This window comes from Rhododendron vialii, chromosome 11a, assembly GCF_030253575.1.
Source record: "Rhododendron vialii isolate Sample 1 chromosome 11a, ASM3025357v1".
NCBI classification, from domain to species: domain Eukaryota; kingdom Viridiplantae; phylum Streptophyta; class Magnoliopsida; order Ericales; family Ericaceae; genus Rhododendron; species Rhododendron vialii.
This window is the reverse complement of record NC_080567.1, coordinates 28,511,739-28,583,827: the sequence shown is the minus strand read 5'-3', so window position 1 is coordinate 28,583,827 and position 72,089 is coordinate 28,511,739. Positions and strand designations below refer to the sequence as shown.

The 72,089-nt window shown below is 38.1% G+C and overlaps 1 protein-coding gene across 1 annotated transcript; it reads left to right on the top strand.

Annotated features, from left to right (window-relative positions):
- Positions 1-50,844: 50,844 nt before the first annotated feature.
- LOC131306314 (uncharacterized) lies at positions 50,845-51,759 on the top strand. Its single transcript, XM_058332468.1, has 2 exons — positions 50,845-51,113; positions 51,504-51,759. Exons 1-2 carry the CDS (start codon positions 50,963-50,965, stop codon positions 51,680-51,682), a joined length of 330 nt encoding a protein of 109 aa, XP_058188451.1. The 5' UTR covers positions 50,845-50,962; the 3' UTR covers positions 51,683-51,759.
- Positions 51,760-72,089: the final 20,330 nt, after the last annotated feature.

Sequence of the window (72,089 nt, the reverse complement as noted above, 5' to 3'; positions counted from 1 at the left end):
TTGAGTTGTTTATATCCTGGAGGGGACAAGTTAGAGATTTTCTACTGCACCGGTTTATTACCGTAGAGGGCTTGAACCTCTTTAAAGAGAGAGAGATTTTCGCGATTCAGCCTATTAATTTGTCCATTGTAAAATTTATTTTTGGTGTAAACTTTTGTAATATCACCAACAATAACTGTTATCATTGTGACAAAAAAAAAGTCGATCTTGTAAAAGCAAGGGCTCTATGTTTTCTTCAAAAAAAAAATAAAAAATTTAACCTCAAAAGGAAAACAAAATCATAAGAATGAAAAAAGTAGCGAGCTGCTTGGGCTGAGAATTGAACCTTGAATCTAATGGATAGCAAGACTTAGACTTACCACTTGGCCAGAAGCACTAATTTAATATATATTACATATATTGGTATACCTATTTGGAGCTAGGGGTGTAAACGAGCCGAGCCGAGTTTTGGCGAGCTCGAGTTCGGCTCGAGCCTTAAAGAACCGAGCTTAGTTATTTACAAAACGAGCCTATTTAATTGAATCGAGCCTCCCTTAACAAGCCAAGCTTTTGTTGAGCGGTCGGGCTCCACTCGGCTCGTTTAGTAAACGACCTGAAAATTCAGGCTCGAGCTCGGCTCGTTTACTAAACGAGCTTAGCTAAGCTCGCGAGCTGCTTGGTTCATGAACTTCATTTACAGCCCTATATATTTGGGGCCCTAATTTTTGGTCAAATTTCGGGGGCTTGAGTCTGCCACCTTATCCGCCTTAGCTCAGGGCCGGCCTTGGGAAGAAAACTATCACATAGAACTTTTGAAACATGAGAACCATGAGGGGTTTGGTCGAGTAGAATCATAGTACCCAGAGAATGATTAACCACACTGAATTCGCAGGCTCGATTCATAGCACCAGCAATCTTTGAATAACTGATCGAGAAGTTGTTTGGTCAGAAATTTCAATAATCTAAAATCACAAGATATCTATATGTGTAATTTGTCAAGGGAAAAAAAAAACTTCCAAACAAAGAGAAGTAGTACAAGACAAAGGGACCCTTTTATTATTCGAAAAGCGAATGTCCCTTCCCTTTTATGTTCGATCATATATCGAATTGGACTATACCCCAAAAGACTACATATTCGGTGTTATGTTAAATTCCTTTCGGCGGGGATAGAACATGCATCGTCTCTATAATTAAATTCAATGTGAGATACATATAATAATAGGGAATGTGGTATTATTAATCACATCACTACCCCTCTGATTACAATGCAATGAATCATACTCACTAGTTGTGTTTTTTCTCCTGAAATTATGGTTATACCGGACGTGTTTGACATTGCAATATCTTGCAAGGGCAATATTGTCTCTACAAAAAATTTGTCTGGATTAGGTATATGTGTATCTGGTACCCGTAAAATATATGATCCCATAATTTGTTGGATAAATTACGGGTCAGTCCAAAAACTACCCTTTAATTCCCACTAAGGCTAGAGGAGTTCCAATTTTCAATTGCTTTCCTTCCACTTTGGAGCAAAGCTATCCGGTATTGTTTTAAACTTATAACTTATGATCCTTTTTAAGCCCTCTTCTTATATATAACTATTAGATGACACTCTTGAGATTTCCCTGTCTCGACGGAAGAGGAGGATTTTATAAAATATTAACATAAGAAATTGAACTTCACACACCAAAGGGAAAGAAATTAAGAGAGAAAATAAATTAATTAATTGGATAAAAGAATTATACGTATATGGGAAGGTTGTCTGGGGACAAACTAGAGTGAGATAAATCTATCCGGAGGACAAAGGAAAGGTACATGTTTTTCAATATATTCCCTCCACAGGTGTCCACTGCCTATCTCCGGTTTTCGGCTTTCTTACTTCATGATGAGAGTGAAATCTCCAAGAAAGTCCATATGTTAATCAATCTTTTTTATTTTTTTTAGTTTGATCCGATTCATATTGTCAATCTACTTTTGGATAAATCAATCTATATAGCTATGTGTTATTCTTGGAAGCTACCCCCTAAGTTGTTGATCAGGACTAGCTAGCTCTGTGTAATTGTATAGTTGATAACTGGGGATTGCTTTGGCTTATAAGTCACTCAGTTTATTTTTATGAAAGTACAACTCCTTGGGGCAGGCTAGAATTGATTGAATTGTGATTTGGGTCTTCCTTATTTTCTTTGGTACATTACATTTGGTGGAGACACACATGATCTGACTGGCGTGATAGTGTTGGTAATATAAGAATTGGTATTTAAAATTGTAAAATGGTTGCAATTAGCATGTAAGAACAATAAGTTTACAATAAGCCTCTATTCTCACCACTTCAGATTTTATTTGGAGGGAGACACACATGGTGACTGGTGTGACAGTGTTCGTAATACAAGATACGATATTCAAAATTATTGTAAGAGGTTGCAATTAGCATATATATATAAGGCCAATAAGTTTACAATAACTATTCTCATCACTTCAGATTTAATTGGAGGAGACACACATGGTGTGACAGTGTTCGTAATGCAAGAAACAGTATTTAAAATTGTAAAAATTTGCAATTAGCTTATATATAAGGCCAATATAAGTTTACAATAAGACCTTTATTCTCATCACTTTTAAGTGGTCTATATTAATTGTGATGTTTCACACATGATATGGTTAAAAAGGGAAGTCATACACTTATTTAAGCTATATTATTTGACCATAATACTGCTCTTACTAACATTTTATCTTGGTTCATCCCGTGTATATCACGGATATTTTTGCTACTATATATGTATGTATAAGGATTACAGACAGTGAAAATGTGACAAATGTGATAAGATGGAGAACTACACCCTGTTTGGCCCTAATTCTACACCCTACTGGGCCCCAATTCACCATGGCCGGATTTGGTTCTTTTGAAAATGGGTAGAAACAGGAAATGCCAACCAATGAGTAGAGCAGAGATGGTGCTACCACATGAGACAAACACAATCCAACCGAGCCCATCTGGGACAAAGACAGACACAAGACAGGATAGGGTAACAACACTGAAAATCAGGGACAAAAAAGCAAAACCGTCAAACCAAACAGATAGCATCGATCAATCAAACCCATGCGAAAAATTTTGATCGGTTTTTAAATTAGTTTTGAAATACTAAACATATCAAATTTCGGTTCAATTTTGGGCTTAAAGTTAAGATTCACACACTAATTAAAACTGAACCATTGCATCTTTTTTCAACCATGTAATAAAATGTTGTATTTGTACTATTGGATATAACTACTGCATTTTGACGCCTAAACAGATGGCATCGAACTACTTCAACACACAATGAATTGATTCAGTTATTGCAATTGATGGTTAGTTCCGATTCACAGAATTGCAAAACCCATATAACTGGTACCTTGTGAAAATTATATCTTAAGAACCGATCAAACCAAAAGGGTTTAATTACATGGATACCTGAGATCAGAACAAGCACATCGAGGATTCGACGGCAGTAGAGAAAATATTTCCTAGTGGTTTGTTGCTCCTCCTCCACTTTCACTGCTTTGGAATTGGGTAAAGCAGCCGCTGCGAAGCCAGAAATGCATATTGCTACAACAGAAATGGCCATGGTGGCAGGGTGAGTTTGGAAGGGAGAATCACTCCGCTTCTGATACATTATCTGGATGAGGTCCAGAAGCAATCCGAGCTTGGCGGAGACCAAAGCGTGCCATTCCGCAGATGAAATCCTTTCTGTTAACTTTCCAATAATAGCACTATTACAATTACCACAGTGGCAAAAGAGTGAGTGGAAAGAAATGGAGGACATCAGACTTTGCCTTTTTAAAAACATGTCCAAAAATAACCCCGGATAGAGCTCAATGAAAAAATATAAATAAGATGGCACTTTTTTAAAAAAGAAAGAAAAAGAAAGAGGCCAATTGTTTGGTATTTTTTCAGTTGAAACACACCGGTTTCCGTTTTTTTAAGCCTTTTTCAACGACGCTGTCGAAAGGGTATGTGAACTAATTATACACACTGGCCTCATCGATCTCATCTGTTAAATTCTCCGTTTTAATGAGGTGACATGTCCACTCTTTATTTAGAAAACTGGAAGATGGTTGGAGGCAAACTTATTATTAGTAATAGAAGATCTCAATCTCTGGCGGCCCTCTTCTCTCCCCCCGCCATAATCCTATCCCTCTCCCTCCAGAGAGTATTTTGAAAACCTAATTAGACGGCTAAACCAGTAAAATTTTTGAAAACCTAATTAGACGGCTAAACCAGTAAACCCAATCGCCAAATATTCCTGAAGTAGTCCTGACATTACAATCCAAGGACTGCGTAGTGGTAAAAAAGAGCATGCGTGTGTGTGTGTGTGTGTGTGTGTGTGTGAGAGAGAGAGAGAGAGAGAGAGAGAGAGAGAGAGAGATGGACAGAGGATCCAAATCGGTGCATACAAAAGTATATATATGGATATACATATGAGCGCTAGATTTATATCTGTCTACTAAGAAATACTTAAAGTAAGCATGCATGCCAAGTGCATAAGAAAGAAAGAAACATAACCAACAAAAAAATATTACCGCCGATCGTATCCACGACGACGATGACCATGGCGTGTAGTAATTCCTCTCTGCATCATGCGTACGTGCATGTAATATTTTTGAAAGAAATAGAAGTAAGTTAAGTTACTGATCAGATTACATTTTTTTTTTTTTCTTGTAATTATTTACTGATCATGAGTACTAGCAGGAGAATGCTAACCTCATGATGACGATGTTGAAGGTGGGAGCAGCTGCATGTCGCGGGCGACGACGATGAACGAACAGTACTTGATCAGGCCTTGCTGGTCTTACCATTCTTCCTTCGTGGCCGCGGTGGAGATCTGAAGCTTAACTAATAAAGGCTTCTTTTGCTAGTGCAGGGACGTACGAGCCCCCGGCACCTTTCAGAATTCAGATACAGGAATCCATGGGGGTCCCAGGTGGGTTTAGACTTTGGAGACATAGGTACTGGTAGTCCCTTTCCGATATGAATTTTTCTTCATGCCCCAACGTGGTAGCTAGAGCCATAGTCAATAGATCAAAAATTTGTGGTTATCTGCGCGTCGTTAGATCAAAATTATACATAAAAAGTATTTTTGCAATTTTTTCTCCAAAAAAATTTACTTTTATTAATCACGAAAAAAGATTATACATACTATATTTTATGGTCACATTTATCATAAAATATGGTAATACTTACTATAAACTATGGCAATACTTAGAGAGAGAAGGGCATGGATCCAATTGCTGGAATTAATCGAGAAAGATCCGAGGATCTAGAAAAAAAATTGGAGCATAGATGCCCCAAACTGCCTTGGGACATTACTCTTAGACCTTGTTCAGTTAAGGATTTTAATTTTGGATTCTAATCATTATCCTAGCCTATTTCTCTCCAATCATTACTTTCATTTTTCTTTCTATCTCTCTCAAATTATTACTCATATTTTCAATCATTAATTACTCTATTTCTATCTACACTCATTATCTACAAATTTAAATCTAAAATCTCAAAACAAACGGGATCTTAGATATAGGAATGCATGGGGGACAAGGCGGGTTAAGACTTGGACTTGATCTTAGATATAGGAATCCATGGGGGTCCAGGTGGGTTAAGACTTGGACTTAAAAAGCAGCTTGCAGAGCCTCAACAATCCATGGGACATCATGGGAATGGGGCCCCAATAGATTTTCCTAATGGGACATCATGGAAAAGCCGATAGAAACAAAAAAGGGACAGTCATGGAAGATGCAAGTTTTAAAAACTTTTACATATTCTTTTTTGGCCTTTTTGGGTCAGGGTAGGATGTTAGTGTATTACTAGAGTTAGATTACTGCAGCAGGCCAACGTGGTTCGGATCCATCGACAAAAAAGAGACCTCACATACTGGCATCTAAGAGCTCATTCACGGCCACTTGAGCTAAAGCTCTGAGTCAAAAGTTCAAGAAGGGAGAAATGATATTCACACTCCACATTTAGTCGCTCTTACCCCCTTCCCGAGGGCCCAAAATACAAACAAAAAAGAGGAAACGAAAAAGTGTACTGAGTATCGTAGCATTCAAATTCTGTATTCTGTGCCTGCTTAATTATATACTATCCAAAGGTCCGGCTTCTGATTCTGTTTCACTAGCTAATTGACGAGTTTCTTAACATGCAGAATGGAATGTTGATTTTCACTTTGATAGACGACTAAATTAAGTGGGTGTATGTCTGAGGAAAACAATGACTTCTATTGTTCATGCCAGAAGACATATCGTTAACTAGAACTGTAATTGTTAGCTACTATGTTAAATATATAAATGTAGCTGTCCCAAGCACCATTAGCCAAGACTAAATGTTTTTAGTACTAATGACGCCATGAAAACTGTAAAAATAGCTGGGATGTCGTTTTACTAATCCCCTCGCTCTTTATTTCACTTGTAAAACGTATTCACTAGCTATTAGTTGGCCAATATGTATAACCATGTCCCTTTTCCTCATTGGAAAACTCTGACATAAAGGATTTCAATTACACTCGTGTTACGGTCCTAATAATCTATAATCTGACGAGCCAACCATTATTTCAATAACCAATATGCGTTGCATTCCCTAATTTGGGAAAAACCCTAACAAGCTAGAAATATTTCAACAAAACTCTTGAATGACAACTTTTATGTAAGGGTTCTTGTAAGAGGGCTGTTACGTACAAAGAAATTTTACCCGGAATGCACTATTTATGACTGGTCATAAATAATGCATTCTGGGTAACACTTTTGTTCTCGTAATCTCATATTAGAACTTTTGTCTAGTTAATGCTGGTGCATAATCTCTATGGTTGAAAAAGAGGATGTCCCTGAGGATATTCTCCCTCCCAATTCCTAAACATCGATCTAAGTGGACCAACCAGTGACTTGCAAGAAAGAAACTTATTCACAGCTCTGCGCGATTTCGATCGTCTATTTCGACTTTGGACAGTTCAGATTTTAATGAAATTTTTTCAAAAACGAGTTACACTTATTCCTCAAAAAGTTTGAATATCATCCGAAACATTCAAAATACTTTCGAACAATCACGATTGACTCCGTAAATAACCAATTCACGGTTCCACGTTTAAAAGATTTTCTCTACTTGCACATTGCCTTGAGTATACAATGAATCTAGCACATCGTCCCGCACAGTGGACGCTATAGCAAAGTCCCAGTGGGGTCGGATGAGCTATAGAAAATCTAGTGGAGTGGGACATTTCATCGGAAGACTGGACTGATGGTCAGTTTTGAGCACGACATGTTAAAGAGATTATATTAATTTATAGATGAAAATTTCTAAAATCAGCCTAATAGACTGATAATAGCAAGTGTGTAAATGTGCATTAAAATGTGTAAAACATATACAAGAATACGTATTTTCTTTTTCTTCTTGTGTGGACTGACAATAGAAAAACCGTTTATAAATTTCCCATAGACCTTTCAGTTGCCTACATATGTGGTTTCTAAAATAATTTTGGTAAGATTATACGGAGACCCCCTTATTTATACGTTTTGGATATGAACACCCCTTAATCTTTATAAAAATAAAAAAAAACCAAAAGCCCCCCATCATTTAAAACTGTTGACCAATCAGCACCCCTTCTGCCAAAATACCGTTAAGATGAAGGGGTCAGAATGGATAATTTTTTTATAGATGAGGGGGTTAGTGTGGGCAATTTGGTGTTTGTGTGTGTGTGTGTGTGTGTGTGTGTGTGTGGGGGGGGGGGGGGGGGGTGTTGGAATCGTTATTTCCTCTCATTTTGTTAACAGAATTAACCAATTTTTTATTTCATATAGATGAGAGAGTCTGAATGAATGATTTTAAATGTTAGTGGATCTCTGTTTTCAAAACATATAGATTGAGGGGTCTCTGTGTAATTTCACCACTAATTTTTTGTGCAGCTATCTTTTACAATATTCTAAAATGAGACCATCATGCTCAAAATAACGAGGGTTCCTTGAAATCAAAAGTCATATCTTATCAAATGAAGTTTCTAAAATTTTGAGGTCATTCTATTCAAATTTATATCATTTAATTAAGAAATCTAGTTCTGCCCTGTTGTAAGAAACGATACAAAATACTTTGAAAATAACATGTCATGTTATCAAGTTAAAATTTTCCAAATCCTTATGTTTATGGGGCATGGATGCCCCATAAGTATGTACCTTTAAATTGAAAAATGAATAAATCTCAGTCATTAGATCAAAACATTAAAAAAAATAAGTTGATTCTATCATTTTTCTTCATAAAAATTATTATTTATCACACAAATTGGCTTTACATACCATTTACTACAATCATACTATCACAATATATATCCATATTTACCACAATGTATGACCATACTTACTATGAGAGAGATTTAACCAATGGTCGAGATTTAAAAAACGGAGATCCAACGATTGAGGGAAAATGGGGGCATAGATGCCCCCAACCGGACTGGGCCATCATAGCCGAATCCCAAAGGATTGTGCAGTGGCAATTTCAGGTTTGCACCATTTATATAAGAGCCCTGCTATTCGTAAGGAAGATTTGTAGGGAACCACGCAAGGAAAAACGCGTTTGAGCCCATTACTTTTGTTCCTATGAATCCAAAAGTAATACTTACCGATATCCGTTGGAGCTGATTTTTTACAGGGTTCCATAAAATAATATTCAAAAATTTATGAATATTTTTCTAGATTTTTGTAAGACCCAAAATGGACCAAAACGAATTTTTTCTTGCATATTTCTTTGCAAATTTTCTTTGCGATTAGAATTTCAGTTTATAAAACTGGGATGTCCCACAACAAAAATCATGTTTTTCAATAGAACCCAACTAACTGCACAACAATTGTCCACAATAATTGTGCACACATTACAATGTGGTGCCCATCCAAGTCCCATACAAACAATGTTTCAAAAGACCATTTAAAGTTTAAAAAATAAATAAACATCAAAACTAACAGCACTTCAAATACCCTCACCAATCAAATGTCAATTAACATTGTCACATTTCCTTGTCGATAATTCTTATACCTTTTACCAACCCATATTAAAATATCAAGTATTGGCTTGTACATCTATATTGGATCTATAACTCCCCTGTTTTGCACATATATAATGCAAAGCAAATACGAAATATCAAACTATCTACATTCCACAACAATATTTTGCCTAAACGAGGACGAAATTAACAAACAGATCTAGAAGCCCGTAAATGGTGGGTCATAACCCCTTAACAAGTTAGATCATTAGAAATTTGAATAAAAGTTAGATGATTAGATCAAGCACCTATAGGTATCAAATTGAGAGCACGTATAGGTATTAGATTGAGCTAATCTTTCGCGGAGACTCTTGAAAAATTGTTTTACATGTAATGAACGGATCGGATTATTTGTGTGAGACCCATGATAGGCCCTATAATAAAATCTGTGCACAATATATGCGTGATTATCTGTGGGGTTTGGAGCGTTCTACGAAAAAGATGTACATTTAAAACCTGTTGAGGAAGCAACTATCCTAGATATATATATATTTTTTTCTGAACGGCAACTGTCCTAGATTGAGAAGGCAATATTGTAGATAACGTATTAATCCAAGCATTTGTTGGTCGAGAAATTACATGATTTTCGTTGCCAAACTGATTGCTGACGAAAAATTTCGTTGTCCCCGTTCGTTGTTTTTTGTTGGTCGAGAAAGATCCCTGATGACGAATTATTATTTTTTTCGTTGGCCTTTTTTGGTTTTGGCAACGAATTTTTTCATCATCTAATTCGGTTTTGGGCGACGAAAAAGTATCGTCGGCGATTGTGTTTGTTTGTAGCGGGAAAAAAATTCCAACATTATGCTAGCTGCTTTGGCTCCCAGTGGGTTTCGAACCCATAACCACGCGCTTACAATACCCAAGCCCTTACCACTACACCAACAAACCATCCATTACTAGAAAACTAATATTTATTATATATACTATTTCTAATTCGTTTTTTTTTTCCAAAACCACCACCATCACCACAACAATCACCACTCCGCCGCCACCATCACCACCACCACCACCACAATCACCACTCCACCTTCACCACTACCACTACACCACCACAAAACACCACTGCCACCACATCACCACTATACCACCACCACCATTCCTACAACTCCACCCAGGCCACCCCACCACGCCGCCGCCACCGCCAATGGATAACTATCGGAATTTTTTAAACTAAACTATGTATAATATATATTACCTTTTATGATTAAATTTTAAACTAAACTATGTATATTTTATTTACTATGTATATTTCTATTTCTATTTATTTTTTTATGCTAAATAATATAAAAAAATTAAAAATTACAAAATAATCAGCCAAAAAGTTCGGTCAATGCCGATGAATTCTAAAATTTCATCGCTAAAAGCCAACCATTGTCGACGAAATATTTTTCGTAGTCAATAGTGCCCCTTTGGCGACGAAAATAAATTTCGTCGCTAATTTTCATCACCATAAACCAACTTTGTTGTAGTGTAATTTCTGAGTTTCACAGCAACGAAACATGACAAAAATCATGAGATAAATGGATATTGAACACTGCATCCATTGCAATCTGAATGAGCAAAAGAAATAAGTAAAAAATCGAGCTTCATCAATAAAGTATCACCGGATGAATCTCAAAACACAAGTTAAAGCAAATGTTTCAAGGACACCACATTTATCCCACACGCTTAACAGGTATTCTACAAATCACAATCACAAAAAAGACAGAGATCAATAAGATGGAGTCCCTTGCTTGCTTTAACATAGAGTAAAAAACACTACCCTTTTAAGCGATGCTCCAGAGCACTTCTATTGAATGCATTTTTCCATCTCACAAACCTGTGAATTGAGTTTGACTCCCCCTGTCCGACCCGCCTATCCTATCCTTCTCGGCCGTTGATCTTGCAAATGAACAGCTGAGATAGAACGTGTTGAAACAACGTTGTTTCAAAGCAAAGAGGTCGGTTCATCTCAGCCGTTGATTTGTGAGATCAACTACCAAGAGAGGTGGGACAGGTGGATCGGACAGAGGGAGTCGGACAGGTGATCTTTTGCCGTAAATCTAGCCCCTAAAAATTTGAACTCAAACAGACACCTCGCATTCCAAAATGTAAAAAGGAATTGAAGGGGACATAATACGATGGTAATTGTCTTTATCCACTAATAACCAAATTAGCAAAAATCTTGGCACCAATATTATCCACAACACAAGTAAGCAATGAAACCCACCCACCACCACCACACCACACCACCACCCCCCACCCCACCCCCCCCCCCCCCCCCCCCCCTCCCCCCCCCCCCCCCCCATTCTTGTTTAAACATACCCAGCTTGCTTGTAAAGCCTAATCATCAAAATAAAATTAGGTTTTTTGCTGAAATGGAAAGTCAAAGGACAATCAAACAACCATCTGATTTAAACACACACCCATCCGTACTCAACATCTCAAACAAAAATCAAACAACCACCTGCGGGCCATTGCTTCCCTACTAGTATATATAAAGAGTGAGTATGGTTAGAGGCTTAGAGCATCCACATCTCTCTCTACTCCCTCTTCTATTGTCAGCCTCTACTTGGATAGCTGAATCCCCCAATCCCAAAAATTGTAAATTCCACTTTCTTTTTTCTATTATTGTAAACTCCACTTTGAAGAAGGTACCAAGGCGAATTTAGATATGCAGCATATATTGGATTGTTGCGTAATTTTGACCATGTTTGTGTCTCCAAGGTATCTCGTGGTATTGTGTGTGCCCTGCGCACAATTTGGCCATGTGAACTTTGTGGTGTTGTTGATGTCTTAGTTGTTGTTTAATGGATATGTTTCGTTCATTAAAAAAAAAAAATCCACCCCATCATCATTGTTCGATATATAAAACCTTCCACCTCACAAATCTCCCTTAATAAAAAGTCAGTTATCATGGCCAAAATGGCCACTCCTGGCACTCTCTAAATCAGGGGTAATCTTGTACATTCACTGAGATCTAGTTTTGTAGATTTACTTGTTGCTCGAGGGTAATATCTGGACTCTTCGTTATAAATTCTATTATGTAACTTATGTTCAACCATTTGGCGATAATAACGGAAGTTACCCCATGGGGCCGCGGTCAGCTCACCTCCATAACTTATTCATCAAACCCCTCCAAACGCAATATTTGGGCTCCGTAACGGGCCCACAAAACAGTGGATCCTTTCAAGAACAATGTATATGTAAAAAATTACTCCTCAATCGTCATTAATAAATAGATGAACAATTTGTATATAATGTGCAATTCGCATAAATTTAAACTTGAGTTGTAATTTTTACAAATGGTCCCTCTAGTTTGCATTGAATTCTCATTTTCGTCCCTTTAGTATCAATTGTATTACTTTTAGCCCTATAATTTGCATTCTGTTTCAATTTCGTCTCTCTCACTTATGGCGTTAATGAAACAAACGGAATTGGAGGACAAAATTATCATTTCTTCTCACAAAGGGACAAAATTGAGATTTCATGCAAACTAGAGGGACTAGTTCTACAATTTTACTTTTTTACTTTTGTTTTTGTAAATAAATTTAAAATACATCATATGTAATATATTTCTCATCTCATTTTATATTGAATAATCAAAATATGTTGAAATTTTTTTAAAGTTTTTATTATATATATGACAAAAAATTTGAAAAAAAAATCGAAAAGCAACCCCTATGTTAAGTGTCTTGGTATTGTATTTTTTCTTTTTCAATTGAATTTTCACTCTCGTTATTTTCTTTGCCACATGATTAAAAAGAAAAAGTTGTTCAGTAGTATTTAGAAATCTTGTAATTGTGTTTAATTAAGCAATGAAACACTATTGAATATTAAGAGATCAAATACATTAAAATATGGGTATAAATGTATTTATTTTTGGGACTTACTCATAAGATCACTCATATAATAAATAAACATGGATTTTGAACATTTTTTTTATCGGGCGAAAAAATAAGGAGATTATAAGAACATGATAAAAAAACATTAACTAAGGGGTTGACTTGTGCATTTTCTAATATTTTTGCAATGTGTAATGAAATATAAATTTTTTCAATATAGTTTTTTTTTATCCGTTTCAATATAGTTTGATTACCCAATAAAAATAATTCAGTTGTTAAATACATTACTTATGGTATTTTTTATTTTATTTGCAAAAAATGAGAGTAAAATGTAAAATTTTAAAAATAGTCCCTCTGGTTTACATAAAATCTCAATTTAGTCCCTCTATGAGAGAAAATGACAATTTTGCCCTTCAATTCTGTTTGTTTCATTGACGTCGTCAGGGAGAGAGACGAAATTGAGATGGAATGAAAACTATAAGGTTAAAATTGATACAATTAATATTAGAGGGACGAAAATGAGAACTCGTGCAAACTAGAGGGACCATATATAAAATTTTCCATGCATTATATGTAATTTGCATACGTATTTATATCAAAGGTAGTATTTTCACACTCCATTTTTACAATGAGCGCTGCTATTCGCAGCTCTTTTTTTTCTCCCATAGCCCATTAAAATTTTTTAATTATACTCGACAGTTAGTTACCGAAATTGAGATATATTTTCAGCATCCAATTACCGAAATATAATATTTTTTTCAACAGCTATTTACCGAAAATGTATGTTCAGCAGTTGTTTACCGAAAGTTGAACGTATTTTCGACATGTAGTTACCGAAATATAATCTTGTTTTCAACAGCTATTTACTGAAATGTTATATATGATTTTCAACAACCATTTACCGAAATATAGTGGACTATGGGAGAAAATAAAGGACTGCGAATAGCAGCGCCCTTTACAATCCACACTCCTTTTTGGTCTTTATCTATATAAATTTACAATCTTGGCCATTTATCAATACATTTTTCCACATAGCAAAATGCAACATTGTAATTTCATGTGGATAAAAACAAAAAATAGAGTGTGAATTGTAAAAATAGAGTGTGAAAAACATTTTCCCTTAGCAATGAGCGATCCAGTTATATATTTTGTTACAGATATTATTATCGATAACTACGGGATGAATGGTTTGGACTACCATTCTGCGCCATAAAGGGGCCAAAAAATTAGAGTTTGGAAGGGTTTGGTGGATAAGAAGGGATGGTTTATTTACTACATTTTCCATTTCAATTTTTACATTTTGCACTTGTGGGTTTTTGGATGTCCCCACCCATAATGCATTTCTTTTTTATGCTAGAAAACAAAAGGTAAAAGTAAAGAAAATATGAGCTTTTCAACTTCGTATTTTGACTCTTTCATTTTAATTAAAATAAAAGACCTTAAAATTTTATTTTGCACATATTTCCTAAACGTTATGTCTATTGCATTAGGCATTCCACAAATATCGCAAAAACATGAAACACAAAAGCTCCCAATTCTCAAACACCCTTGAAGTTTGGAGGTGAGCTGATCCTTTCTCTCTCTCTCTCTCTCTCTCTCTCTCTCTGTTTATGGTTTCTTCATCTTATGCAGTTGCGATCGGATTACTTAAACCTCGATTCCCCAAGAAGAAATCCGCCGCGAAGCCATGAGTTAGCATTGATTCCTCTTTCGTTGTCTTGTTTGGTTTTAATTTTGGTGTAGTATTACTTGGGATGAAAAGGTCAACATGGATGTCTTCTTTATGTTTGTTTGTTGCCTTCACATATACATGCAGCATACCGAAGTACACGGACCATATTGAAAATCTGAGGTTACGGATTAAGGGAGACCATATCCATACCATAAATAAAAATTTTAATCTTCAATTTGAGTAAAAGTTTGAGTGAAAACTCCAGCGCACATATTTGGGTTGATTTGCAGGTCGACAATGGGAGTGCATCAGAGAAATCAACGGAGGCAGAGAATTCCAAGGAGTTCTCTATCTTCATGGACTGCTTATTAGAAGCAAAACCCGAGTTTAATTTGAAACGTCCAACTCCTTAATTGGTGCAAGTGCAACTCTTTGGGGCTTTGGGTCTTCCTTATTTTGCTTTGGGTCTTCCTTATTTTCTTAGCTAGGTAGATTACATTTGGAGGAGATAGTAACACACATGGTGACTAGTGTGACAGTGTTCGTAATACAAGAAACGATATTTAAAAATAAAAAGTTGAGGTGCGCGCAATGTGATAGGTGGAGACCAAATATTCTAAACATTCTTTCAGGGCCTCGGAATTATTCGAGGTGCGCGCAAACTGGCCCGGACATCCTGTTATAAAAAAAATTTAAAAAAGGCCAATAATTTTATGATAGGCTTCCATTCTCATCTCTTCATATTTCATTTGGAGGAGACACACGTGGTGACTGCGTGACAGTGTTCGTAATGCAAGAAACGACATTCAAAATTGTAAAAAGTTGCAATTAGCATACATATATAAGGCCAATATAAGTTTACAATAAGACCTAGATTCTCATCACTTTTAGGGGTCTATATATATATATATTGTGATGCTTCACACATTATATGATTAAAAAGGAAAGTCACGATACACTTATTTGAGCGATAGACCTAGTATTCGACCATAATATAGCTCATACTAACATTTTATCTTGGTTCCTCCCGTGTATAGCTCGGGTATTTTTGCTACTATATACTATGTAATATGTATGTATAAGGATTACAGATAGTAAAAGGTGATAAATGCTGTAAGATGGAGAACTATACCCTTCTAGGCCCTGATTCACCATGGCAGGATTTGGTTCTTCCGAAAATGGGTAGAAACAAGAAACACCAAGTCACGAGTAGAGTAGAGATGATACAAGCACATGAGACAATCACAATCCAAACAAGCCCATCTGCGACGAAAACGGATACAAGGCATGACAGGGTAACAACACCTGAAACCAGAGACGAAAAAGAAAACTGTCAAACTAAACGAATAGCATCAATCAAACCCAAGCAGACAATTTGATCGGTTTTTAAGTTAGTTTTGGCGCGCTCGGTTTTGAAATACTAAACATCAAATTTTGGTACAATTTTGGGCTTAAAATTAAGATTCGTACACCAATTAAAACAGAACCATTGTATTTGTAGTTTGTACAGTTGGATAACTACTGCCTTTTGAGGCCTAAACCGACAGCATCGAACTACTTCAAAGCACAATGGATTGATTCGGTTATTGCAATTGATTTAATCACATATATGGATACCTGAGATCAGGACATTCATGTTGCGGATTCGACGGCAGTAGAGAAATTGCCCTGTGGTTTGCTCCTCCTCCTCCTCCACTTTCACTGCTTTGGATTTGAGCAGAACTGCTGGTGCAAAGACAGAGATGCATAGTGCTGCGAGGGAAATAGCCATGGCGGTGGGGCAAGTTTCAAATAGAGAAACTTTTCGGTTCTGATATATCTGGATGAGGCCCAGAAGCAACCCGAGATTGGCCAAGACCAAAGCATGCCATTCTGCAGATGAAATCCTTTCTGTTGCCTTTCCAAAAACAGCACTATTACAATTACCACAATGGCAAAAGTGTGAGTAGAAAGAAAGGGTCATCAGACTTTGTCATTTTAAAAATAGAATTCATGCAACCGAACCTAATTGGTTGAGTGCACCCTTCTCTTTCAAGTTAAGGTTTTGTACTATTGACAGTCCATTGGGTGTCAATAAGGCATAAAAAACACACACACACACAACACAATTGAAAATAGAGAAGTATGAGAGAAGATGAGTATGAGCCTCGTTGGACTTGCGTTTTGTGATAAGATAGTAATTATACTTCCATGAACGCGTTGTAGTCTGGAGACGAAAGTTCAGTGAATGAAGATTTGCTCATGAGTATTTAATTAATTAGTAGTTTTTGTATATCACCACGTGATGCCTTAACACATTTCTTTATCACATATTAGGTAAGATTCATACAATATTTAGTCTCAAGTCAGACAGAAATATGTCGTAGAGAAGAGAATTTGAGACACCATGTGTCGGCGCCTCAAGAGCACTCAATATGTTCAAAACGTAGTACACTACAACTTTAAAAATATTTTTTTACAAATGACAATAAATATATATAGTGGATCCAGTGCTCCACCGTTCCTTCTGTGTTGCTGACTTCAACACAAAGAAAATTGCATTTTTTTTCTTTTTTTCGTATTTTAATTTTAATTTTTTTTCCCGAGAACCATGTGTCTAGGTCTACGTATGCACACCTCGACTAATCTTGGGATCTAGATCCTCTATGAGGATTGTTCCCAGTGAGGATGGTGTGAGGATTATCACGGAGTCCAGACTGTCCATCTCGACAATCAATTGTCCAAATTAAAAACGATTTTTTTTTTTTGAAAAAGTTAACATTTTCCTAACTCTTTGCCAAAAAAAATTTTGTTTTCAATTTGGACTATTAATTACTGTGATGGACGATTTGAATGAAAACCCTCACACGATATCTGTCCCTGCCCATGTACACAAACACCAGTCTGTGCAACATCGAACCATCATTATCAGTATCCATATATACTCTGTTTGCTATACTTTTTTGATGTTCGCGGCCAAAAACAAAGAGTCCTTCTACAACCACCCCCAAATACACACTGCATACTCTAGTGTGTGGACCCACACACATACTAGAGTGTGCAGTGTGTGTGGGTGTGTATTTGGATGTGATTGTAGAAGTGTGTGTGGGTGTGTATTTGGGTGAATAAAGTGGATGTGGTTATAGAATTATATTGAAAAACAAATTACTCCGTAATTAATTTCTAGTTTTTTTTTTTTTTTTTTTTGAAGAGCTAGTTTTTTTTTTTTTTGTGATCCGTAATTTCTAGTTAATTTGAGAGGGGCGAAATAAAATTTCTATCTATTTTTTGGCAGTAAATATTGACTTCTCGAATTTACCTTGCACTTGCACGAAAGGAGTAGTAAATATTTACTTCTGATTTGAGTCCTCCCTCCGGTGGCCCCCACCCCAGTCCTCCCTCCCCCTCCCGTGGTCCAATCGGACTATTTCATAGTGCCATAATCTCTTATCTACCATATACTTATGTGGTGTCTCACAATTTATGGTGGGACCCCCACAAATATGTGGTGAAGAAAGAATTTAGGACATCACGTAATGGTGCCCCAGAAACATTGAATAATTTTCCCTCTCCTTCCCCCTCCTTTGTCTTTGGGTCAATTCCCGACTTCTGTGTCTCTCTCGGACTTGGAGATGTAAATTGCAATAAATCTGAAGTTCAATTTGTGTAATGTTAATTGACAGGAAGAGAATATCCCTTCCAAAAAAAATTTACATGAAGATAATTGGAGATGTTAATCTTATCTTACCTTCAGAGGAGATTAATCTTCAAACTTTTGTATATGTGAATTAATTGGAGATTAAGGGGTGACTTCACACTATGTATTTTGAATAAAAACAATTTTCTGTAGTTTACGTTTAGCTTTCCCTCGTGTTTCTTGTGATTAACTACTCGTCTCGACAAGAGGAATCTAAAAAAGTATGAAAATGAAGATTGAAGTTGAAGGAAATTCATAATATAACATGACACTTTTAAGGGGGAAAAAATGCCAGTTGGTTAGTGGAGTAATTTATTTTCGTTCAAACCAACCTTGTTCGATTAAGGGTTTTGAATTTTGGATTCTAATCATTATTCTATTTTTTTTCAATCATTATTCTAATTTTCTCTCTATCTCTCTTCAATTATTATCTCTATTCTTAATCATTACTCTATTTTTCTATACACTTATTACCTACAAATCCAAATCTAAAATTCCAAAACAAATGGGAACACAGCTTTCCGTGTATTTTTGGTAAGGCTTTTTTAAACGACGCCGTAACACTTGAAAGGGTATACACTGGACCCATCTCATCCGTTGAATTCTCTGTTTAAAGGAGGTGTCCACTCCATATTTAGACAACTAAAAGATGTGTTTGGAGGCAAACTTAACAGAAAATCTCAATCTCTCGCGGCCCTCCTTCCTCCCTCCCTTCCACCATAACCCTATTCCTCTCCCTCCAGATATTTGAAAACCTAAGCGACTAAACCCGATTGCAAAAAATTCTTGAAAATCAGAGTTGGCCTGACTTTTTAGGGGCTTAAATCGAAAATAAAAAATTAAGCTATTTTCTTAGACTATTATAAGAGGTCAAAAAAGTAGGAGGAGAACTTGAAATTCAAAAAAAAATTTAGAGGCCTAAAATAACCTTAACACAAGAGTTTTAACTCAACACCGACTTTGCCTGAAATCCTGAGATTACAATCCAAGGACTTCGTAAAAAAAGAGAAATAGACACCCATCCTGAACAATGAACAGTTGAAATAAGTCTGTGCGTGTGTATGTGAGAGAGAGAGAGAGAGAGAGAGAGAGAGAGAGAGCATCCAAATTAATCGCCGCATACAAGTATATATGGATAAACATATGAGCACTGTTTGTCGGGGGGGAAAAACATGTGAGGGCTCGATTTATATGATTATATCTGTCTACTAACAAATATACTGTACTAAAAGAAAGCATGCCAAGTGCATAAGAGGGAAAGGAACATAACCAACAAGAAAATGTTACCGCCGATCATCATCTCGGCAACGACGACCATCGCGTATCCTGGGGTCCTGATCCTCCGGTTCTTCTCCTCCAAATTGTTGTAATTCCTCTCTGCATGCGCGCGCACGTGTATTTTTTAAAGAATGGAAATTACTACTTAAGTTACTGAGATTACATACATTTTTATTCTTGTAATTACCCCTTGACAAGTGATCACTACGTGTAACTAGGATTCAACTTGAATGCTAACCTCATGATGAGGACGTTGAAGGTGGCAGCAGCATGTCGCGGCCGGCGACGACGATGAATGAACCGTAGTTGATCAGGCCTTGTTGGTCTTACCATTCTTCCTTTGTGGCCGGCCCGCCGTGGAGAGCTGAGATCTGAAACTTAAGTACTAATGGCTTCTTTCAGATACAAGTATGGATCGTAGGAGTAGATATATAGGAATCCAGGGGAGTGGTGGGTGGGTTTATACAAAATCTGAGGACTTCAACTGTAATTTCCGCACAAGCTATTCCTCTTCCCGTATAAAGGCTTGGTTCTCTTTAACTTAATTAATTTTTCGTTTAAGGTGTTTTGTTCAATTTTTTTGAATTTCTGTTAAATTCGCCTGATATTTTTTAGATTAATCATCATTCTAAACAAGAGGCATCTAAAAAGTACAAAATTATGACCAAAAGAAAAAAAAAATTACTAAAGACGAAAAAAAAAAGTATCAATCAACTGTCTTTTTGAGCTAAACTGTTGTTTTATTTGAATTTTTTCCTCGGTCCATATTTTTGGAGATTGGGTATTTTTCATTTTTATATCTTTCAATCCATATTGGGTATTTTTAGCATTATAAATTGAAAGATATAAAAAAATTCTTAAAATATTCGAAATAGTAACATGGACACTCAATATGGAAAGGAGGAGTATTTGTTCAAAACTTATGTCGGTATTTTTAACATTTCGCAACTTTTCATTTCGTTTTTTGTGGTAATTTTTAGAGTTAATCGTTCATCTTGACAAGTCTAATCGAAAAAATATAAAAATATGAACCGATGAAAAAATTCAAATAAAACGACACTTAATTTCTAAAAGCTAGTTGTTTGATACTTTTATTTGTCTTTAGTGAATTTTTTTTCTTTTAGTCATAATTTTGTACTTCTTAAACTCCTTTCGTCTAGACGGATGATTAATTTAAAAAATATCACCCGAATCTACAAAAATTCAAAAAATACGAACAAAACATAAAAATAAAAAAATATAATTAAGCTAAAGATAACTAAGCCTTTGTACAGGAAGAGGCGTAGTTTGTGCAGGAATTACAATTGAAGTCCTCAGATTTTGTTTGCCACATGTCAGTTTTTTTGTGAAGAGGCAATACCAAGTGAGTTGTGAATGTCACCGAATGCTTCGAAAGGAAAGAAAAACAACTAAAAGACAACAATAAAGACACCATACAATGGTCTTCTACCATGATTAAGACATCATACAATGATCTTCAGGCATTATACAATGATTAAGACATCATACAACATACAATGGTCTTCAGACATCATATAGGAGTAATTGTCTTCATGCATCATACAATGATTAAGACATCATACAATGGCCTTCAGACATCATACAGTGATTAAGATATCAAACAAGACTTTTAAGACATCATACAATAGTCTTCAGGCATCAAACAATGATTAAGACATCATCAATGGTTTTTAGGAATAAAGCTGCCAAAAGTGAGCACATCAACAAAGGTCTTCCCACCGCCCTTGTACTGGCAATTAATCCCGGTTTTCTTTATAAACAACTGTCAATCTCCGGTTTATAAGCATGGATCATGACATCATGTTTTCAATTGTCTTTTGAGATCGAATGATTCGTCCTGGTCACCGCCAATCTCCGGTTTTCGCAGTTTATGTTCATACTCCTACATTTACGATGAGAGTTCACATCACCATGAAAGTTCATACTCCTACTAATTTCAACAACCTACTTTTTTCAACAATATAAATCTACCTTAACTTGTGTTAGGAGTTGTTCTTCTAAATAAACCACTTGGCTTATTTTTTTGCTCTTATTCAAAAAAATTTCCTATTTGTTTCAATTTTTTGGAAATTATTGTTTTTTCATGATCAGAGGAATCTAAAAAGTAAAAAACTACGATCGAAATTCAATTTTTTTTGAAGAAAGATGAAAAAATTAGCTTATTTTTGTTTTTATTCAAAAAAAAAAAGGTTTCGATGGTAATTTTTTACTTTTTAGATTCCTCTCGTCATCAAGAAATAATAATCTCCAAAAAATTGATGAAAAACTAACAAACGTGAAATTTTTTTTGAATAAAAACAAAAAAATAAGCTAAGTGGCTAGCTTATTTAGAAGAACAACCCCTTAATCTTGAAAACTACCCCTATGACAACTTGGGCAAAAACCGATCCCATATGTCCGGCAGTCAGCACTCCACATGGGTAGGAATCGAGGATTAAAAATCAGAGAATATTCAAGATCTTATTTGTTTAGGGGACTCAAAACTCTTCTTCTTCTTTTTTGCTAATGGAAAAAGCATACCCATTTGAATACACAGATACTGAGACATAGCCAAATCCTAAAGCTAACGATAAACATGAAAAGCAAAGAGATAAAGTTGATGACTAATGCCGAAACAAGGGCCATCGCTCATTCCACACCGTTATCATCAACAAGAATCGACTTACATGGAGCTATAGCTGCCAGTCACCAGACGCCTCGGAATGGAGGAGATCCATATCAAAAACAACATCAAAAACCGATGGAAATCAACAATCCGACGGATTAAATTTGGACAAAACCAAAATAAAACAAAATATACACTCCCTGTCACGCCCTCGATTTTCAACATAATTATAAAGGATTTCCATATAAATGAACCTCACAACAATCCGCACGATACCCAAAATAATATAGCATTCTTATTTCCATAATCTCACTTCAACATCCTATAGTTCCCAAAAGATTACATCAATAGCCCAAATTTACATAAATACAAAGTATAGAAAGAGTTAAGGATTACAATTTGTCATAGTCAAAGATTTACAATTTAAGTTACAAATACATATTCCAAAAGAGATTTACAAAGATAAATAAATAACTTCTCATTGTTAGCTTTCAAAAGTGTGTCCATGTCCAAGCATTCAATCGTGCTAGCTACTGCCCTGAGTTAATACCTGAAAATGATAATAGGTTTGAGCTATACCAGCCCAGTAGAAAATTTTACACAAATATTATATACAAATGAAATGTTAGGATGATCTCAAGGTAGGAACAAAAATAAGGGGCATAGGATAACCAACAATCTTGGCTCAACAATCTCAAAACAACTGCCTAACCAAAATGGTTGTATCGATACAACAATCAAATAAGAAGTTCTGAAGCTACGGTATTGAAAGAATGGTGCTATTGGTACAGATATAAAATCTGTACCAGTGTGTACAAATCCCATTTTGGGTCTCAAAAAAATGAATGGAACTGCTCATTTTGTTTAAAATACTTTACTTACGGCTCCTACAAAAAATAAGCTCAATCTAATATCGGTTAAGACATCTACAAAACGTCCAACTTTGTCCCAGAATTCAAGCCTGAATTCTAGAGCAAAGTTTGGATGTTTCGTAAATGCTCTTACCGATACCGAATTGAGCTTATTTTTTGCAAGGACCATAAACAAATTATTTTGAACAAAATGAGCGACTCCGATCAGTCTTTTGAGACCCAAAATGGGCCCAGAAAGGGATTTGTACCCACTAGCATAGATTTTTCATCTGAACCATCGGACTTTCTGGTATTGAAATGGTATCGATACGGCAAACAGCCCGTATCGATACGATAACGTTACGAGCAGCGATTTCTCTGAATTTCATGGGTTCAACGATAACGACAACAACAACAACAATAACAACAACAACTATAGGCACGAATTCAAGGCAAGAAAACACTTCTTTAACACATATTAAGAGATAGAATCCCTACCTCGAGGTCGAAGAAAGAAACCCACGAAAGTTACGAGCCCTAACTTCTGAAAATCAAAATCGAGTGCAATACACCTCCTCCAAGCTTACACCAATGTACGTAATACGAACCACAATACGCATAAGGATGAAAGATTGGACGTAGCTTTGAGTGGGTTTTGAGTGAGTTGGGTAAAATTTGAAGAGAAAGCAAGAGAGAGGGAGAGAGGCGTGAGAGATGGAGAGAAGAAAAATGATTCTCTACTCTCCCATCCTCCTATATATACTCATATCCACAAATCACACTTGCACCCTTTCACAATCAATTCTATCACTCTAACCCCAAATCACTTAAACATATCACATTTTTCATTTTTCTCAATTATAAACATTAAAATTAAATAAATTAAATACGGGTCTCTACCCTTCGCTCCGCCATTGAGCAACCATTCTCTTCCCTAACCCCCTATCGATTATAGCTCCGAAGTCAACGACTCAAGAAGCCATCAGTGACCACGCGACTACAAACTCAGAAGCGATGTGGTGGTGAGTGGAGCCGCAACGAACGACAAGCAGTTTGAGTGGAGAAAGGGAAGAGGAAACCAGATCTGAAGGTAGAGATTGATTCCTCCCCTCCCGCCGCCCAAAGTTGAGTATAAACCCCAAGGGGGAGGGAAGGAAGGGAAGGAGAAGAGAAAGTGTGGCGTAGAGGCGGCTCTACTTGAGAGCTTCCGTGGTCAACTGACCAACCAAAATTTTTTTTTGCTTAGAATATATGTAAAAAATTTGGACTAACCTTACTTTGAATACTCAACCCAAATGTCAATGAATATCCAATTGTAATAGTTTTGAACAACTAACCTATGGGCTACTAGCCCGGAAAAATGGTTTTTTCCTTTTGAAAGTCGCCACCCAAGTTTTGAAAAGGATTAATCTCGAGAAACCGTTTATTTGAAAAAAAAAAAAGGGTGACTCTTTTGCCCCTTTAAAAAGGTTTTGGTCGAAAAACAGAGAGTTTTGGGTTCGGAAGCCAGGCTACGAGAGAGGAAGGTTTTGTTTGGAAAAGCACCCCCCTCGCCCGATAAAATTGGTCTCTACTAATATTTGTGGGATTTGAAAATTATTTTATTGCTTAACTTTTATTGCCACATAAATAGTTATATTGCATGTAAGCAATTGAATATAAACACAAATGCTCATGCTTGAATCAAAATCAATAATACAGAGTATGCTAGTAATGAAAAACCGATAGGCATGCATGCATATTAATTGCATAAAATAACTTAGGACAACACTCTGTCCCATGAAACACTCCACCGCACGGCGGAAAAGTGTGCCGTACGGTACATGGGTTTGTGGTTAGTAGTTTAGAAAAAGGACCTTTTAACATACAATGATCTGAAACAGGTATGCATGCTTATGCAATAAATGAAACAAAGGAAGAAAAGAGATTTTGGCAAAATGTTTCCCTTGAAGGATTTCTGCCGTACGGCAATAGTATGTGCTGCATGCATGGTAGAGATTGTGGGATATTAGCTTCGATTTCTTTGAAAATGTTTAAGCCATCTAAGCCCAAAGTCGGTATGAGGAACCAGACTAAGTTTAGTGGCTTCCCCTCAGATTACAGAGACAAGTATTGAACAAAAGATTTATACCTCTTGGAGCGACACCTTTCTTTGGAAAATTGTGACAATTGCAAAGTCTTTTGGCACGAGCTTGAAGAAATTTTTGAACTTTAGTATGCTGAGATGACAAGGTGTGAGACCTAAACCGTGGGTTGCCTTCAAAGAATGATTTTAGACTTGGCTTTTGAAAGTGGATGATGCTTTTGGTGTTTTTGAAAGTGAAAAGGAGTGAAAATGGCTTGTTTTTTGAAATGGGAATAGGCAAGGATATTTATGGAGTGAAAATGACTTGGAAATGAAGCAAACTTGGACTGCACGGATTTTTAACCGACTTTGTGTCCACCGTACGGCACTTAAAACTCTACCGTACGGCACTAGGCTTCCACTGTGCGGTACATCCCAACCGACTTAAGTTTAGGCGGTTAAAAATTCTACCGTACGGTAGAAATATGTCCACCGTACGGTACAGTTGACCATCGTACAGTACAGTTGACCACCGTACGGTACAGTTGACCACCGTACGGCACAGTTGACCGTCGTACGGTACAGGTGACTGCTCAACAGGCCGAACTTCGAATGGCCGCCTCGGACACTCCCGAACTTAGTTTTAGGTGTTCTTTAGACCGTTGGAAAGCTCATTAAGTCTACTTTCTAACCCAAGTAGTTTGGATCAAAAGTATTTTGTACATCAAAAGATATGACGATTTTACCCTCAGGTGGTTGAAAAAAGAAGTCGTTTAGGCAAAATCCTTGTATCTCCCTCATTTCAAATCGGATTAAGGCTTATTATATATCGATAAAGAGGGTTTTGAATGTACTAAAAGATGGTGGACTTTAACCAAAAAAATAAAGAAGTTTGATATATGAAAATTGGGCTGAAAGCAAACTAAACCGAAGACCATTGGTGTCACGACGGCCAAAACACGTATTCACTCATTCTAAGTGTTACTCAGCACTCTCATACCTAGTTATAAGGTGTTTCCTCACTCCTTTGAGTACAAAGAGCATTGTTTAAAACTTTTCAAGGCATGTTTTCATCATTGGGAAGCTTATCGGCCACTTGTGTATGGTTTTCAAAAGTATTCCTAAACAACCTTACGATACATCTTCTGTTTACAATGATACTAAGGTTACATTTAACAAATGTCTAAGGGATGGGAATGATTAATAAGTCATTGGAGGACAAGCAATCAAGTTTAGAGATGGTTTAAGGACTTCTAAGAGGTGTTAGAAGTGATTGGGGGTCAAAACAATTGAAGTGGGATCAGCAGGAGCAAAATTGTCCCTAAGGGTCCTAGTATCAATACGGGAGCCTCTATCTCAAATTTTAACTTTATAGTATCGATACAAGCCTTAATGTTGTATCGATACCACAACATTACGAGCAGGCCGTACTAAGTCTTACGTCCATTCCCAATGCCTTTTGCAATCCTCTCCAAAAGTGTGATACGAAACGTGGATCTCTGTCAGATACTATTGAGATAGTTATTCCATGTAGACGTACAATCTCTCTAATATACAGCAGGCTCAGATGTTCTACGTTCTCTGTCATCTTAATAGGCAAAAAATGCGCAAAATTGGTGAGTCGATCCACAATCACCCAAATAGCAGTGTTGGACTTGACAGACCTTGGTAGTCCAGCCACGAAATCTATTGAGATATGTTCCCACTTCCAGGTCGGAATTGGTAAGGGTTGAAGATCTCTTCCAGGCCTCTATTGTTCAGCCTTGACCTGCTGACACACTAGACAGGTAAACACAAATTGGGCCACGTCCTTCTTCATTCCTTCCCACAAGTATGTCCTTCGCAGGTCATGATACATCTTGCACCGCTAGGGTGGACTGCAAAATTCGAATGGTGAGCTTCTCTGAGTATGGCTTCTCAAAGGATTCCAATGTTAGGTATGAACACTTTTTCCTACAATCTCAGGTTGTTATCATTCTCGATTGTCCATCTAGGTAGTGCATTTTCCTCTCAGATTCGGGATTGTATGAACTTGCAATCCTGTTCAAAGGTTTGGGCTAGTAGGGTTTCTCGGTGGAGTGTTGGTTCTGCGACAAAAGCATACAAGCGTGCATTCCCATGCTTTGATGATAGTCGCAGGTTGAACTCGTTGAGAGTGTCCACCATTTTCCACTCCTTAACGGCAGTTTTGACTTTCTGTGCTTTGTCTTTTCAGCTCAGAGCGTGAGCCACCATGTTGGCCTTGCCAAGGTGATACTGTAGTGTAAACTTGTAGTCCTCCATGTATTCCATCCACAACGCTGCCTCAGGTTTAACTCCTTCTGAGTGAAGAGATACTTAAGGCTCTTGTGGTCGGTAAAAACCTCAAGTTATTCTCCCTACAGATAGTAATGCCAGGACTTGAGGATGAATACTACTGTAGCCAATTATAAGCCGTGGGTGGGATAATTCTTCTCGTGTGGTTGGAGTTGCCAAGATCCGTAGGATACAACTTTGCCATTCTGCATTAGCACACATCCCAAACCGTCTCTTGATGCATCGCAGTAGACCATATAATCTACACCCCGCTCAAGAATGATGAGTATCGGTGCACTAGTTAGTCTCTTTTTCAGTTCCTTAAAAGATTTCTCGCAGGTTTCGTTCCAATCCAGCTTCACTCCTTTCTGAGTCAGTCTTGTCATTGGCTTGGCGAGGATTGAGAAGTCTTGAATGAATCTTCGGTAATACCCGGTCAATCCTAGAAAACTCTTAATTTCAAATGCTGAGGTCGGCTGTCTCCATTTCAGCACTGCTTCGACCTTACTTTCATCCACTGCGATTCCGTCCTTGGATACCACATGCCCCAAGAACTTAACCACTTCCAACCAAAACTCGCATTTACTTGCTTTGGCATAGAGTTGGCTATCTCGGAATACTTGTAGTACTATCCGAAGGTGCCCTTCGTGCTCCTCCTTACTGGCGGAGTATATCAAGATGTCATCAATGAATATTACTACAAATTTGTCTAAGTAGAGCTGAAAGATCTTGTTCATGAGACACATAAAATATTGCCGGAGCGTTGGTCATAAACTCGCAGTGTCTGTATCTGGTGCGAAAGGCTATTTTGGTGATAGCCCAATCGGAGATCGATTTTAGAGAAGCAAGTTGCTCCTCTCAATTGATTAACTAGGTCATCAATCCTTGGAAATGGATACCGATTTTTGATTGTGACTTGATTTAGTTTCCTGTAGTCAATGCATAGTCGAAGTGTCCCTTCTTTCTTCTTTACAAATAGTGCAGGCACTCCCCATGGTGACGTACTTGACTTAATAAATAAATCCTTTGTCCAATAGCTCTTACAATTGGGTCTTGAGCTCCTTTAGTTCTGCAGGGGCCATTCAGTATGGCGCCATAGAGATTGGTGCGGTTCCAGGTTGGAATTCTATAGAGAAGTCTATCTCTCTTTGGGGTGGTAAGCCAAAAAGTTCTTCAGAAAAAACATCGGCGTACTCGCAAACGATGTGTGGTAGTCCCAAATCCATCATGTTAGGTTCTTCCATTTAGAGACTAGCTAGCCATCCAAATAGTTGATTCTGCCATTTTGATATTCTCGTCGTCGAATTCGTTGTCCGTCTATCAACCTTAAATTGGAAACGAGTCCCTTCGGGGGTATACGCCGTCTCCATCTTCTGATGGCAGTCTATGACCGCTCGATGTGCTGATAGCTAGTCCATCCCTAGGATTACATCGAAATCCGCCATGTCGATCACCCTAAGATCACAGGTCAAATGCAGGTTGGCTACTTCTAGTTCGCACCCTCTATACATTAGACTAAGAGTTATATTCCCCCCTAACGGTGACGTTACTTTCATACTCGTACTTAGGGGTTCCGTTTCTAGTGCTAGTGTAGTTACGCAGGCAGTAGATATAAATGAATGCGATACTCCAGAGTCAAACAAAGCTTATACGTATGTACTATATAATAGTAGTGTACCTTGGATCACAGAGGGATCCTACTTTTGTTCTTCAGCTTGCAGAGCAAAGATACGCCCTCAAGTGCCTTGTTGGGTTCCCATGCGCTACTTTCCCTTATTCTGCCCATTTTGTTGATGCGATGGGCTCCCAGGGTTTTGCTTCACAAAACCGGCATGTCCAGGTTGTTGAGCTTTCTGATTTCCAAAGCTTTCATTCCTCCCCCTTTGAGGTTAGGGGCAGTCGCGCATATAGTGGCCCATAGCCTGACAGTTGTAGCACTGAATTGTTGCTATGTTCCGGCCGCTCCTCTGTGGTTCACCACATTCGGGGGTAGAAGTTCTCCAAGGTTGGTTATTTTGCGGCGGGTTAAAGGGGTTTGGTGGGATAGGGTCCACGGTTGTTGTTGGGTGGTTGGGTTCGGATTGGCTCACCGGTGGTGCCATTCGTCTTCCTCCATCAGGTCTTGAAGTCCAGCTCTTCACTCTCTAGCCGGAGGGCACACTTCACCACTTCTGCATAGGTGGTAAAAGATTGAGCCACTACAACCCTTCGAGCAGTCGTTAGTGCCCACTCAAATCTCCTTGTCTTCTTGTCTTCGGTCGGTATGGAGTTTAGGGTGTAACGAGACAGTTCCTCATATTTGGCCGCGTATTGGGTGACGGTCGGCGTTCATTGCTTCAGATTCAGGAACTCTTGTTCCTTGGCTAGCCAAAAAGGCGTGGGAAAGTACTTGTCGAGAAACAGAGTTTCGAACTCGACAAAAGTCAAGGTGGCTATGGTATGGATTGCATCCATCAGGTCCCACCAATAGCGGGCCTCTCCTTTCAACTAGTAAGTGGCCAGTGCCACTCGGTCTCCGTCCATGTTAATTCCTAAGGTTCCAAGAATCACCTTGACTTCCTTCAACCATGTCTCAGCCACGATGGGGTTGGCGTCTCAATGAAAGGTCGGGGGTTGGCGTTTGCAGAATTCATTCATGACCTGGGTGCAGATCATTGGTTCGTTGTTGTGGTTTTGTTTTTTGCGGTTGGCGTTCAAGGCAATTATGAATGCTTGCATGATTTGGGTTAGGTTTGGGTTTGCGTTAGAGGGTCCCCCATTATCATGTCCTAATCCATTGCGCGTGTTCCCCATCTACGAGTAAAAAGCGAAAGGGAGATTCAATCTAGTTAAACAAACTTCCTTTTGCAAATGGTGTTTCTTTCTAAAGGTCAAAAGTAGTTTATCAAGTAGTATGCAACAGTACTTTTTAATAAAGCAAGTTTCTCATAGATAAGTAAAAAGATACAACATAAGCATAGAGTTCTACTACAAAGGCAAGTAGGGACGTAAGATAAGATTTCCCTAATACAAGTTATGACGAAACGATCATTCATACTCCTACTACATGGTCCTATAGGTTGTCAGGCTTTATTCTACGCTGCTGCTACTCCACCCTAGAGTAGAACAATTCCATAAACCTCTCTCAACCATTCCATGTACTTCCTTTCAGCAATGGTCTCAGTTTTCTCAAATTACTTTCGGTCCTGCATAAGCAGCTTTTCCTTAGTCAGGATGGGCGGCTCCTCCACCGGTTCTAGGTAGTACTGGGAAAAGTTCAGCATGGCAGCTTCCAACTTTGGGTCAGTTTTCAAACATAAGGAGATTTAATGGTAGCTCGAAGTCCTCCACAGGTGGTATAGGGGCTTCAGTAGGTGGAAGGTACTTGAGGGTCACAACTGGGGGAATCTTGTAGGCAATTGAGACTTCGTATAGCTCCAGGTCATTCTTAGGTGGGGGTGTTGGGCCCGTGTATTCAGGTGCCAGCAATGACCGATAGTCGACCATGACTCGTTGGGTGAAGGGTGGGCATCCTCCTTGTCGTACACTTGACATCTAGAACAATAAAGGGAATTATATATAAGACTTAACGGTGTAAGGTGTAATTGTTTATGACAGTAGGCAAATACAAGGATAAGTGTGTGTATACGAATAATGATCAAGTACTAAAAGCATCATATAAAAACACACCATGATTGAAACAAGTCAAATACATCATAGATAGTCAAGGCTCCTCTGGTTAGGTTTTCATCCTAACTATTACATTAAAAGTCTAACCACTGTTAAGCTTTCCTAGCTGATCTAAATGATGTCTAGATATCGGATCGTATACATGCCTATGTCAGTCTCGTAAGGTGGTGGTGGAACATCACCAGAGTCAGAGAGTATATCTATGACTTCTGGCTCCTGCTCAGCCATATCAGGCTCCATTTCCTCTTCTTCTATCTCCCAGCCCTATAGTCCAATTTGAGGCATATTCTCCTCGGGGTCTTCTTCCTCCTCCATTGGTTCCTCCTCGGGATCTTCCTCGAGATCGTCTTCAACTCCTTCAAGCACAAACTCCGCGTCGGCTGGGGGTGCTATCTAGACTAGGACGGGTGCTGCTACGTCACCATCTTCCTCCTCATTTTCAGGAAGCGGAATGGCACCATGCTCCTGGTAGAAGTCATGAATGTAGGGAAAGGCATAGGAAAATAGGGATCTTCCACTAGTTGATTTGTCATTGATCTTATGGTGCTTCTAAGTTGGCGAGCTTCAGCTAGTAGGTTGCTTGATGATTTCCTAATCCTAAATTAATGGGTTGCCCCAAGCGTAGGGCAGAGACCGTTTTAGCACAATATCCGGTAAGTCTGGAGTCAAATCCACAGAGACGGTGATATGTGCTGACTTAAAAACTCAGGTTTAACTAATTTATCGGGCTCTTAGATAGCCACCCCTTGTAGTTTTGATTGAGATTAACTAAACTTACGAAATAATTGAACTTTTCAGATAATTAAAAGAAGGTCTGGTCGTAGGGTTCGTAGCACTCGTAACCAGTCCAAATCAACCTGCTTCATTTGGTGTTATTAAAAACATTCAATTTTGGATTGAAAAGATACCCCGCAAGATGCAAAACCTTAGGGTCGCCGTATACCCATGTACAGCGAAGAATGGATTTTGGACCCCCATTCTCCTGTTCACATGGGCTCCGACAATGCCCGGGTTCGTCCACAGGAAGTATTTTTCAATCTAAAATCACTTTTTTTTTCATTTGAAAAAAGGAGCAGTGCCCGAACTAGTCACGGCGTGCTAATCACCCCACGACTCTACCTATACGACTACTCACTCATCATTAAACAATAAACAAAAGAAACCCTAGATTGAAACATGCTTTTACTGCTCGGAATATAAAATAAATACAGGATCTAAGTTAAACAAGAACCACTGAACAATTTTGATAAAAAGCGAAAATCAATACGAGTTATCGGAGTGCGAACAATTGAACAAAATTTCAAATAACATGAAAGGAAGAAAACTAAACAATAATCGAACCAAAGAATCGCGATGGCAGCCCCGTCCGTCTGTTTTTCCTTTCGTCCGTGGGAATCAGATCTCGGCAGCCCCCGTACGTTTATGCCTCCGAAAAAGAGTGAATAGTCCGTCGTGCATGAGTACTGATCCCCTTTTATAAGCTGCTGATTGTCCACATAAAGAAAACCTATTTTCTTTTCTTTCTTTCTTTTTACTTTCAGCCAACTCCCATTTTTCCTTTTTGGCCCACCAGTAGTCAAAACCAACTTTTAACACTGGGCCCATCTAATGCATATAAGTCCCATTCTTTATGTTCACTGAACTAATCCTCCGCCAATTTGGCTCGCCAATCATTACCCAATTGCAATCCAGACCTTCCACTTGACTGAATTCGAATGGCACAATTTTGAACACCGTTTAACATTTCAACTTTTCATATTTTTGTATCTCACTCTCCAAATACCTACAACACAAAAAAAATCAAGCATTAAGCTCCAAGAATTAAAACAAATAGACTTAACAATGATAAATTAGGAGGCGCGTATATGAATATTTACGCGCCTATCACACCCCCTAACTTACACTTTGCTAGTCCCGAGCAAAGAAAATAAAATGCAATTTAAAGAAAACAAATTAAAACTGATAGTTCTTTTAAACCTCCAGGCGGCTCTGGTAGGACGAGTGAAGTCTCGTGAGGGTTTTCAGCAGTGATCATCCACAAAACACCGTAAATCCTTTCACATGATATCCAAAAATCGTAAGACAGCTCAATGATACCGAAACAAATTACATGAAGCCATCGCAAAGAGATAACGGGTATAAGCAGTTCTAAATACTATCAAGTCAGAAAAATAAGTCATGGCACCGATACTCAGCGTGTGTGAACAAGGGCTTCGGTTACAAGTGAAAAATAACCAAAAGTTCTCTCTGGACCGAGTCTCAACTTCAAATCTCACCGTGTCATGCACTCAACAAATGAAATTACTCGAAACAAGGTGCATATTACTCTCAATATGTGCAGGCGGAAATTATGTAAATGAAAGCAAAGTATCTTGCATAAGTTGACACGAAAAGAAAGCTTTACAAAGTGAACACACAATCTCATGACCAGAATGCCAAGTATTGAAAACTCTCTCTAACCACCAATTCACAGCCGATTGCCCCTAGGATCAAATAGGACTTCAATTTCGGTTATAATGTCAGGTAAGGGCAAATGTTTCAAGGCTAGGTAAAAATTCAAGTGTCCGAGAATAGGCTAACCACAACTCACATAGGGCAAATATAACGATGCGTGCCCTCTTTTTCTTTTCTTTTTTTCAACTCCGCCACATCTCTCTTTCCTACCTTTAACACAAACTCACTTAGAACAAGTATTTTTACTTTCCCGAATAATATGGTGTCTTCCCTTTTTGCTCTTTTTTTTATTATTTTTTTAATGTTTTTTTTCTATGGGAAAGATCATCAATCAGTAAAACTCAATTCTCACTACATTTACTCTCTCTTCTGAAAAATATACCTCCACACAATTATCTAAGCCTTCTCAAGATACAATATAGATAGAGGAGCTCAATAAAAAAAAGGGTATCATGCGAGAGGCTCAAATGGGCTCACAATAGATAAATGTATGAAAGAAAGAAACGAACCTGTAAGGACTCTCACCTAGATAATACGATTATGATTAGGTATTATGGTATAATGAATAAGTTAGTCATTTTATTAATCTTTTTAAGAAGATTTCAGTCACTCGTTGACTTAAGGGTCATAGAAATGACTTGTCTTGACGATTCGACGGTACCTTCCAGGCAACCTTGCGGATAGCCTAGAGGTGATTTTCAAACGATTTAAATTGAACTAGTTCAGGGATTCAGTATCGGAGGTAGAACGTCGCCGGATTCTGGCTGACATTGCGTATCGACTACGAATTAGGCCGCAGGCACGTTTCGAAGTCGAGAGGCCTGCTGGATTAAAATTTCAAAGTTTTGGATTTTTTCTTAGAATTCCGAGAGTAGGACGATTCTTAAAATTTTCTAATTAGTCTATGGTGCGAATTTGGTATTTTTCTGAGATCGAATTCCAGACAGTTTTCGTAGGCGCGCACGCCTACACACCGAGTTTTTTTTCTCTTTTCTCTTTTGCATGGACCGGTGGCATGGATGAGTCAACAAATGTCCAAATCAAGGACACTTGTCTCAGTCCACCAACATATATAGAGAGAGAGAGGTCCGAGAGTGAGAGAGAGAGAGCTTAGGAGGAGAGAGAAAAACCCATTTGAGCTTAGGTACAGTTTATCTCTTCTGTTTTCTATCTTATTTTGTTGAATCTTAGCTGATTTGGTTTGCATGCAAGCCAAAAGGGATGCTAAGACATGTTGTAATTCTAGGACAGATTTTCTGAGCTTCATTTTCTGCCATTTTTGACTCTTTTAAGCTACGAATTGTTACTGGGTTCCTTCAAGTAAGTTATAGATCTTTTTGTTGGGAAGATTTAGCCACTGGAATCAACTGAAACGGATTTAAAATGAATTAGCTATGAATTTTTTTCTGCAAGCTGTCCAGTGTAGGACGAATCTGGAAATTTCCCTTTTGTTTTGAGATTTATGCTTTTGTTTTGTAAAGAGAGTCACTATATTATTTTTTCTAGAGTTGCATCTATGGATTAGTTAACTTTGGGATCTAGTATTACTTTGATTGGATTAAAAATGAGTGAGTTATGCTCTTTTTGTTAAAATGTGGCAATTTCTCCTATTTTGAGTAGTTTGTAGTCATTTTTGTGAAATTTTGTATTATGTACTAATTTTTCTCCGAAATTTTATGAATTAATTGAACATTTACTTTTAAGATCAGAACCTAAATTTTAGTTTTTAGTCTCAAATAAATTATGATATTACTTTTGGTTAAGCCGTTATGCTGTCGGTTTTAAAACTAGTCTAGCATTTTATTATATGTATACAAATTTCTTGTGACTTTGCATGTCTTATTCTTTTCTTTATATTGAGTTTTATTTTGAATTTTTAAGTTGATTACTTAAGTCGGGTGCATCGTTTGGCGATAAATGGACGTTTGATACCAAGAACGAACCCCGACACCTCCTATCGACTGAATAAGTTTTCTATTATCCTAAAATCATGCATGCACAAGATTTGACATAGTGTGACATGTACCAAAGTGTTTACAAAAAAAAAAAAAGCTTAAATTACTATTCTGCCCTTAGGGCCATTTTGTGCCTAAAACTACCATTTTCTTGTACTAACCGGTGAAGTTAATCTTTTATGTTAATTTTCTTTGAATTTTTACTTTTGGATCAGATTTTCATTAATTTAAATTTTAAGTTGATTAAATAGTTTGAGTCTCCTATATTAAAGGTTAATAGACTATTTTACTCTTTGAGAAGTAATTATGTTTCTATACTTATTCTATTGACTAATTTCTCTTCTTTTGACTTTTAACATCTTAGTTGGTCGATGTTTGACTTTGGTCTTACTTTATGTTTAGGTTCGGGTGTGCGAGGACACGTCTAGCCTTAGCTGCATCGGCAGGACGAGAGGTGAAACATGCACTATCTTTGCTATACTTTGTTTTCATGCCTAAATCGCCTTTGCATGTTATAATGAAAAAGGAATTTCTTATGACATAATGCTGAAAAGGAATATATAATGTTCTTGTCGATGCATCTGAACATGTGTCCCTACTTGAGGACGGTAAAAAGACAAAGTGGAATTGGAGTAATAAGGTTGGAGGATATTGATCAGATATCCTGATGGTTTGACGTCATTCCCTTTTATGTAGAGGTAGCTCCTCTAGATTTCTGATTGAAACTTGTTCATGAAAGATGCATGAAATCGACGAACATAGAGGATAATATGATATCTTGAATATCTTGAAGGTTTTCTACTTAAAGCTAGAAATGATAAGATTTCATTTTACCGATTTAATTTGGTTTGATCAATCCATGACATAACATGGAAGAAAGAACTTGTTCTTTCTCAAGAAGTTTTTCAAGTTAAACTTTGAATTCGATGTGTCATGTTTCACACGAGCTTTAGCTTATGAATTTTCAAAATAACTCTTTTCAGGTCAACAGCAGTAGATGGACTAATCTTCGCCTAAAGTTGAAGTTCTTTTGTTGTATATATGCTCATATGTGCCGTTATCATTAAGATCTGTCATATAGGATAGTTTTTGTTAGCCGGTTTGTCTCGGTCTATGACGACTTAAGTTGTGTAATCTATGTACTCGTATGACTTTTTGCATCCGCACGCTAGAACTCTGGATAGTTTGCGATATAAAAGTTAGTAACTTCAAAAAAAAAAAAAATGCCACATTTATAATCGCAAATCTTAAGTCCTTTGGCAACTTGTATGAAGGGGTTTTAAATAAATCTTCTCTTAACTGTTCACTACTTTAGACCTAGGGTGACTTAATCACATTGGTCGGTCATTGACCCATGTCTCGTTGGGTTGGGTCGTGACAGAACCGGCTCTAAATAGCAAAGATGACCTATAATCATCTCCAATGGGCAACACAACCATGCAACTTTCCAAATCCAAGAGATAAGTAGGCAATTCAAAACATTCCCAACATTTGACGATAAAGATAACGAGATCAACAACGAATTTGCTTTTCCGTGACAAACAAGAATTTATTTGACACCACTCCAAGAAAAGATAAGGCTCTAAACTCACATGGGGCATAAGTCTCCACTAAACTAGCCATCAAGAATAATCAAGTCATAGCTCACAAGCAACCAAAGCCCAAATTGACGTGAAGTGCAAATGTGCTAAAAATAAATGCCATAACAAACTCTTCGCAACAAGCTAGCAAAAAGAACTACAATGCCACCATAATATAATCAAAAAATGACTATCACATCTCCAACTCAATCAATGAAAAGCCAATCTCAACCGCTTTCAGTCCCATGCAAAAAGAATTCCACCTTCTTTTTTTCATTTTTCAATTTTTTTTTAACAAAATAAAGAATAAAGAACAAAGTGATCTCTCCCCCCAACTTGAACTATTCAATGTCCGCATTGAAAGTATGAAAAAATAAAGATAGGACATAAAAATAAAAGAAATGATAGATATCACCTCGAAAAAGAGGGGCTAAGCAGAGTAAACTATAGATAGAGGGAGACCCCCCAACTTGGATCGAACAACCTGCAAAATGTTAGCCTCCAAAACAGCAAGAAAAATAACTAAAAGAAATAAATAAGGTAAGAAATAAAATGAAAGATTAAAAATTAAACCATCACCTTTCTTCACGCGAAAGACACGAGTACTACTTTTCTCCCTGGCCGAAGACTGTGGTTCCTTAGTTGTTGGAAGGACAGTATGCATAGGATTCAAAGATATCTTGAGAAGTGGTGCCATCATCTAATAGGCTGTCACTCCCTCTGGGGCTTCCAGATTCCTTACCCACCACTCCGTTTGTGAAGCAATCTCCACAGAGTTTGGACATTAAAGTCAAATGGTTCAGACAGAATTCTCGCTGCTAACTACGCTCCTGCCGTCAGACCCAACCTCCTAAATACTACATATATAGCTTCGACCAGGTGGCTATACTAGACCTTTATGCTAATTTTTTTACTTTTCCAATTTCCTCATGTTTTTTTCTTTTTTGGATTTTACTGATTAACAAGAAATAAAAGAATAAGTAAACAAGGATTGTGCCCAAAACCTAAGTCAATGATGGGTACCCCTATCGCTAGGAGCCGGGTCCACTTCTTAATTACGAGAGTGGTACGCAAAAGCTACCCGTCGAAACTTAAGACAATGGGGCACCCAGCGGGTCAAGAACTGAGTCCCAAACAGTGCCACAGACATTCTCGATTGCAAGCATTTCTATCAAACTCCTTAATTCTGGAGAATCTAAAAATGACGCCTCCTTGGCTATCTCCAGAAGATCCTTATACAAAATATTATCGACATGCTCTTGCACCAACGTGTCGATCAAACTCACCTCATACACTCCTTCATCATCCTTGACTCGGCTATCTGCATTAAACACTTTCACCTCTATTTTCAAGTCCCCAAACGACAATTGGACTTGTCCAGTTTTGCAATCCATGACAGCACTGGAGGTGGCTAAAAATGGACGGCCAAGGATCATAGGGGTCTTCTCGAAAACCTCCGGTATTGGGCATGTATTCAGGACAATGAAGTCGACTGGAAAAAAAAACTCGCCTACTTGAATTAAAACATCTTCCACCACCCCCTTTGGAATTCTCATACTCCGGTCAGCCAACTGTAGCGTGACCGGTGTGGCTTTCAAATTACATAAGCCTAGCTTCAAGTATACTGAATAAGAGAGCAAGTTGACACTCGCCCCTAAATCCAGTAAAGCCTTATCAAATTTCTGGCCTGCGATAGTTATAGGGATGATGGGACAACCAGGGTCTTTGCACTTGGTTGGGATATCGGCTTGGAAAATGGAGCTCATCTGCTCCGTCAGGAGCACTTTGTCCTGACTCTTAGTCTTTCGTTTTGAAGTGCACAGATCCTTCAAAACCTTTGCAAACTAAGGAATGGCATCAATGGCTTGCATCAACAAGATAGGAAATTGAACTTTCTTGAATAACTTAAGAATCTGGAAGTTCACATTGGCCTTAGGTTTTGCCACCAAGCGATTTGGATATGGAGCAACGGGTGGTGTTGGAGTCGTGGGTGCTGCATGAGCAGGCACCACCACTTCAGGAGACTTCGCGTCTTTCTCTACCTCAGGAACACTTCCCAAGTCTGGAATGACTGCTGGAATAGCTACCGGCACCGGGGGTGGCACCAATTTCTGCTTTGGGGGTAAGTCCTTGTCGATCACCTTCCCACTTCTGAGAGTGGTGATCGCCTTAGCCTCTTTCAGACTAAGATTCGGATTACTTGGGCCAGAAGAATTGCCCACATAATGAGTACCGGCGGCATTAACTAGAGGTTGAGAAAGAAACTTTCCCTTCTCCTACTGGACTTGTCCAACTACCGCCGTCAACTGAGTCAATTGGGTCCTTATGTCACCAATTGCCTGCTTGGTTTGCTCAGTAAAGCTAATTTGAGACTGCATGAGAGCCTTCATCATCTCATCAGTCTGCTTATCCCGCGGGGGATGGTTAATGTCAGGGGGTGGTTCAAAAGATGAAGGACCAAACCCCTGCCGCTGCTGAGGGGAGTAACGGAACTGGGTCATTTGGCCTTGAGAAGGCCGAAACTGCTGAATCTGCTGCTGAGGTGGTACTTGGGGTTGCACCGGGACTTTTTGATCCCTCCAACCCAAAAGTGAGTTATGGGCCCACCCTGAATTGTAGAAATTTGAGTACGGATCCCAATGTTGGTTAATCGCATTTACCTCAGCCTGATTGCTATGGTAGGCTTTTTTAACTATGGGAAATGCAGGGCAAGCAGTGACTGGATGCCCCGGACAGTCACACAACGCGCACACCTCCTCGACTCTCACCTCGTTCACCTGTTGGACTTGCTTAAGTTTCAAGTCCTCTAATTGCTCAGCCATTTTGTCCAGCTGAGACTGGACATTATGCTCTCGCACACTCGATGGAAAAAAGCCAGAACCACTGGGTCCCTGTGCAGCCATGGCCTTATCACTGAGTTCGGAAGGTTCCCAACTTCGGTATTTCTCGGCCAATTCGTCGAGAAAGTCTCACGCATCATCCAGGGACTTATCTAGAAAATCCTCCTCTTTACAAAGGTACTCCATTTGTTGGACCGTAGCAACATTCAAGCCCAAATAGAAAAATGACACCAACTGATGTTTCACGAAACCATGATGCGGTAAGGACAACAGCAAATTTTTGAACCGCTCCCAACACCTTAAAAACGACTCGCCCTCTTTCTAGTTATACGATTGGACTTGGCGAGTCAGGTACTTCGATTTACTTTCCGAGAAATATTTCTTGTAAAATAAATCTCGGATAGCAGCCCACGTCCTGAGAGACTGTGGCTTCTGCATCCGCAGCCACTTATCCGCATTGTCCCTGAGCGAGGCTGAGAAAAGCTTAAGGCAAGCATTCTCCCACTGAGTAGTGGTGGCCAGAGTGCGCACTAACCCCTCAAAATGACGGACGTGCTCATACGGATCCTCATTTTCCTCCCTATAAAATAGGGGAAGGGCATTGTGTGTACCAAGTTTTATGGTGAAAGCATTACGTGCTTCCACCGTCTCGGTCGGTAGAACTATTGGACCGAGAGGAGTGGTCCTCTCAGGATGTATGTGTGCACGCATCGACATCGGTGGCTCTGCAATTGGTGGCTCAATTATTAAATCAACGAAAAGGCCACCGATATCAAAAGAATCACCACTAAAAGACTCTCCCTCCACGATTACTCTCGGCTCTCTCTCAAAGGCTACGAGACACCTAGTATTGTCTCGGTAGTACTTAGGCATTAGAGGTGATTGCTTTCCTACAATGGAGGATTGCGCACCTCTACCTATGATGGCTCAGACAAAACTAAAAATAAAAACAAAAATAAAATTAACTATCCGAATTCTTTAACACACGTTACCGTCCCCGGCAATGGTGCCAAAAATGCTTGACGATTTCCTGATCCTAAATTAATGGGTTCCCCCAAGCATAGGGCGGAGACCGTCGTAGTACAATATCCGGTAAGTCTGGAGTCGAATCCACAGAGACGGTGATGTGTGCTGACTTAAAAACTCAGGTTTAACTAATTTATCGGGCTCTTAGGTAGCCACCCCTTGTAGTTTTAATTGAGATTAACTAAATTTACGAAATAATTGAACTTTTCAGATAATTAAAAGAAGGTCTAGTCGTAGGATTCCTAGCACTCGTAACCAGTCCAAATCAACCTGCTCCATTTGGTGTTCTTAAAAACATTCAATTTTGGATTAAAAAGATACCCCGCAAGATGCGAAACCTTAGGGTCGCCATATACCCATGCACAACGAAGAATGAGTTTTGGACCCCTATTTTCCCGTTCACATGGGCTCCGACAATGCCCGGGTTCGTCCACGAGAAGTATTTTTCAATATAAAATCGCTTTTTTTTATCATTTGAAAAAAGGAGCAGTGCCCGAAATAGTCACGGCGTGCTAATCACCCCGCGACTCTACCTATACGACTACTCACTCATCATTAAATAATAAACAAAAGAAACCCTAGATTGAAACATGCTTTTACCACTCGGAATATAAAATAAACACAGGATCTAAGTTAAACAAAAACCAACGAACAATTTTGATAAAAAAGCGAAAATCAATACGAGTTATCGGAGTGCGAACAATTGAACAAAACTTCAAATAACATGAAAGGAAGAAAACAGAAAGAAAACTAAACAATAATCGAACCAAAGAATCGCGATGGCAGCTCCGTCCGTCTATTTTTCCTCTCGTCCGTGGGAATTAGATCTTAGCAGCCCCCGTACGTTTATGCCTCCGAAAAACAGTGAATAGTCCTTCGTGCGTGAGTACTGATCCCCTTTTATAAGCTGCTGATTGTCCACATAAAGAAAACCTATTTTCTTTTCTTTCTTTCTTTTTACTTTCAGCCAACCTCCATTTTTCTTTTTGGCCCACCAGTAGTCAAAAGCAACTTTTAACACTGGGCCCATCTAATGCATATAAGTCCCATTCTTTATTTTCACTGAACTAATCCTCCACCAATTTGGCTCGCCAATCATTACCCAATTGCAATCCAAACCTTCCACTTGACTGAATTTTTTTTTTTTTTATCCGCGATTGACTGAATTCGAACGGCACAATTTTGAATACCGTTTAACATTTCAACTTTTCATATTTTTGTATCTCACTCTCCAAATACCTACAACACAAAAAAAATCAAGCATTAAGCTCCAAGAATTAAAACAAATAGACTTAATAATGATAAATTAGGAGGCGCGTATATGAACATTTACGCGCCTATCACAGGTTAATTTGATAGGAATTCAGGTGGTTCATCTACAAGAAAGGATTTTTAACCTCAATTAGTAGTATTTTAAGACAGAGATCTATTAATTTCTAAAATTTCTAAATTCCATATTCGATCATTGATTTAAGTCATCATCCAATTGCTCGGGAATTCTTAACTCGGCGGTACTGCCAATTTCCACACCTTCCTTCAACCCGAAGGTTATTTTGTCAGAATTCTACCCAATTTAGGATGGTAAACTTAAACTTATTTCACGTTTGTGTAATGGTCGAACCAAAGTTGTAAAATCCATTCCGTACCGACCGGTACGTATCGTACCGGTACTTAAATGGAACACAAAGACTCAAGATCCGTTTTGGTTGAAATACCAGCTTGTTCCGGCCAATACCGGATGTACCGGAAGATACCGGTCTGTTTCGGACATTTTTCGGTGATCCGGACGGTACAAAATTACCTTCTCTTTTTTTTTTTTTTATGAAACAAGTTAAAAAGCCGGCTGAACCAAAAAAGAAAAAGAGGATTCTCAATCAATACAAATATTTTCTAATCGTCCCCATGGTATCACCCCTCACGTTTTTCTCTTTCAAAAATTTAAAATATAAAGGAAAAAAATAACAACATTCTCAAATTAAAAGAAACTTATGGGCTTATATATGATTTTCTTTGATTAAGATTACGATGGAATCCTAATCAATTTCATAACTTTGTTTTGAGTCTTTTTGGATAATTTTTTGCTGCCATTTGTTTCACGAAAATGATTTTGCAACCTGGTAGATATATATTAAATATATATAAAATATTAATTGCAGTAAATTCGGAACAGTACCGAGATACAGCCCGATACCGATACCGGTACCGGTACATATCATTTCAGTAGTGAAAACCTAGGGCTCTGATACCATGTTGTAACACCCCTAATTTTGTGAACGCTAAATAAACATTTTTATTGAAAACCTAAATAGAGTCAGGCTCGTTATTACAGCATAATTCTCACAAGAGTACATTTAGAGCCCGTTCCAGAAACCTTCTTATTTTATAAGTACTTATTTTGGAGCTTTGTTCCACAAAATCTAAATAAGCAGCTTATTTTCACATTTTCAAACTCAAAAATAATGTAAATGAAAAATAATTTTTAAAATTTTTTTGCACCGTATTAAAGATCTCAATAAGATCTATCAAACAAGATCTATAGTGATAGAAAAATTATTTGCGTAAGCACATGATTTTTGAGCTTAAAATTATCTTTTTAAAAAATAAGTACTTATTCACCTTTTTGTGAAACACATCTTATTATTAGACAAAAAATAAGTTCGTATTCCGGTTCTGGAACAGGCCCTATTTAACAAAGGGAAGGAAACTAGGGTTCTATCTATTGCTCCATCTGCTCCTCCATCTTAGCCAGCTCATCGGCTCTGAAGGCCTCCATGGTGTACAGCTCACCATGAACATCTATAAAGTCTAACACATTATACAACGTCGCTCCCAGTATAATATGTCAGGGTCACTAAAGGTAACACTGTATGTTACAAGAGCCCAAAAGCATAATCTCATACCCACTAATCCATATTTATAAACAACAGGGCATAGAAGTAATTTACTAGCTCATGTAAATTCAGCGATTTCTAAATAGTACATACATATTCAATAACTTTAATAATAACACATGCATATCCACTATTCAACTAGCGTTAATGTCCGTGTAATCAGAATTTCTCATATGCAACATTTTCGTAGACCGTGTCGTCATTTTTACTTTTCTTTTTTCAAATCCATATATATACACATACAGGAATCCAGGGGAAGGCCGGAGCTGAGATAGATGTGTGGGTATATATAGGCTTTGACTGGAGGCGGGGACTCTATGCAGCTCCATGTTGCACAGCATGCTGCGCAGTCACCGGTGAGGCCTTGGCGGCATCGGTCCGACAATCAGAGACGTCCACAGCATAGAGCTCGTCGAGTACTACAAGTGTTCCAAAAATCAACTCGATCAAATATTGTTAAGTGCCTCATCGGAACATATATAACTTGAAAAAAAATGAATCCTAATGGATACAAAACACTGGATCAAAACCACTGAATTCATTTTTTTCAAGTTATATGTGTTCTGATGAGGTACTTAACGATATTTGATCGAGCTGATTTTTGGTGCACATGTAGAACTTGATGAGCTCTACGCTATAAACGTCTCCGATCGTCGAATTGACGCCTGCAAGGTCGCACAGGCGGTTGCACAACACAGACCCTGGATCCGCTCTGAACTCACTCACACACACACTCTTTTTCTCTCTCTAGCTCTCCATGTAGTTTTTTTTTATCAATAATGCTACTCACACAACGATCCAAACACAACAACTTACACATCCTCTGACATACATGTGGGGCCCACACATAGTAATGTATGTGGAGCCTACATGTATGTGACATGTCATATTTGATATTATGTTTAGATTGTTGTATGAGTATCATTTTTATTTTTTTATTCTCCTTTTGTAGTGTGTGGTAGGAGAAATTTTTCAGTGCCGAGCGGGTACCACATGGTGCCCGCTCGGTGCATCCGAGCCGTCTATTTCGATTTGGGACGGCAAAGAGAAAAGAGAAAGAAAGAGGAGGGATGAGAGGAGAGAGAAGGTTTCAATCTGAGTCGTCGAAAAGTACATCGAACGGCTTGGGAATGCCGAGCAGGCACCACGTTAGACCCGCTCGGCGCTAAAAAATTTCTCGTGTGGTAGATTGACAATTGTATATAAGTTAATTTCTTCTCTCAATCATTTCTTTAGAGAGAGAGAGAGAGAGAGTGTGTGTGTGTGTGTGAACTTTATGGACATAGAGAGAAAGAAAGAGAGAAGAGAGGGTGTGAACTTTGACAAAGAGAGAGAGAGAGGGGGTATGAACTTTCACAGAGAGAGAGAGAGAGAGAGAGAGAGAGAAAGCGTTTTGTACACTTGAACCTAGTAATTTTAACCCGACAAGCAGATCACACCTTGACAAAGAGAGAGGGAGGGAGAGAGAGAGAGGGTATGAACTTTGACACACACACACACACATAGAGAGAGAGAGCTTTGTACACTTGAACCTAGTAATTTTTAACCCGACAAGCAGATCATACCTTGAGAGAGAGAGAGAGAGAGGGTATGAACTTTGACACACAGAGAGAGAGAGCGCGTGCGCTTTGTACACTTGAACCTAGCCATTTATAACCCGACAAGTGGAATTTTCCTTTTTACACTTGAATAATTTTTTGGTCGTCCCCTCTTCTTTATTCTTCTTTTGTAGTGCGTGGTAATTAGCAATTGTATAATGCACGTGAGTGTCTCTAATTCAACTCTCTCTCTCTCTCTCTCTCTCTCTCTGTGTGTATAATTCACGTCCGTGTCTCTAATTCAAGTCTCTCTCTCTCTCGTTCTCTCTTTCTTACTTTTTGTGTCTACAAGTTCACACCCTCCCCATGCTTCAATCTCTTCTAACCTTCCTCTTCAATCATTTTTTCTTTGGTAATTACTAATTAGAGACCGTTTACAGTAACAAAGGAGAAAACTTTACTACAAGCTACAGAGGCAAACCCTCGGAAGAAAACAACAAACCATCAAGGAAAATACCAACACCAAGGGCTGGTTTGGCTAATAAATCGGATCGTTTTGATTTATTTTCGTCTTTATTAAAAGGATTTGATTTTCGATCGAGAGCAACAAATAATCCAAAATAATTTGATTCTAATCTAACAAGTTCAAATTATTGTTGTCTGTTGAAAGAATTGATCAAAGGCACAAAGCTATAGATAGATTGTTGTCTGTTGAAAGAAGTTGGGGTGTTCAACTTTCCTAGTCTCTCATCATAAATTGCGAAAACTGGAGATTGTCAGTGACCAGGAAGAATCATTCGATCTCTAAAAGAAAATTGAAAGAGAATAAGTTCTGTCCGGATCAACCGGACAAGGGGCTATCCGGACAGTCCCGTGTGAGCTCCCTTCTCGCGTTTTTGTTTTAGAAAATCCGAACCGTGCAATTTGTAGGGCCTGCAAAATAATGTATCTACGCAAAAAATTAGTTTGTCCAAACATCGATAGGTTTGTCAAAAGTTGAGTTTTTATACGGAAAAATAGACGACCGTTAACAGTTTAACTTTAAAAACAGTTGCAGTCATCCATTTTTCTGTGTATAAACTCAACTTTTGACATATATGTCCGGACAAGTTGATTTTTTGGATAGATATATTATTTTGCAGATCCTACAAGATGCATGGTTCAAATTTTTTTTAAAAATGTGCGAAGAAAGCCCACACGGAGCTGCCTGGACAGCCCCTTGTCCGGTTGATCCGAAAAGAACTTTTTTTCAAACTATCCATACTTTTATAAACCGGGGATTGGCTATGAAAACTGGGATTGCCAGTACCAAGGCGCAGGGGCATAACTACTGTTGGGCAAGGGGGTCCCTTGACCCCACTGATTGGAAAATTTACGCGGAGAGTAATGCAATTTTGGGGGTATTTATGTAAACTTGCCCCCTAGAATATGTCCTCCAAACATTTTGCCCTTATACACCAACCAAATTACAAGTGAAGAATGCAGAATGAAGAATTCACAGTATGAAGGAAATTTTTTTTTTGAAACCCTCGACGGCTTGACCCCAGTGTAATGAAATTCTGATTCCGCCACTGCCAAGGCGGTGGGAAGAACTGTGTTGAGGGGCCACTTTCATACTTATATCTGAAAGGGGTTCGTCATTCGTCAATGCACTAGCAAAAGAAGCCATTAGTACTTGAGTTTCAGATCTCATCTCTCCACGGAGGGCCGGCCACGAAGGAAAATGGTAAGACCAACAAGGCCTGACCAAGTATTGTTCATTCATCGTCGTCGGCGGCGGCGACATGCTGCTGCCACCTTCAACACCGTCATTATGAGGTTAGCATTCAAGTTGAATCCTAGCTATTACGTACTGATCACTTGTCAAGGGGTAATTACAAGAAGAAAAAAATATGTAATCTCAGTAACTTAACTAGTAATTACTTCCATTCTTTAAAAAATACACGTGCGCGTGCATGCAGAGAGGAATTACAACAATTGAGAGGAGAAGAATCGGAGGATTAGGACCCGAGGATACGCAATGGTCGTCGTCGTCGTGGAGATGATGATCGGCGGTAACATTTTTTGTTGGTTATGCTCCTTTCTTTCTTATGCACTTGGCATGCTTTCTTTTAGTACAGTATATTTGTTAGTAGACAGATATAAATCTAGTGCTCCCTATTGTTTTTTCCCCGGCCGGACAAACAGTGCTCATATAGATGTGTATCCATATATACTTGTATGCAGCGATTTGGATCCTCTCTCTCTCTCACGCAGACTTATTTCAGCTGTTCATAGTTCAGGATGTGGTGTCTATGAAGCCCTCATTTCGTCTCTCCTTTTTTTTTTATGGGCCATTTTGTCTCTCTCCTTCTCCTTTGTGACTATCGTCTTTTCTGATTTTTGTTTCTCTATTTCTCTTTCAGGCAGAGAAGGCCCTGAATCAAAATTTATGTTGCGGCCGTTTTAGTTCTCTAATATTTTTTTTTTAATTTCATGGTCCCCTCCTTTTTTTTTTTTGGACCTCTTATAATAGTCCAAGAAAATAGCCTCATTTTTATTTTTGATTTAAACCCCCTATAAAGTCAGGCTGGCTTTGATTTTCAAGAATATTTTGCGATTGGGTTTAGCCGTTTTAGGTTTTCAAATATCTGTAGGGAGAGGAATAGGGTTATGGCAGAAGGGAGGGAGGAAGGTGGGCCGCGAGAGATTGTGATCTTCTGTTAAGTTTGCCTCCAAACATCTTCCAGTTCAACAGATGAGATGGGACCAACGTGTATAATTAGTACACATACCCTTTCGAGTGTTACGGCATCGTTTGACAAGGCTTACCCAAAAAATACCCGGAAACCTGTGTGTTTGAATGGAAAAAAAATAAAAAAATACTCCACTAAACAACTGGCATTTTTTTTTTTTCAAAGTGTCATCTAATATTATGAATTTTTTTCAACTTCAATCTACATTTTCATACTTTTTTCGATTCCTCTTGTCGAGACAAGTGGTTAATCACAAGAAACACGGCGAAAAGCTAAGCACAAACTATAAAGAAATTATTTTTATTCAAAATATATATTGTGAAGTCACCCTTAATCTCCAATTAATTCAAACTTTGAAGATTAATCTCCTCTGAAGATAAGATTAATATCTCCAATTGTCTTCATGTAATTTTTTTTGGAAGTGATTTACTCCCATTAAGAGTACACAAATTGAACTTCAGATTGATTACAATTTACATTTCCAAAAGATTGAAATCTCCAAGTCCGAGAGAGAGACAGAAGTTGGGAATTGACCCAAAGATGAGAGAGGGGGAGGGGAGGGAGAGGGAAAATTATTCAATGTCTTTGGGGCACCGTTACGGGATACCCCAAAATTTTTCTTCACCACATATTTATATGGTTTCCATCACAAATTGCAAGACGCCACAGAGAAGAGCTTATGGCACAGGTGACAGGACTATGCAGTGGTCCGATCAGACCACGGGAGGGGGAGGGAGGATTGGGGTAGGGACCACCGGAGGGAGGACTCAAATCAGAAGTCAATATTTACTGGTACTAGTATTTTTTCTTTTCGTGCAACGTAAATTCGAGAAGTCAATATTTACTGCCAAATAGATAGAAAATTTATTTCGCCCCTCTCAAATTAGGGAAAATCTACAATATACACTCCTTCAAATGGTGTATCATATGTACCTATTTTATGATTCATTTATAACATTTTAGTGTATTTCGTAACTTTTGTTCTAAAATTTAGTATAACCTTTTAGCAGTACGATTCGTAACATTTTCATTATGATTCATAACATTTTGGTGTATCTCGTAATTTTTATACAGTTCGTAACTTTTTAGCAATATGGTTCGTAACATTTTCTCTATAATTCATAATATTTTGGGGTGCATATGATAAAAATTTTATTTCGCCCCTCTCAAATTAACGGAGAAGAAGTAATTTGTTTTTGGCTGCAAACATCAAAAAAGTAGAGCATACAATCCTTCGAGGCCTTTTACTTTGGAGTTTTTTTTTCCCAGATCGAGTATAAATGGATACTGATAATGATGGTCCGCAGAGTTGGCCCTAAGCCAAAGTAAGTGTTAATGTCGCTTTAGGACTCCAAAAAATTCTAGATTATAAGGGTCCCTCATACTTTTTTATCCCTTATTATAGTCCAACAAAAGAGGCCTTATTTTAATTTTCATTTTAAACTCCCGAAAAGTCAAGACCGGCTCTGCAATGGTCCAATGTTGCACAGACCAGTACGTGGGCAGGGTGAGGATTCTATCTGTGAGGATCATGTGAGGGTTTTCATCTAGATTGTCCATCTCGGCAATTAATAGTTTGGATTGAAAACAAACTTTTCCTGCAAATAGTTAGGAAAAAGTTAACTTTTCCACATAACAGTTCATTTTTAATCTGGACCATTAATTATCGAGATGGATAGTCCGGATTTCATGAGAATCCTCACATGATCCTCATAGGGAAGAATCCTCATAGAAGATCTGGATCCCAAAATTAGTTGACACAAGGTTATTGAAAAAAAATTTAAAAAAAAATACGACAGAAAAAGAAGAAGCAAAAAATACAATTTTTTATGTGTTGAATAAGTACTTATTAGAATTTTCAAGCTCAAAAATAATGGGCTTACTAAAATCTAAAAATACGCAATATGGATATTGTTTGAAAGATCTCAACGATATCTTTTAAATGATGCAAGAAAAATTAAAAAAATATTTTCGTAAGCCCATTATTTTTAAGCTTGAAAATTGCAAATAAGTACTTATTTTTTAAAAGTGTTTCTGGAACGGACACTCAGCATTACAAAAGGAGCGGTGGGGCACAGGATCCACTATATATATTTGTTTTCATTTGTAAAAAAATATTTTTACAGTTGTAGTGTACTACGTTTCGAACATATTGAGTGCTCTCGGGGCGCCGACACATGGTGCCCCTAATGCTTTTCTCTACCACATATTCATGTCTGACTCGAGACTAAATGTATGAATCTTACTTAATATGTGATGGAGAAGGATGTTAGGGCATCATGTGGCGATACCTGAAAACCACTAAATAATTAATTACACATAAACAAGTCTTCATTCACCGAACTTTCGTCTCCAGACTACAATGCGTTCATGGAATAATTACTCATCCGTTCTTATTTCTCTATTTTCAACCGCGTTTTTTATTGTGTGTTTTTCTTGCCTTATTAAAACCCAATGTACTGTCAATAATACAAAACCTTAATTTGAAAGAGAAGGGTGCACTCTATCAACTTTTGGTCATTGCATATTTTTTAAGAGGAATTTTTTTTCGGGACACTAAAAAATACAAGGAAAAAAAGGGGATGAACAACTTGAGGCAGAATGAGTGTGATAGAGTACATATGTACTACCCGTTAACTTAAATGCACAGTACTAACCAACCAAACTAAACGAGTCTTACGTCCTAATCAATTGGGTTCCGTTACATGAATTTTACTATTTTTCCATTGTGCTCTTCGGGGGCTATTTTTAAAATGGCGAAGTCTGATGTCCTCCATTTCTTTCTACTCATGCTTTTGCCATTCTGGAAATTGTAATAGTGCTATTATTGGAAAAGCAACAGAAAGGATTTCATCGGCTGAATGGTATGCTTTGGTCTCGGCCAATCTCGGGTTGCTTCTGGGCCTCATCCAGATATATCAGAACCGAAAAGATTCTCTATTTGAAAGTCGCCCCGCCACCATGGCCATTTCCCTCGCAGCACTATGCATCTTTGTCTTCGCACCAACAGCTCTGCTCAAATCCAAAGCAGTGAAAGTGGAGGAGGAGGAGCAAACCACTGGGCAATTTCTCTATTGTTGTCGAATCCGCGACATGAATGTCCTGATCCCAGGTATCCATGAGATTAAACCCCTTCGGTTTTGTCGATTTTTAAGATATAATTTCAAATGGTACCAATTATATCGGTTTTGCAATTTTATGAATTGGAACTGACCATCGATTGCAATAACCGAATCAATCCATTGTGCTTTGAAGTAGTTCGATGCTATCAGTTTTAGGCCTCAAAATGCAGTAGTTATCCAATTGTGGTAATACAATGGTTCTGTTTTAATTGGTGTACAAATCTTAATTTTAAGCCCAAAAGTAAACCGAAATTTGATGTTTAGTATTTCAAAATTGAGCGCGCCGGAACTAACTTAAAAACCGATCAAAATTGACTGCTTGGGTTTGATCAATGCTATCTGTTTGGTTTGACGGTTTTCTTTTTCGTCCCTGATTTCAGATGTTGTTACCCTTTCATGCCTTGTATCTGTCTTCGTCGCAGATGGGCTCGTTTGGATTGTGTTTGTCTCATGTGCTTGTATCATCTCTGCTCTACTCGTGGAATGGTGTTTCTTGTTTCTAGCCATTTTCGGAAGAACCAAATCCGGCCATGGTGAATCGGGGCCCAGAAGGGTGTAATTCTCCATCTTGCAGCATTTGTCACATTTCCACTGTCCCTTATCCTTATACGTATATGAACCAAGATAAAATGTTAGTAAGAGCTGTATTATGGTCGAATACTAGGTCTATAGCTTAAATAAAGTGCATGACTTCCCTTTTTAATCATTTGATCATGTGTGAAGCATTACAATATAGACCACTTAAAAGTGATGAGAATATATAGAGGTCTTATTAATTGTAAACTTATTGGCCTTGTATGTATGCTAATTGCAACCTTTTACAATTTTAAATACTGTAGCTTGCATTACGAACACTGTCACATCAATCGCCGTGTGCATCGCCTCCAAATGTAATCTACCTAAGAAAATTAGGAAGACCCAAACCACAATTGAATCTACTAGCCTGCCCAAATTAAGGTGTTGCGCCACCAAGGAGTTGTACGTTTCAAAACTTGGGTTCTGCTTCTAGTAGTACTCCAATAAGCAATCCATGAAGAGAAAGAAGTCCTTGGAATCCTCTGCCTCTGTTGATTTCTCTGATGCACTCCCATTGTCGCCCTGAAATTCAACCCAAATTTGGCTTTTCCATTACCATTAGTGCGCTAGAGCTTTCACTCAAACTTTTACTCAAATTGAAGATTAAAATTTTTATTTATGGTCCGGATATGGTCTCCCATAATCCGTAACCTTGGATTTTTAATATGACCCGTGTACTACGGTATACTGTATATGTGAAGGCAACAAACAAATACTCCCTCCGTCCCTTTTTTGTGTCTAGTATTTCATTTTTGGCTGTCCCTTAATAAGTGTCCATTTTGTAAAGTTAGAAGGGTAAAAGTTGGTGTATTGTCTATTTTGTCCCTAAAAGTAGATTTTATTTTGAAAAGTTAGTGAGTAAAAGTGTAATGATGATGGGTAAGTAAGGAAAGTGGAGGAAAAAGTTGATGTGAAAGGTGTAATGATGATGTCTTTTTAATAAGTTGGAGTTACGAAGCAGGACACTTAAAAAGGGACGGAGAGAGTATAAATTAAGAAGACATCTATGTTGACCTTTTAATCCCAAGTAGTACTACACCAAAATTAAAACCAAAAAAGACAACGAAAGAGGAATCAAAGACAAGTAAGCGTAATGGTTAGCCAGATGATGCTAACTCATGGCTTCGTGGCGGATTTCTTCTTAGGGTATCGGACAAGGCAGGCTCAAGTAATCTGATCTCAACCGCATAAGATGAATGGATCAAAAAGAAAACTCTCATAAGATGAAGAAACCATAGATATATATATATATATATATATATATATATATACAGTCATTTTCAAATAAGGTGGTCCTTATTTTAGTTAAAATAAGGACCTCTCCATTTCTCCCATTTTCCGTTTGAATTTTGATGATCCAAGCCGCTCAATGTGTTCAGAACGTGATTTTAAGGGTATCCACGATGAATCGGCAAAAAAAAAGACCGGGAAGGTCTTCATCCGAGCAGTTTTAATTTGAACCGTTTAATAAAAAATAAACAAAAACTGCTCGGATGAAGCCCTTCCCGATCTTTTTGCTGATTTCTCGCGTGTACCCTTAAAATCACGCTCTGAACACATTGAGCGACTTGGATCATCCAAATTCGATCGGGAAAGAGAGGTCCTTATTTTATTAAGTTAAGGTGGTCCTTAGGAGAAGGGGACTATATATATATATAGAGAGAGAGAGAGAGAGAGAGAGAGAGAGAGAGAGAGAGAGAGAGAGAGAGAGAGAGAGAGAGAGAGAGAGGATCAGGTCACCTCCAAACTTCAGGGGTATTTAGGAATTGAGAGCCTTTGTGTTTTATATTTTTGCGATATTTGTGGAATTAATGCATTATGCAACAGGTTTAACATTTAAGAAATATATGCGCAGAATACATTTTTAAGGTCTTTTACTTTAATTGAAATAAAATTGAAAAGTAAAAATACTCATGTCTTCGTAGGTCGCAATTTCGCCCCTATGTATTCAAAAAACATATACCTACTGATATCTCTGAAAATCAACGTGAGCAGCTCCCATAAGGAATGAAATTAAGTAGCTGGAAAAGAAATGCAACCGTAAACAACAACAGTCACAAATGTCGTGGACAGTTTGAACGGTTGGCTAAAACCACTAGACTCAACCAATCTTCTAAACAAGCAACTAGCTAGCACAATATCTAGAAAATACTAAACAAAAAGAAAGAGAGGAAAACGAAGGGTAGTTGATAGAAAAAGTTAAAAAGTGAAATTACTGCTTCGGAGTAGTACAATTACTGCTTCGGAACCCAAAAAACAAAGCTTCATTCATGCTCATTTTGCAAAGCCAAATCCATTTTCTTAGCTTACTAGTTCAAAATGCCACCCAAAACAAAAACAAGCAATCCTGCTCCATTGGCAGGAAAAAAAAAAAAAGCACGGGAAATTTGGATTGTCATGTCGCAATTTTAGCAAAGCCGAATTGACACCAATTCAGCAAAGCAAACGATTCTGCCTAAATTTGTCAAATAATTGCCACTAAGAGTAGAGTGGGGTCACTTAACCTCCACTACCTTTGATTTCTCAATAGAACTATTGTATTCAGCACCCAAAATTAGGGCCGCTAAACGAACCAAGCTACTTAGAGTTTGAGCTCATGTCCATTCGTTAAAAGCTTGTTGAAGACAAACAAACCAAGCTTGAGCATATTTTTGAAACTCGTTAAGACTTCAAACTAAGCTTAAGCAAAATATTACTTGACTCATTTGACTTGATTAAAGCTCATTTGGGATCAGCTTGTCTCATAAACAAACTAAGCTCGAATATATATTTAAAGCTTGTTAAGTTTCAAACCAAGCTTCATCAAGTACCTGCTTGGCTCGTTTCGCTCGTTTATCACCTCTATTCAAAATTCACAATTTTGACCCCACAATAGAGCTCGTAATTTGTCCTAAAGGGCTATTGTTCTAGTTTTCAAACTCATGTATCAAAAATCCTTGCTCCGCACCTGTTTGGAGCTGTAATTTTTAGTGTTCAATAGCCAAATTTTGGCTTTCGGCTACGGGTGTGGGCCGTGTGGCACATTGCTGTAGTTGCTTCAAAATTCCAATTGGATATATAATGACAAAAAAAAAATTCCTTTTTTGTGTGCGTGCGAGCAAGAGTGTGAGAGAGTACCAAAAGATAGGTGGGAGGGTCTTAACGATTGAGCAAGAAGCGGCATCCCTGGTAGCCGGAGCAGAATACGGCTGCGGCGGCAAAGCAAGAGTGCCATTGGCGGCAGCGGCTGTAGAATACGGTGAAGAGGACGGGACAGAGAGTTAGAGAGCCACTTGACGGAGTCACTGCACCTCTATCCCCTCCAATGACCTGTTTCCCATTGCACCACTTGACTCAAAACCCAACTGATTAATCGTCGCGAAGAGTACGTGGACCGTAGAGAATCGTTATTGACTTCGAAACGCGTATAGATGGAATATTTGTTAGAGAGAGAAGAATGCGGTCGGGTGGAGAGAGAGAGTGAGGAACGTATGGAGGGTTCTTTGATGCTTGAGGGTTTTTGCATCAGGCTTTTAATTGGGCTTCTTTAAATTGAAAATATTCCAAATGACACCTAAACTTTGGATACAATGTTTCATAAACGCCTAATCTAGAATTTATTTCAATTAAACATCTATACTTAGAAAATTCTCTAATTTAAGCACCTACCATTACATTCGTCTATTTTGTCCACATAAGTGCTGATATGACATTTTTTCTCCGTTAACTGGCCCTTTGGCACACAAGGACAGCTCCAAAAATTTTAGACAATCAGCCCCGTTAACTGGCCCTTTACCCGTTAACTCATCCTCGCTTCTCCGGCGCCTCCTGGCCTCTTCTTCGGCGTCGTCCCTATCATCTTCTCCGGCGTCATCTGGTATAATCATTTACACGTAATACTGGCCAACAATCCGTTTATCCCTTTTCACGCTAGGTCTGTCCCATCTACTATGCTAGAAACCCGTGATTCTCCCATCTCTCCTTCTACTCGAACCATTGACACAGCCGTCATGCGCAATATCTCAACCTCTCCTCCACCAGGTTTGTTGGACTCCCTCTCCCACTCGCTATACATGTATAGGTATATGTATTTACACCCACCAGGTAAATCTAAAAACCTATTTACCAGTTTGGGATCTATTGCTAAATATGCAAATTCATAGTAAACAATTTGGGGATCGATCACTAAATCTGAAAAGCCTCATTTCTAACCCTAAACTGTTCAATCTGAAAAGTGAAGGTTTTTTTTTATTTTTTTATGGCAGCTATTTGTCAACCTGTGGATTATTTTGAGAAAATGAGCAGCGAGGCTAAGATGGCATAGAAAATGAGCAGAGGACATTGGAGAAATGGGCGGGGAAGAGGGTGAGGGGAGGGGAGGGGAGGGGGGAGAGGATAGGTGGAGACGGGTGGGAGAAAAGAAAGGGCTTTTTTTGGATCGGGGAGGGGCTCTGATTCTCTAAAAAAATTGGGACCACTGTTGTGTGCCAAAAGGGCAGTAAACGGGTAAAAGATGCCACTAGCACTTTTGTGGACAGAACGGACAGAATGTAACGGTAGGTGCTTAAATTAGGAAATTTTTTAAGTATTGATGTTGAATTGAAATAAACTTTAGTTTCGGTGTTTGTGGAATATTGAGTTCAAAATTAAAGTGTCATTTTGAAATTTTTTCTTAAATCAACTCTTTCTCTTTAGACGGAAAATTAAATCAAGGTCCTAAGAAAATAAAGTATTAATTATTTCTATTTTGTTCACTAATCTATATGACAAACCAAAAAAGTTATTCTTGGGATGTTAAAAAAAAGAAGTTGTTCTTGGATTACGATTTCTTGGATTTCCGTAAACAAAAGATTATGTTTCTTGGTTAATCTCTAGATGGGGGAAAGAGTTAGATTGTGTTTTGAAAATATTGATGGTATTAGTGTTCAGAATTTTATTTTGGATTGTTCTTTAATTAGTGTTCTTTTTGAAAAATTAATGAGTGAAAAATTGTACAATTATTGTTTTGTGCTTTTAAAGATTGAATGGGTAAATAGTTAACGGGTAAAAGTGGATGATAATTTTGGAAAGTAAAAATAAGATTAGATGTGAAATGTGTAATAATGATGACTCATTAATAAATTAGTACAAAATTAGACAATCTCTATTATAAAACAGAATGATGTGGGGACAAGTTGTTGGAACGACTTAGATTCATTTGATCCAAAGGCTGTAGTGTATTCTCTCATTTCCCGGTTAAGTGCCCATGGTTTTCACCTAAATCGCACAAGTGTCACCCCTTTCCAATCGGAATGCGTAATGCCGTAGGCACAAGCTAACACTAGTTAAACAAAAAACAAAGAAAGTACTATAGTTTAAGCGTCATCTGACACATTATCTGAATTTCATCCAAAAAGTGATAGTTAAATATACTCCATACTCAAATGTGATCATTTGTTTAAATTCTCCACTTAAGTAGTAGCAGAGGAGGATGACATGATGGACCTCGACATAACTACTACGTTAATTTGTAACGACTTTATTCGTACTTTTAGTTAGTCTCGGGTTTCTTTTCTTTGATCCAATAAGTATCGCTTGTAAGCTTACGGGCAATTTATGGGCCGGTCCAGTTTCATGGACCTTTTTCCCGCGTGCTCCAGCCCCAAACCAACAAAACACCGCTTAGCATCCAGCTACTGTTTTTACCCGAAATACACCTGAAGCGGTTACTCCCCTCCTCGATCTCCAACGCCCATTTACCCACCCACCTCAATCGAGCGAAGGCCAAAAACCCTAAGTTCCTCAATTGAATTTTGTTCCTCTCTGTCGCACAAACACTCACACTCTCTGCTGGCCGCTAATGTTGGTCGAATCTCCCTCCAAACGCGAGCCCTAGTCGCCGCTGATCTAATCTACCTCCAAACGGGCACAATCCACATACTCTCAAATATGTTTCCCCAATTTAAGGGAAATCGACGGCGGTCAGGGCGGTCAGGGCATGTTCGGCGTGCCCTTGTGGGAAGTAGAAGACCTTGGAGTTTAACCGCGGCATCTGAACCATTCCTTCGGCGCAAGCGTGCTACAGCTGTGAGTCCAAGCTTTTCTCTACGACGCCGTTCATTGTTAAACCTCTTCTTAGAAGTAGCTATGTGTGTGTGTGTGTTTGTTTTCCAGTGAGCAAGGAAAGATGAATGTCAGACAAAAGAACAAATCTTTATTTCATCGAGTCATTGAGTTTTTTCAAGGATATGGATATGGATCTGGATATTCAGTGCCTCCTGCTGCGAAACGAAGAAGTCATTATGTTTTTAAATCTAGTGAAATTCACAAGTTTGAAAGCTAGTGAAAAATCGGTCATAAAATTCATGAGCTCGAAGCAAGTAAAAATCACGATTTCAATAGTTAGTGAAATTCATGAGTTCAAAGCTAGTGAAATTTGAAATCCAGCAAAAATTTCTGAAATTTGAAAATCAGTGAAATTTTGCCGAAAAAAGACACCGGTCGAAAGTGGTTGTGGGGTGGAGGTGGGATGGGGTGATGAAAATTTTGAAAAGATAATAAAGTGTGAAATTAGGATGATGCTATGGTGTCCCCGGTCATTTTGGGAACACCGTAATTTTTGGCATAACTTTACCATTAGGAGCATAACTAAAATCAATTACAAGCATAAAATAACCCAAACAAGGCATAATCAAGGAATATTCAAAAAACCAACCAAGGCGTAACTAAACCCAACCAAGGCATAACAAATAAGTTATGCCTTGTTATGGTTTTGGTTATGCCTTGCTATGATTCTGTTATGCTTGTAATGAGTTTTGGTTATACTCATAATGGTTTTGTTATGCCAAAAGTTACGGTGTCCTCAAAATGACCGGGGACACCAAAGTCATTCCCGTGAAATTATATTAGGGGCAAAGTACGAATTACCTCCCTATGGCTTGGTCATTTTGCAAATGACCTCCCTGTATTTTATAAATAACCAGTTTGCCTCTCTATGGTTTTGGACTCTTTTTGCAACTCTAACACTGTCAACGGAAAACATCAATTTACTTTAATGCCCTTGTAGCCTTTTTTGTGCGCGTGTTAGTTCTCTCCCTTGACAGCTTTCATCACACTCTCTCTCTCTCTCGCTCTCTCTAAATACACCGTATATCATACACACACATGCACACTTGAACATGAATTGACAATTATTTTTAGATCCAATTGAATTAAAATGGTGGAGTAGTTCATTTTGGTCAAAAAATTACGGTATTGGGTAAATTACAAATACCTTCCTCAACTTAGGTTTTCTGTTCAACACTCAAATCTCATTTGCAAAATAGAAAAACCCAGAAAATAGCCTGGGTGGTTTCTAGCAATTCTCCACCGAAAATTCGGGCAAACTACTTGTTCAATTCCAAAGCAATAACTGTGGGTTTGATTTACCAAAACAAAGCTTCCCAATACCACTGGTTTAACTTTGCCATTTGTTCCCATTCAGATGATGTTTGTTAGTACAAGTGAAATTGGCAAAGGAAAAATGTCCGTTCGTGTTTTCATTAACCAAAATGCAAAATAGAACTTAAATCCATCTTGTACAAGTGGATTTCATTTGCCAGACAAAAGTTTTCCACAAAACAACACCAAGCATACGGTAACTGGGTTTCTCATTCTCGGCGACGGGGTCCGACCGGCGGCCATCGCCGTGGCAAAATCACGGAGCGGGGAGGAGAGAGAAAGACGTAGAGAGAGATTTTGGCAGAGAGAAAAGAGAGGGCTTGGACGGCGGCCGGAGGCCCAACTCGCGGACAGCCATGGCTGCCCGACGAGTACTGTACTACTGTGCGTGTATAGATCTATGTATACGTTTATATGTTGTATAAATGCACAATGGAAAGAAAGAGAGATTAGAGACAGAGAGATTAGAGAGGGAGAGAGATTACAGAGAGGGGAGAGAGAACCAATCGAGGGAAGAAGAAATCCTGCTGGGTTTCCATTTTCTATGTATACGTTTATTTCAATTTTCTTTTGTGTCTTCCGAGTGATTTGGGGGAGAAGATGAATGAAGGGTATTATCGTCTTATTATCATACTACTTTTGGATTGAAGTACAATTTTTCATACCATACACGCAATCCAAGCGAGTGTGACACACGCACCGTTACTTTGGACGGAATATGTAACGGTTGCACTTTATTCCAAAACCATAAGGAAGTGTCACACATATTACTTTGAACGAATATGTAACGGTTGCACTTTACTCCAAAACCATAGAAAAGTAAACTGGTCATTTGTAAAACACAGGGAGGTCATTTGCAAAACGACCAAACCATAAAGAGGTAATCCGTACTTTGCCATATATTTAGTTAAGGGTAAAAGATTAATTTTCATAGGAGCTTATCCTTAGAGGTAAATAAAAATTGAGTTCATCTTTAATGAGAATTAAGTCTTGATTTTCTAAACCTATAGGTAATTTTCTGTAAGCTTACGGTCAAAGTTGATTTTATTATTATTATTGAATCAAAAAGAGTCTAGCTAGAGAGAGTTTTTCTAAATTTGTGTCGTTTGAGATTGTCCTTATTGCATATTGTTTTTGTTCCATTTTTTTCGTTGCATCATTTGGCATCTAAAAAAGTGTGTGTTCATGTCTGATTCGGTTCTATTCTTTGGGTATATTGTGTCAAAAGATGGCATAGCAATGGACGAGTCTAATGTGGAGGCGATCAAGCAGTGGCCTCAACCTAAGATCTTGCTCGAAATTCACAATTCCCATAGGGTGGCTTTGTTTTTCCACCGTTTTATTCCACACGTCAGCATAGTCATGGCACCAATAACATAGTTTATGAATCTTTGTACTCCTTCAAAGGTTAATAAAAAAAATCGCCGTTCGAAAAAAAATAACGTAGTGTATGAAAGGGGGTAGTTTACTGTTAGGATCCAGGGTCACTCAACAACACAACGATATAAAGAAAAACTTCATTAATATTATTTACACAATAATACAATATGAAAAAACCTCTCTGAGAGAGCCACAACCGGCTCTCCACCGCTCCGGTGAGCCACACCAGCTCACCCACTCGACCTCACCCTCTCCCTCTCCCTCACATTGTTTCAGTCACACACATCTCTGCTCTCATATACATCAATATATAGGCAAAAAGAAAATCCTAATACTCATAAGGAAATAAGGTAGAAAGTGATTCTGTGCTTCGCGCACACCACCCCACTTGGGTGGAATCCCAACATTTACATGGTCAGAAGAGGCAACATAGGCATTCCGTTTTGATCAACCAAAAGCTCACCACCGCTCCTTTCGTGATTCTTCCGAACTTCTCACAGCCGTTTGAGCTACATTGGATGCGTCTAAAGTTGGGATTGGGGCTGTCCTTCGCCAAAATTCCAAGCCTATTGCTTATTTCAGTGAGAAGCGTAATGGTATCAGGATGAATTACAGTACACATGTGGTGTGGAGTTCTATGCGGTGGTGCAAGTGTTGAACATTGCTATCACTACTTTATTCATAGCGACTTTGTCTTGTATTCTGATCATGAAGCCCTAAAGCATCTCAATAGCTAAGACAAGTTCTGCCTATGTCGTACTGTTTTCTTTTGCAATCAAGCACAAGTTTGGAGTTTTGAACTGGGTGGCAGACGGGCTTAGTCGTCGTTCTTCCTCACCTACACTTATGAACATTAAAGGTACTTGGTTTTGGTTCTTCTGGTGAATTGCTAGCCACTGATCCATTTTTTCAGTATATTGAATGATATGGGAGGGTGTTTCATGTCCATGACGGTTTCTTGTTCAAAAAAATTCAATTGTGTATTCCTGAATCGAGTTTGCGCCTTAAAATTATCACTGAGTTGCAAAAGCGAGGGGCATGTAGGGCGAGATAAAACCCTAGCGCTGGTGGCAGACTCTCATTTTTTGCCTACTCTGTGATGCGAGGTATACCGATCAATTTGTGCAGTCAAGTGTCAAAGGGTGTTCCCACTAATGCAGGATTATACATATCGTTGTAAGTTCCTTCGCAACCTTGGTCGGATGTCAGTATATATGGATTTTGTTCGTGGTTTACTGCATACCCAGCATGGTAACGATTCTATTTATGTGTTTGTGGATCGCTTTTCGAAGATGACATGTTTTATTCTGTATAAAAGGCTATTGATGCCGTTATTGTGCAGCTGTATTTCACAAAGGTTTATTGTTTGCACGGGCTGCCTACTTCTATTGTTTCTAAGAGGGATTGATACACGATTCATTGGCCATTTTTGGCGCTGTATGTGGCAGCTGGCCAATACGAAGCTTGATTTTAGCACTACATACAATCCTCAAACAGATGGATAAACGGAGGTGGTACTAAGAGGGGTACGAGAATCATCTTAAACACACACACCCCTTATAATATATTATATATTCACTTCTTATCTATCCTTCTTCTTTGTCTATCAAAAATATTATTCATCAGACAAACGGGCCGTAAGTTATTGATAAGGACTAGCTCTGTGTAATTGTTTAGTCATTGATAACTGGGGATTGGTTTTGCTAATAAGTCACTTGGCTTATTCTTTCCTAACTTTATTCAAAAAATAATTCGCATATGTTAGATTCAAGTAAAATTATCTTGAATTATTTGTTCCTCTCATTTATTAGCCAAAATGAGCCCTTGTTGTATTAATTCCTCGATTGGTTTGTTGTTTTCTTCTGAGGTTATGCCTTTGTATCTTGTATGATTTTCTCTTTTGTTACAACAAAAATGATTGGATACATGAAACTTAGTCCATAAAAGAAAATGAATGGTCCAGTTCAAAATTATCTGGACCATTTATTTCTTTTCATGAACACTTTCATTGACCAAGTTTCATGTATTGTACCAATCGTGTTATTATAAACTCTCTATTTATTTAAGCTATAGTATTCGACCATAATACAGCTCTTGCTAACATTTTATCTTGGTTCATCCCGTGTATAGCACGGATATTTTTGCTTCTATATATGTATGTGTAAGGATTATGGACAGTGGAAATGTGACAAATGTGATAAGATGGAGAACTACACCCTGTTGGACCCCAATTCACCATGGCCGGATTGGGTTCTTCCGAAAATGGGTAGAAACAGAAAACGCCAACCAACAAGTGGAGCAGAGATGGTGCTAGCACATGAGACAAATACAATCCGACCGAGCCCATTTGGGACGAAGACGGACACAAGACAGGACAGGATAATAACACCTAAAAATCAGGGATGAAAAGGCAAAACCGTCAAACCAAACAGATAGCATCGATTAATTAATCAAACCCACGTGGACAATTTCGATCGGTTTTTAAATAGTTTCGGCACGTTCGGTTTTGAAATACTTAACATATCAACTTAATTTCGGTTCAATTTTGGGCTTAAAGTTAAGTTTCGCACACCTATTAAAACCGAACCATTGCATCTTTTTTCAACCATGTAATAAAATGTTGTATTTGTACAACTGGATAACTACTGCATTTTGAGGCCTAAACCGATGGCATCGAACTACTTCAACGTACAATAAATTGATTCGGTTATTACAATTGATGGTCAGTTCCGACTCATAGAATGCAAAACCAATATAATTGGTACAACGTGAAATTATATCTTAAAAATCGACCAAATTAACCGAAGGGGTTTAATTACACGGATACCTGAGATCAGGACAAGGATGTCGAGGATTTGATGGCAGTAGAGAAAATGCCCAGTGGTTTGTTGCTCCTCCTCCTCCTCCTCTTTCACTTCTTTGGAATTGAGTAGAGCTACTGCTGCAAAACCAGAGATGCATAGTGCTGCTAGGGAAATGACCATGGTGGCAGGGTGAGTTTGGGAGGGAGAATCACTCCGGTTCTGATACATTATCTGAATGAGGCCCAAAAGCAACCCGAGCTTGGCGAAGACCAAAGCATGCCAATCTGCAGATGAAATCCTTTCTGTTGCCTTTCCAATAATAGCACTATTACGATTACCACAGTGGCAAAAGTGTGAGTGGAAAGAAATGGAGAACATCAGACTATGCCATTTTAAAAACATCCCAAAAATAGCCCCGGATAGAGCTCAATGAAAAAATATAAATAAAATGGCACTTTTAAAAAAAATTGTTTGGTGTTTTTCCAGTTGAAACGCGCAGGTTTTTGTTTTTTTGGTAAGCCTTGTTCAACGACGCTGTCACAAGGGTATGTGACCTAATTACACACTGGCCTCGTCTCATCTGTTGAATTCTCGGTTTTAATGAGGTGTCCACTCTTTATTTAAAGAACTGGAAGATGGTTGGAGGCAAATTTATTAGTAATAGAAGATCTCAATCTCTGGCGGCCCTCTTCCCTCCCTCCCTCCCTCCCTCCCTCCCACCATAACCCTATCCCTCTCCCTCTAGAGAAGTATTTTGAAAACCTAATTAAACGGCTAAAACCCAATCGCCAAATATTCCTGAAGTAGTCCTGACATTACAATCCAAGGACTGCGTAGTAGAAAAGAGAAATAGAGAAGCAGAAATCAAAAATCAGAAAAGAAGATAGTCACCAAGGGGAATTGGAGAGAGACGGAATGGGCTTCATAAGCCTGTCAGTCCGTGTACAAGTGTGTGTGTGTGTGGGAGAGAGAGAGAGAGAGAGAGAGAGAGAGAGAGATGGACAGAGGATCCAAATCAGTGCATACAAAAGTATATACTCCTATATGGATAAATAGCGCGCGCTAGATTTATATCTGTCTACTAACAAATAAACTTAAAGTAAGCATGCCAAGTGCATAAGAAAGAAAGAAACATAACCAACAAAAAAATATTACCGCCGATCGTATCCACGAAGACGACGACCATGGCGTATCCCGGGGTCCCGATCCTCCGGTTCTCCTCCTCCAAATTGTTGTAGTAATTCCTCTCTGCATCATGCGTACGTGCATGTAATATTTTTGAAACAAATGGAAGTAAGTTAAGTTACTGATCAGATTACTTTTTTTTTTTTTCTTGTAGGAGTAATTATTTACTGATCATGAGTACTGGCTGGAGAATGCTAACCTCATGATGACGATGTTGAAGGTGGCAGCAGCTGCATGTTGCGGGCGACGACGATGAATGAACAGTACTTGATCAGGCCTTGCTGCTCTTACCATTCTTCCTTCGTGGCCGCGGTGGAGATCTGAAGCTTAACTGATAATGGCTTCTTTTGCTAGTGCATGGACGTACGAGCAGTGGCGTAGCCAGGAATTAACGATAGTTGGAACACTTTTTAAACATACTTCAACAAAAAAAAAAATCATAATTAGCAATACCAAAATAATTAAAGAATGGTAAAAAGCTAACACATTTACTAAGGAAGGTAGTAATTTCATAAACTATCAAAACAAATCAATTGTTTGAATTGTCTCAATGGACCAAGTCTAATAACAGTTAGATACATAATAATTAAAATGTTAATATTCAGCAATCTTGATCCAATCAGAAAAATTTGCTTTTCTTTTCAAATTTTATGATTAAACCTCTATTTCGTCACGCGTTGTGAGTTCTGTCGACAATGACAAGATTACTTTCAAAATTGTGAATAATTAATGAAGTATAATGCATATAACCATGGCTTAGCCACTTACAAATTTGGACATTATGTATTGAGGAGTTTCTAATGATGAGTGCTAACTCTCTTTTTATTCATTAAAAATCTCACTTCGCAAGTATAGTGGAATTGTTGTAATATTGGAAACAAAAAGTTGAGAATGAAAATATACACAAAATGTATTAAAGTGATTAAATAAAGAACAATTTAAGAAGCCAATTTCAGAAAAAATTACAAAATTTGAAAAAAAAAATGTGTATTCAGTGGGGGCGCGTGCCCCGCTCATCCTCAAGTGGCTCCGCCACTGCGTACGAGCCCGCGCGCGGCCCCTTTCAGAATTCAGATACAGGAATCCATGGGGATCCCAGGTGGGTTTAGACTTTGGAGATATAGGTACCGCAAGTCTCTTTCCGATTTGAATTTTTCTTCATGCCCCAACGTGGTAGCTAGAGCCATAGTCATTAGATCAAAAATTCGTGAATATCAGCGCGCCGTTAGATCAAAATTACACATAAAAAGTATTTTTGCAATTTTTCTCCAAAAAATTGTACTTTTATTAACCATGAAAAAAGACTATACATATTATGTCTTATGGTCACACTTATCATAAAATATGGTAATACTCACTACAAACTATGGCAATACTTTGAGAGAGAAGGACATGGATCCAACTAATGGAATTAATCGAGAAAGATCCACGGGTCTAGAAAAAAATGGGAGCATAGATGCCCCAGACTGCCTTGGGACATTACAGCCGGACCCTTAGACCTTTTACAGTTAAGGATTTTGGATTTTGGATTTTAATCATTATCCTATTTCTCTCCAATCATTACTCTCATTTTAATGGGAGCATAGATGCCCCAGACTGCCCTGAGCCGATTGCGAGTGTTGTGAACCTTACGACCGTACATTCCTTTTAATTATTTGAAAAAACCAAACAATTCCGTAAGTTTAGTTAAATCTCAACACCGACTACAATGGGTGGCTACCTAAGAGCCCATTTAAATTATAACAACCCGAATTTTTAAGTCAACACGCATCACTGTCTTTGTGAATTCGACTCCGGTCTTTGTGAATTTGACTCCGGTTTTACTAGATATTGTGCTATGTCGGTTATTGTTTTAGACTTAGCGTATGATCCTTTTTAAGCCCTCCTCTTATATATAACTATTAGATAGATGACATGACACAGAGTGGAGATTTCCATGTCTCGACCGAAGAGGAGGATTTTATAAAATATTAACATAAGAAATTGAACTTCACACACCAAAGGAAAAGAAAGAGAGAAAATAAATTAATTAATTGGATAAAAGAATTATACGTATATGGGAAGGTTGTCTGGGGACAAACTAGGGTGGGATAAATCTATCCGGAGGACAAAGGAAAGGTACATGTTTTTCAATATTCCTTCCATAGGACTCCACTGCCAATCTCCGGTTTTCGGCTTTCTTACTTCATGATGAGAGTGAAATCTCCAAGAAAGTCCATATGTTAATCAATCTTTTTCTTCTTTTTTTTTAGTTTGATCCGATTCATATTGTCAATCTACTTTTGGATAAATCATTCTATATAGCTATGTGTTATTCTTGGAAGCTACCCCCTAAGTTGTTGATCAGGACTAGCTAGCTTTGTGTAACTGTATAGTTGATAACTGGGGATTGCTTTGGCTTATAAGTCACTCAGTTTATTTTTATGAAGTACAAGTCCTTGGAGCAACTCCTTGGGGCAGACTAGAATTGATTGAATTGTGATTTGGGTCTTCCTTATTTCTTTGGTATATTACATTTGGTGGAGACACGCATGATGACTGACGTGATAGTGTTGGTAATGCAAGAATTGGTATTTAAAATTGTAAAATGGTTGCAATTAGCACATAAGACCAATAAGTTTACAATAAGCCTCTATTCTCACCATTTCAGATTTTATTTGGAGGGAGACACACATAGTGACTGGTATGACAGTGTTCATAATACAAGATACGATATTCAAAATTATTGTAAGAGGTTGCAATTAGCATATATATATAATTAAGGCCAATAAGTTTACAATAAGCCTCTATTCTCATCACTTCAGATTTCATTTAATTGGAGGAGACACACATGGTGTGATAGTGTTTTTCGTAATGCAAGAAACGGTATTTAAAATTATAAAAAGTTGCAATTAGCATATATATAAGGCCAATATAAGTTTACAATAAGACCTTTATTCTCATCACTTTTAAGTGGTCTATATTAATTGTGATGTTTCACACATGATATGGTTAAAAAGGGAAGTCATACGCTTATTTAAGCTATAGTATTTGACAATAATACAGCTCTTACTAACATTTTATCTTGGTTCATCCCGTGTATATCACGGATATTTTTGCTACTATATATGTATGTATAAGGATTACAGACAATGAAAATGTGACAAATGTGATAAGATGGAGAACTACACCCTATTGGGCCCCAATTCTACACCCTACTGGGCCCCAATTCACCATGGCCAGATTTGGTTCTTTTGAAAATGGGTAGAAACAGAAAACGCCAACCAACGAATAGAGCAGAGATGGTGCTAGCACATGAGACAAACACAATCCAACCGAGCCCATCTGGGACGAAAATAGACACAAGGCAGAATAGGGTAACAACACCTGAAAATCAGGGACGAAAAAGCAAAACCGTCAAACCAAACGAACAGCATCAATCAATCAAACCCAAGCAGAAAATTTTGATCGGTTTTTAAATTAGTTTCAGCGCGTTCAGTTTTGAAATACTAAAAATATCAAATTTCGGTTCAGTTTTGGGCTTAAAGTTAAGATTCGCACACCAATTAAAGTTGAACCATTGCATCTTTTTTCAACCATGTAATAAAATGTTGTATTTATACAATAGGATAACTACTGCATTTTGAGGGATAAACCGATGGCATCGAACTACTTCGACGCACAATGTATTGATTCGGTTATTGCAATTGATGGTTAGTTCCAATTCATAGAATTGCAAAACCCATATAACTGGTACCATGTGAAAATTATATCTTAAAAACCGACCAAACCAAAGGGGTTTTAATAACATGGATACCTGAAATCAGAACAAGCACGTCGAGGATTCGACGGCAGTAGAGAAAATATTTCCCAGTGGTTTGTTGCTCCTCCTTGTCCTCCTCCTTGTCCTCCTCCTCCACTTTCACTGCTTTGGAATTGAGTAGAATTGTTGCTGCGAAGCCAGAAATGCATATTGCTGCTACGGAAATGGCCATGGTGGCAGGGTGAGTTTGGAAGGGAGAATCACTCCGGTTCTGATACATTATCTGGATGAGGTTTAGAAGCAACCCGAGCTTGGCGAAGACCAAAGCGTGCCATTCCGCAGATGAAATCTTTTCTGTTGCCTTTCCAATAATAGCACTATTACAATTACCACAGTGGCAAAAGAGTTAGTGGAAAGAAATGGAGGGCATCAGACTTTGCCATTTTAAAAACATCTCCAAAAATAGCCCTCGATAGAACTCAATAAAAAAATATAAATAAGATGGCACCTTTTTTTCTTATAAAAGAAAATGCCAAATGTTTGGTATTTTTTCAGTTGAAACACACAGGTTTCCGTTTTTTTGGTAAGCCTTGTTCAACGACGCTGTACAAAAGGTGTCCACTCTTTATTTAGAGAACTGGAAGATGGTTGGAGGCAAACTTAATAGTAACAGAGAAGATCTCAATCTTTGGCGGCCCTCTTCTCTCCCTCCCACAATAATCCTATCCCTCTCCTTCCAGAGAAGTATTTTGAAAACCTAATTAAACGGCTAAACCCAATCGCCAAATATTCCTGAAGTAGTCCTGACATTACAATCCAAGGACTGCGTAGTAGTAAAAAAGAGCAATAGAGAAGCAAAAATCAGAAAAGAAGATCGATAGTCACCAAGGGGAATTGGAGAGAGACGGAATGGGCTTCATCAGCCTGTCAGTGCGTGCACACGTGTGTGTGTGTGTGTGAGAGAGATGGACAGGGGATCCAAATCGGTGCATAACAAAGTACTATATATATATGGATAAATATAGAAAACTTTCAATAAGAACGCCGTTAACTTATTAAGTTAAGGACGTCCCTTTTCCTACCAATTTGCAATGATCCGAGCCACTCAATATGTTCAGAACGTGATTTTAAGGGTACCTGTAAGAAATCAGAAGAAAATAAGACCGGAAAAGACTTGATCCGAGCAGTTTTTGTTTGTATTTTATCGAACGGTTCAAATAAAAACTGCTCTAATCAAGCTCTTTCCGTCATTTTTTTTTTGCTGATTCTTGAGAGTAACTTTAAAATCACGTTCTGAACACATTAAGCGGCTTGGATAATCGAAATTTGATCGGAAAAGATGAGAAAAAAAGATGCCTGCATTCTATTTAAAATGATGACGTCTTTGCCTGAAAAGGACTATGGATATACACATGAGCGCTAGATTTATACTCCCTCCGTCCCTAAATATTTGGCACTTTTGGGAGTTCTAATTTTTAAGAAAGAAATATTATTATATTGTGCAAAAATTAAGTGTCCAATCTTACCTTTCTAGTGTACTTTGAATAGTACTTGAAAATTTGAATTTCAAATTTTGTGCCCAAAAGAAAAGGGTAACATGGAAAGTTTACCATATTTTACTTTTGACTTTTCAAAATGTACAAATTATATAGGACAATAAAAAGCATGAAAGTGTCAAACATTTAGAGACGGAAGGAGTATCTGTCTACTAACAAATGCTCAAAGTAAGCATGCCAAGTGCATAAGAAAGAAAGAAACATAACCAACAAAAAAATATTACCGCCGATCGTATCCACGACGACGATGACCATGGCGTATCCCGGGGTCCTGATCCTCCGGTTCTCCTCCTCCAAATTGTTGTAGTAATTCCTCTCTGCATCATGCGTACGTGCATGTAATATTTTTGAAACAAATGGAAGTAAGTTAAGTTACTGATCAGATTACTTTTTTTTTTTTCTTGTAATTATTTACTGATCATGAGTACTAGCTGGAGAATGCTAACCTCATGATGATGATGTTGAAGGTGGCAGCAGCTGCATGTGGCGGGCGACGACGACGAATGAACAGTACTTGATCAGGCCTTGCTGCTCTTACCATTCTTCCTTCGCGGCGGCGGTGGAGATCTGAAGCTTAACTAATAATGGCTTCTTTTGCTAGTGCATGGACTTACGTACGAGCCCCCGGCCCCTTTCAGAATTCAGATACAGGAATCCATGGGGGTCCCAGGTGGGTTTAGACTTTGGAGACATAGATAGGTACCGCAAGTCCCTTTCCGATATGAATTTTTCTTCATGCCCCAACGCGGTAGCTAGAGCCATAGTCATTAGATAAAAATTCGTGGATAACAGCGCGCCGTTAGATCAAAATTACACATAAAAGTATTTTTATAATTTTTTCTCCAAAAATTTTTACTTTCATTAATCACAAATAAAGACTATACATACTATATTTTATAGTCACACTTATCATAAAATATGATAATACTTACTATAAACTATGACAATACTTAGAGAGAGAAAGGCATGGATCCAACTGCTGGAATTAATCGAGAAAGATCCAAGGATCTAGAAAAAAAAATGTAAGCATAGATGCCCCAAACTACCTTGGGACATTACAGCTGGACCCTTAGACCTTGTTCAGTTTAGGGTTTTGAATTTTGGATTCTAATAATTATCCTAACTTATTTCTCTTCAATCATTATTCTCATTTTTTTTTCTATCTCTTTCAAATTATTATCCATATTTTCAATTATTAATTGCTTTATTTTTATCTACACTCATTATCTACAAATTCAAATCCAAAATCTCAAAACAAATGGAATCTTAGATATAGGAATCCATGGGGGACAAGGACGGGGCCAGGTGGGGTTAAGACTTGGACTTAAAAAGCAGCTTGCAGAGCCTCAACAATCCATGGGACATCATGGGAATGGGGCCCCAATAGATTTTCCTAATGGGACATCATGGAAAAGCCGATAGAAACAAAAAAGGAACAGTCATGGAAGATGCAAGTTTAAAAACTTTTACATATTCTTTTTCAAAAATTCTAACGGCAGAGACAATTCGCAGGGACAACGCGTTTGGCTCCATTTTAGATCCTGAAAAAATTTAAAAAAATACTCATAAATTTTTGAATATTATTTTATGGGGTCCTGTAAAAAATCAGCTCCAGCAGATATCGGTAAATATTACTTTTGGATAAGTAGGGGTGAAATTAATGGGGCCAAACGCGTTGTCCCTGCGGATTGTCTCTGCTCATAGCAGGACTGTGATTCTTTTTTGGTCTTTTTTGGTCAGGGTAGGATGTTAGTGCATTTCTAGAGTTAGATTACTACGTACAGCAGGCCAACGTGGTTCGGATCCATCGACAAAAAAGGGACCTCACACACTGGTACCTAAGAGCTCATTCACGATTGCTTGAGCTAGAGCTCTGAGTTTTGTCTCTCCTTATGAGAGTAATAAAGTTCGCAATTGGACGATTTGTTTATTATTCGGGCTCAAGAAGATTAATATGCATCTATTGGTGGTTTGATAGAAATTTATTGGTATGCTCATTTATGGTCGAAGTTCATCTGATCGTCTGGGTTCTTGTTGTCTTTTTTTCTTAGCTAGTAATGAATCTCTTTTTGAGACTGCTATAGGAATATATGAATTTTCCGCTCAGCAGAAGGTGCATTAGGTCATGCCTAAGCTACGGATGAAAGACATCAATTGCCTCGTTCTTTCTCGTTTTGTATCAGTTAGATGATTAGTTTGGCTTTGTCCAAATTATCCATAATGAATTCCGTTGTGTAAGTGCCGTTGGACTTTATCAATGCGATATCTCACTTTTGTCCAAAAAAAGAGAGGCTAGAGCTCTGAGTCAAAAGTTCAAGAAGGGAG

Excerpts from the sequence above, each read along its gene's own strand:
- LOC131306314 (XM_058332468.1), top strand. The coding sequence starts at position 50,963 with ATGGCCATTTCCCTCGCAGCACTATGCATCTTTGTCTTCGCACCAACA. Across the intron at positions 51,114-51,503 it reads CATGAATGTCCTGATCCCAG|ATGTTGTTACCCTTTCATGC; the intron begins GTATCCATGAGA and ends CCCTGATTTCAG.